At 33.8% G+C, this 72,089-nt stretch overlaps 3 protein-coding genes and 1 long non-coding RNA gene across 12 annotated transcripts; 1 reads left to right on the forward strand and 3 right to left on the reverse strand.

The window, feature by feature from the left end:
• Nucleotides 1-13,449: 13,449 nt before the first annotated feature.
• LOC113697689 (transcription initiation factor TFIID subunit 7-like) lies at nucleotides 13,450-18,500 on the reverse strand. Its single transcript, XM_072050134.1, has 6 exons — nucleotides 18,399-18,500; nucleotides 18,093-18,212; nucleotides 15,154-15,287; nucleotides 14,941-15,060; nucleotides 14,409-14,480; nucleotides 13,450-14,006 (listed from the first exon to the last, which is right to left on the reverse strand). Exons 2-6 carry the CDS (start codon nucleotides 18,208-18,210, stop codon nucleotides 13,845-13,847), a joined length of 606 nt encoding a protein of 201 aa, XP_071906235.1. The 5' UTR covers nucleotides 18,211-18,212; nucleotides 18,399-18,500; the 3' UTR covers nucleotides 13,450-13,844.
• Nucleotides 18,501-32,469: 13,969 nt separating this feature from the next.
• LOC113697705 (uncharacterized) lies at nucleotides 32,470-34,653 on the forward strand. 2 transcript variants are annotated; one of them, XM_072050140.1, is made up of 5 exons: nucleotides 32,470-32,596; nucleotides 32,819-32,982; nucleotides 33,564-33,646; nucleotides 33,878-34,030; nucleotides 34,264-34,653. In XM_072050140.1, exons 2-5 carry the CDS (start codon nucleotides 32,832-32,834, stop codon nucleotides 34,417-34,419), a joined length of 543 nt encoding a protein of 180 aa, XP_071906241.1. In that variant the 5' UTR covers nucleotides 32,470-32,596; nucleotides 32,819-32,831; the 3' UTR covers nucleotides 34,420-34,653. The 2 variants fall into 2 exon arrangements, with proteins under 2 accessions (XP_071906241.1, XP_027073110.1); XM_027217309.2 differs by lacking the exon at nucleotides 32,470-32,596 and having other exon boundaries at nucleotides 32,646-32,982.
• Nucleotides 34,654-40,216: 5,563 nt separating this feature from the next.
• LOC113697721 (disease resistance protein RGA2-like) lies at nucleotides 40,217-48,417 on the reverse strand. 8 transcript variants are annotated; one of them, XM_072050171.1, is made up of 7 exons: nucleotides 44,027-48,417; nucleotides 42,536-42,725; nucleotides 42,056-42,243; nucleotides 41,565-41,931; nucleotides 41,425-41,487; nucleotides 41,148-41,253; nucleotides 40,217-40,890 (listed from the first exon to the last, which is right to left on the reverse strand). In XM_072050171.1, exon 1 carries the CDS (start codon nucleotides 47,722-47,724, stop codon nucleotides 44,029-44,031), a length of 3,696 nt encoding a protein of 1,231 aa, XP_071906272.1. In that variant the 5' UTR covers nucleotides 47,725-48,417; the 3' UTR covers nucleotides 40,217-40,890; nucleotides 41,148-41,253; nucleotides 41,425-41,487; nucleotides 41,565-41,931; nucleotides 42,056-42,243; nucleotides 42,536-42,725; nucleotides 44,027-44,028. The 8 variants fall into 8 exon arrangements, with proteins under 8 accessions (XP_071906272.1, XP_071906266.1, XP_071906263.1 ...); XM_072050165.1 differs by having other exon boundaries at nucleotides 41,148-41,260; nucleotides 42,434-42,725; XM_072050162.1 differs by having other exon boundaries at nucleotides 41,148-41,260; nucleotides 42,434-42,725; nucleotides 44,024-48,417.
• Nucleotides 48,418-50,891: 2,474 nt separating this feature from the next.
• On the reverse strand, nucleotides 50,892-52,974 carry LOC140020974 (uncharacterized). The gene is made up of 3 exons (XR_011824937.1): nucleotides 52,495-52,974; nucleotides 52,278-52,391; nucleotides 50,892-51,198 (listed from the first exon to the last, which is right to left on the reverse strand). It is a non-coding gene; the product is annotated as an uncharacterized lncRNA (long non-coding RNA).
• Nucleotides 52,975-72,089: the final 19,115 nt, after the last annotated feature.

The following is a 72,089-nucleotide window of genomic DNA, read 5'->3' on the forward strand; positions in this document are numbered from 1 at the left end:
GTCCCTCCCAAAAACTTTCACCACCAAGTCTTTTTTCTTTTTTCAAAGTAAACCGTCCGAATCATAGAATCAAGAAAACCTAGTACGTAAGCTCCCACATCACTCGACGTGACCATCACTAGACACTCTAATTGATTTAGTAACTTTCTGTTGCAATTTCCAAGTTTTAGCGTCCCAAGTAAAAGGCAGCATAGCTTGAGGGCCAAGCTTTACATTTAACCCCAGTCATATGCAATTCAGCTGAAGAAAATTCCTAGGAAATTAAGAGAAGGTTAGACTTTAGGACCACGACATATAAAATAGTTGTGTTGTGCTGTATTAATCAGTTTTGATGATGTATTTGCTTATGTTTTGTGGTGATGGATGATAGGTATTTAGTTGGTGATATGTTTGGACCAGGGGCAGGAACGTTTGCAAGAGCAACCGTTTCTGAAGGTTATGTGCATTTTGCATACGGCGTAACTTTGTTTACACATAATGTAACTTACTTTAAACAACGTGTAATTTTAGAATAAAATTTTGTGGATTCCACGCATGTTGTTAAGAACGAGGTACAAGATGAGATTTGAATTGTACAATTTTTTTTGACCAAATCTTGGCTGTGAACTGTCAGGAACGATTGCATCCTGCCCCTCTTCCGATATGTTTGCTGTGTTTTTAGCGCACGAAATGAAAGAGACAGCTCCAAACTAACATTGAAGTTTCCATGCATTCTAATGGATGACCTCACTTGGCCACACCCTATGATGATGATCCCATCAAATTAAGAAAGAATTGTATGATTTGCCATTCACTACACAAGTTGTGTTTTAGATAAGCCTAAAAATTAAGGGAGAGATATTATATGGTGAAGGAAACTAATACAAATGTACACTATGTAAATTGTAAGGTAGACAAAAAAAAGTACGAAATAATTCGTATTACAAACACTGCAAATCAATTAGTACGTTGACTGAATAAATTGTGTGTTGTTAAATTTCGAGCACGACCGTATTTGGAGTGCCATTTTTCTCTAAAAAAATTTTACATTTTTGGTGAATACATTTTATATTCATTTTTATATCTTACATATATCAAATCGTTACGGTATATCTTTCTATAAAAAACTCTAGAAAATTACAATTCAAACGGGCTCTTGAATGTAACTATTATGTGTAAGTCACACATTCATTCTCAAGTTTCAATTTGTAAGTTTTGATGGATAAATATAACGTTTCGTGGGATTTAAATTCACTTCTTTTTTCATTTCTGCCATGTTTACAAAAAAAAAGTTATTTTAACTTTTCATCATTCTATTTCCTTCACTTGTGTCCATATAAAACTCTCAAACAAAAAGGATTTGTATCAATTTCTCTTTCTGATCTCCTCTTATCCTTGTTTTCATCCATCCAAACAGACTAGCAGTGAAATGTAAGTTCATACATATATATAGAGGTGTCAAAATGGGTGATTTGGGCGGGTTTGAGTTGGGTAAAATGGTAATGGGTATAAGTGAGTCAACTCATTTATATCCATTTAATTAGATGGGTATAAATGGGTAAGTTAAAAAATGAATTGGGTAACCCAATTATCCATTTATAACCCATTTATTTTAACTTTTTGTAAACTTATTTAAATTCATTTTTGCAGACTAAGTTATCAATTTATACCACTCTTTGCACCCATCATTAGTTTTAAATATTTACTTATAATGTTCAATAAGCCTAATTATCAATTTTTTTCCTATCCGTACTCTATGTCACAAAATTACATACTATTTAATAATTGAATAATAAGAATATAAAAATTTAAATTAAGTACTATAAAAATTAACATAAAAACTTAATCCAAAAATTTTGAACCCCTAATATTTTTTTCATGTGTAAATTTAAAATTTCATTTTGGAAAGGTAGGAAAAGAGGCTAAAACTTATCATTAATTGGTAATGCTAAAAAATGAGTAAGTTAACAAATTAAGAGAAAATAAAATAATAAAATAAAACCAACAAATAATAATAATAATGAAACAAACGTAGTTAACATCATAACAAAATGAAAAATCTGAAAAAAATGGGCAGGGAAAGAGAAGAGATTTGGAGGAAACCAATTCTAAATGGATTAATTGGGTTTGATGGGTTATCCAATAATACCCATTTATTAAATGAGTATTATTGAGTAATCCATTTATACCCGTATGTAAAACTTTAAGATACACATACTCATCTATTCATAGACAGTTATGAATAAATTTAATTAAATGGGTTGATTTGCCACCTATACTTATATATGACACCTAAATAATGCCCGACTCTGTTTATTTAATCTAATTCACCATGCACGACTGGCAGACCAATACTGTACAAATTAAAAAAAAAAAAGATTTTCTAGTTTTAGCCCAAGTGTCATTTCTTTCCGGTTTGTATGCGACCTGCCCAAGAAAGTGATAGCTCCATGTAGGGGTGTAATCAACATGAAAAGGGCACCTCCAATGTGTGGCTACCAACTCATTAAACAGATGTGCTGTGAAGTTTCAACACATTGACGAGTATTATATGATAGTTTTTTTTTTTTTTCCTTAAAATCCTATTCTATCACAAGAAGGGGTCTTGGGAAAGGGGATGGTGAGGGAGAGGGAATGCCTCCTGCTGCTATTTCTATGGTGTATCTGTCTACTACTACTGTTCTTTAGCAGAATTGAGATGATTTGAGATAATTCAATTATTTTTTTATTTCACATACATCATATCACAAAAAGTACTATAATAATTATCTCAAATAAATCATCCAAATAAACTCTTATCCAAACAAACTCGATATTGGTAAGGTTTGAATCCCAACCAACACCTTAGGTTCAGTTTGGATTACAAATTTCTGGAGTTTTTATAGAAAATATACTGTAGTGATTTGATATGTACGAGATAAAATGATAATTGAATAATGTATTTATAGAAAATACAGAATTTTTTTTTTTGTTGTGAAAAATAGCTTTCCAAACAAGGTTAAGTTTCCCTAGTGGCCACTGGACCCTAGTGGTTAAGTATTATATGGTTGCTAAGGAACAAGACAGATCTCGACCACAACCAACGCATTTGCTCACGCCAGGCAGACAAAAATTCAAAATACAACATGAAAGAATACAAGTTAAAAAAAGGCCAAAAAAGAAAAAAAAGAAGAGGAAAGTGACAATAGAATTTAGAAAAGGTCCAAATCTGATTATCTAAGCAAAAAGTTGTATGTATGTGGCGAAGTGTATCTTTTCAACCAGTTCAAAGGGAGGGTACCCAGATGTTCTTATTCTATGGCCTCCAGATAATGTAAAATGAGCAACTAATGGAGTTGAATTTAACCTAAGCAGCCATGCACAACCCAGTCTAATATTGAATTCAAACTTCTTTTCAAGTTGAACCAAAATAGCTGCTCCTTTTCAATACAAGAATGGTTCGTTCAATCAAGGGATGCTGAGGCCAGCTCTTTGTTCAGCGACTTTTGGCAGTCCACATCTTCTTCTTTCATTCTTTTTCCCTAAAAAGCAAAAAAGTATAAAAGTTCAACGTCCATTTTCCAAATTATTGGCTTTTTTTTTTATGGCAAATCAAAACCTTTCCGTTTTCAGATATTTGCTGACCATGTATAGAGATGTTTTTTTTTTCCTTTCTTTTAGGACTTCTGAATTCTGTTCAACCCCTTCCCCTCCAAAAAAAACAAAAGAAAATCAATCCCACTTTTTTCAACGTTCATGCCGGTAAAAGAGGAAAGAATGGTGATTATCCAGCCATCTATCTATAATAAAAGGACCATTATTTTTTCTGCAAACAATTCTTACCACTTTTTAGGATTTCTGAACTCGAGTTCTATGCAATGTATACATGGACAATTTTTTTTACTCATTTCGGCTAAACTAGGTATGACTCATCCAACTAGCTAGTTTCAAGAAATCGTTCCCATGCACATAAGCCACTAGTTTGCAATATTTCATTGGAATACAATTGATTTCTTTTTTTTTTTTTTTGTTCTTTAAGGATAATATTTATGTGGTCAAGTTCCAAGTGGCATATATATATATATATATATATATATATATATATATATATATATATATATATATATATACTCCCTCCCTTCTTGTTTAACTGACGTTTAAGAAATTTGCTCTAGTGTACTTTTATCTGTCGCTTTATTATCCCCATACAGTATTAATTATTTTTTCACAATTTTACCCTTTTATCTCTCTTTTCCAATACAGGGTTCTTAATTACCCTTTTAGTTTGGTGGGAGTTAGTTTGCATTGCTTTTGACCTAGTAAAACAGCACCATTTAGTACTCTAGTGAGAGAAAATATGGGTGAATTGGACAATTAATGAGAGTACAAAAGGAAAGTAGTGTACAGATTTAAGCAATGAAAAACTTTTCTTAATTGGTGTGTAAAACTTTAAACGTCAGTTATAAAAAAAGGGAGGAAGTATATATGACCATAAATCTTGAGTGTGAACATTGAGTCATTTGCTAATCATTACACTTCAAATACACCTTAAAAGCTGACATGCCCAATTTAATAAAAGTTGTAATTATTAATTAATAAAACCTAAGAAAGCATCGTTGGCTTCAAAAAAAAGTTCATTGTAACGCGTTTCTATAAACAAAACAACAAATTGTTTTTTTGTTGAAGTTTGAAACTCAACCCTAAGCATGTGTCTAAAGTAGTAGTAGTGTACCTATGCTATAGTACACATTTAATATGAATCTCACATTAGAGTAGTATCAATTGATAATTAATTGACCTTGTATTCCATGCAGATGGATATATAAACAAATTCATGATACAGCAACTTTTTGACAAATCTTAGGTTATTCAACCTTTTGTATAGCAGTAAATAGGTAAAGACCACTTGCTTTCCGCCAAAAAATAAAAAACCCTTTTGGTTGAAGGAATATTCACAGATCTTGTTTAGTTTACACTGGAAATAATTAAAATTGTAGACAAGTAAATGTAAATTCTTGCCACAAGACTCTAGCTGGCTTCAATGTGGTGCCCTTAATTAGGCAAGGTCCTTAAATTGGATTAGTCATTGAGGTTAGACACCACGACGCAGGTAAACACTTCATTAAACTTTTCATCAATACTTAAGGTCAGAAAATCATTAGGCTGGGTGGTAAAGTGAGAGGGATCATAAATAAAAGATTCTGAATTTAAAACCTTCCGCCTAAAAAAAATATTATGCCGTGCAAATTTAGAATTTTGCTAAATCATGACATGGCTAATAGTTAAAATCCTACACCAAAAAGCCCTATTTCATATTTTGCTCCCCTCATATTATATATAACCAACGTGATGTCATGTTAATTTGCCTTTTCACACAAGAGAATATTCACGAGCCCCTCCTCCTTAGTTTAAGATATTTCATTAAAGATCCGCAGTTTTGCATAATTCCTGTACTAATTTTCGGCCTCTTGGTCTCGTTTGCACTAAATATATAGTCACGGAAATGGGGCAGGAGCGGTCATCAGCTGTTAATAGCCATGATTTGACCTCAACAAATTGTGCGGTCCAGATCACAAGTTGTATATCAATTTTCATACCATGTGTGGGATCCACAAAATTTTGTACTAAAGTTACACGTACAAACAAAATTACGCTGTGTGCAATCAAAGTTACGCACTGTTGAAAATGATCAAAACCGTTGGAGAGATGCAACCGTCCGTACTCCTTGTCCGTATAGTCACCTGCCTGGCGCTGCAGCTGCAACTCTGCAAAGTCAAACCAACAAAAACCGGGCGTTTTTGAGGCCTGCAATGTCTCTTAATTTCCACAGGCCGAGAAATCAAGAATCAAGAGAATAGAATAAATGTTTGAAGCCCCCAAAAACAAAAAAAAAATTAAAGAAATCGAAGAAAATCAGACATTGTGTGATTACATCGTCATGTCCAACTGTCACATTTCAGATCTCCATGCAATAAGCTGCAAAACCAACCAACTTTTTTTTTGGTACTTTGTACTGTACGGCCCAGTGATTAGTCTCTTACAGTCCACGTGTCATCAGGGAATTCGACCACGTTGCCATGTTGGTTGTAAGAGGGACAATTTCTTCCAATATTTTGGGCATTGGACAACTCTACCTCTTCGTACATTCACGTTGTTGGTTCCTAACATTAGCTGCCTTTCACGTAATCTTCACATAGATTCAGCTCACGAAAATTATTATTAGAGATTAAATGCTTCTGCGATATGTTCCTAATTGATTTGCCTGGAAATTAAACAACAGGTATTATGAGCCTCTTAAGATATGCCAGACTAGCAAATTTTTGGATAGCAAAACTTGATTGATTTAGTTATATGTATGTATGTATAACTAATAGGATTAATTTTCTATGTACTGATAGTATGTACACTTTCACTATTAGATGTATGAAATATAATCTGAATTTGAATTTAAAACCTAAATTTTGCATATGTTTAATGCATTCAATCGTGACAGTATATACACTGTCAGTGTATATAAATTTACTCTAACTAATATCTCTTTTTCTTCTTTTTTCTTTTCCTCATCCTATAATAAGGGGTTCAAATTTAAGTGATCATAATATATATATTTTCACAACTTTCTGCTCCTGTGAAAGTTAGCCCAAAAAGGAAAAATTACTAGTGAATCAATTCAAAAATGTTTATATAGGAGTGTTAGGGGACATCTTCAGCATTTTACAAATGTTTCAACTTTTTTGTGGTTTTGAAGCGTCATTACCAATGTTTTGCCTGCCATATTGATCATAGTAATCCAAGATCCAAATAATCCCATCATAATCCACTTTTAGGCAAAACAACTATTAATTAAATAGCTTAATTATTGCCACATTAATTAGCTGATATTATATAGTATATGAGTAACTTTTTGAGAAAAGATTTCAACCACTCTAATGGCATCTTAGATTGATCCATATCTTAATCATCACACCAGTATCCAATTTGAAGAGTCATGATCTCTCCTAGTATATATGAAGTGGAAAGATGGATCTTACATTAGGTGACTAGCATAAAACCAGTAAAGAAAACCCTACAAATAAATAGATAGGTATGATTAACATATTATTTTCTTTTTCCCTTTTCAATTGTTGGGAGGTGTGGATGAGCTCAAAGGGTGGCCGCCGGAGAGTAGGGGAGCAATGCAGGCCTCCAACCTCCAATCCAAGGATATGCAGCAAACCAAAGTCGGAGAGAAGTTAAAAGTACTATATTTTTTTCTAGAAAAAGCGTCAAAAGTGGGAACTTAAAAAAGCATTATTGGCAACTAAAAATAGCTAGGTGTTTTAGGTAAATGAATCTGGAGCAGAAGCAGCAGCAGCAATTTCATCAAAACGCGGTTCGATCGTCGCATGTCTGCAGTTGTAGTTGCCCTTTCACCGACGAGAGTGTGCAGCCATGAGCCAGCTAATAAGAAAGATAGGTATCTTGCACCTTGATTCTGCTACTGGATTTTAGTATAGTATTGCTGAAGTTGGGACTTCGGGAGTTGAAGAGTAATGAGTACTAGAACGACCAACCAACCAACCAAAGTCAGAGACATCAGTCTCCACTTTCCTTTTTCCTCCCACAATTGTCTACATTGACTTTGATGGATCAAATTATTCTGCCGTGACTCGCACCTTACCACTTAATTGTGGCGGTTTCCGACGGATTTTTCGTCAGTTAGGTCCTCCTCTCCCTCTCCCTCTCTCTCCCCTTACATTAGGTTAGAATAGGTTATACTAATATTATCGTTGCACAGAAAAAAAGATCAAACTCTTCTACCGTTTTAGTACAACTACCTAGTTCCTACCATTTTTCTGTCAATTTTGTCAACCCCAAAAAGGATAGGAGGAATACTTCTTTGTATTTTTGTTCAAAGGAAGGAAAAATTAAGACAATTGAACTCAGAGAGAGAGAGACTACAACTTGGAATTAGTAAAACTTTAGTGATGTTCTTTAATTTATGCCAAATGTCAAAACTTGCACTTGATGCACTCTTCATCAAATCCTAAAACGCGGAAGGTGAATTTTATATTTTAGACTTCATACACAGAAACCGTATTGTTAAATTCTTGAGAGTAACAACTATATTTGTACTCTAGGGCTTGGTCAAGAAAATCTTGTCAGAATCTTGTTCACTTCTGAGGATCCTCTAAGCTTTTTGTAAGTAGAGTTTGATTCGGTCGGATTATCAATTGGTTTCCTTTGTGTGTTTAATTATGTTTTGGTTAGTAATTGATTTAAAAATAATTTTGCCATTACAGTCTAATTCATTCATGTAGTTTTATGTCTATATTAAGGTCTTAACCAACTTATGAACCAAACCCAACTTTCCCTCGACTGGACTCCTCTGGACTCAACTTAATTTTAATATAGTTAACGCACCCTAAACGTCAATTACTTTATTCACGTTAGAAGTACGTAATCCATCATTATCAATAAAATTTTCTGCCTAAAAAATAAAAGAGAATTAAAGCTGATTTGACTCCATCAGCTTAGCGTGCAGAGACATCTTTGAAGCTTATTTTCTGCCAACTTAGGCCGCCCTGTTTGATAACCCGGTTCAGCATTTAAAATTAATGGATTCAGATTTTAACATATTCAAACCGTTTGATAATGAAAAATTGAACATCTGAATTAGTTAGGTAACACTGAATTTTACAGGCAAAACTTGCTTTCAAAATTAAGTGATAAACTATTTTCACTTATCACTGCATGTGATATGCACTCAAATGTATTAGATTTACTACTTAACAATTCAATAATTTAATGAATTCATATTTCAGATTTCAGATTTTAAACTTCAATTTTATAAACGCACCTTAGTGCGAATCCCTAAATTCCAAAAGTTTACGTCATAGTAACAAAAGTGGGCATTTGAGTTAGCTTCATGCATGAACTAGAACAACATTTCGAGGGACCCAAGCCTCCAGCGTAGCCATGACCAATAACAATCAAGAATGAAATCTTACAACTCTTTTACCAGAGTAGAGTCAACATCATCGTCCTATTCCTCTATATATATGTGAGAGGTATATGGCCCCATGACACCAAAATTTCTATGTAAGGTGGAAAATGAGGCACCAAATAATGCTAAGTTATTACCAGTGTTAATGCTCACGCGTGACGACCATCCTATTCCCAAATTCCTGTCAAACTAGAAAAAAAAAAAAAGTGCAGCATTTATCTTTGATTGGTCGGTCTACACAAGGGGCCCGTTGACCTTTTCGATCCCATTTCTTGATTCTCTTCTCCCACACGAAGGAAGGAAAACACACGCACACAGAGGCACGCACACTGAAGGTGTAGGGTGTTGACTGGGACAGAATTAAATAAATCTTGTCAAACAAGTATGAAACATATAGTAGTAGTATTAATTAGTCCAAATACAGCAAAGCAGAAGCAAAGGGGAGCTTGTCGGTTAAGCAATTCTTGGTCAATGCAATTACCTCCAATTGACAGACTTCAGAAATTTGACAATATTTTCTTTGCAAGAAAGCAGAAACTGTCAAGGTTCTTGACGTCAAAAGCTTTTTTTTCACACTCTTTTACTTTTTCCTACTTGCTGTTTTTGCCTTTTTTTTTGGCGGTTTTGCTTCCCGACGCGACGCGTTTTCAAGGTTTGGATTGGGTAGAGGCCCAGAGAGCCAGACCTCCAAGGTAACAAGACCCAAATTCCGTAAATTTGTCGGATGTCATAGCGCCAGGCCTCCTTGAGTATTCACTTGTACTATTAAAGGAGTAATTACATCCAAGAAATTTCTTACCTGTATTTTTCGTCCAAAATTTTCTGAAATATTCAAAGTAGTTTAGTTTACACCGAATTCGCAATAGTTTAATTGAATCCATCCCCATTTCCCCTTTCCCTCCCTCCCCCACAAAAAAGCCTAAAATATTTTGTTGAATTTTCTGAAATATTTTCGAAAGCAGTTTAACTTCCACCGAGTTCTCAATATAGTTTAATTGGATCCATCCCCATCCCCATCCTCATCCCTCCCCCAAAAAAAGCTTCAAAAACTTTATCCATAGGGTTTGTTTAGATGTCTCATTTTTTCAAATAATATTTCGCTTGCATCGTAAACATATATTTCAACCTACTTTTATATTCTCAATCACCTTTTTATCTCATATACATCACATCATAAAAAATGTTACAATAATAATTCTAAATAATATCTCAAATAATCTCCCATCCAAACGCATTATGATACTATTATTTAGTGGTGAACATATTTTCTAGAATTCCATTAAAGTACCTTATTCAGCAATACAGAAAATTAGCACTCAGATACATATAAGCACAAGCACTAGTAATATATAAATATATGTAATATATACATATATATATATAAGCACAAGCACTAGTAATATATATATATATACGTATATATTACATATATATAAGCACAAGCACTAGTAATATATATATATATATATATGTGTATATAGATATTTATATCAATACCAGCCTCAGCAAATACTCTAATTTTATACTTCAAATACTCATTTCTTGACTTGTGCTACTAGTCTACACATGCCCAAAGTTACCCTCATTGCAATTTTCCCATATCCCAATGCCAACCACCGCTCCAAACTCCAAACAATTGCTCCCTATTTTAGTGCCTCCACGAGCATCATGCCAATTATCCTTCCCAGTTGCTTCTCCCCTAGTTTTAAAGTTTGGTATTCCCTTCCCCACCCTGTTCTATCATTAGGCTGTCAAGGAATACTTAATATAATTCATGTTTAACGCAGCAAATCTTATTTGCAAATACGAAGATGATACATACAACCACTCTTCTCCTTTCTTCGAACTCTTGGCATCGGATAAGGATTAAGGCTGGATTTAACAACTTGCCATGTGAGGTTCAATGTCTAATCACCAAACCTAATCAGCTTTTTCAAGTAGGTTTAAGAAACCACATGTTTTCCACTCCTGTTTCAGTAAAAGTCAATGGCATTGGAGTCTCCTCATGCGGACATTTCCATAGCTGGAAAAATTCTGCAAGTTGCTCCCCACAAGAAGCTCTCCCATGAATGGGAGGATTTTGTACCATGCTGAGGAGTTTGACTTTAAGCAAATTCTCATAGGATGCCTCATTTTTGACACCCTGTAGACTTCTAATACCACAGAGTCATAGCAGTGTGCTGAACTAGTAGTCAACCACCAAGTACAAATCAATAGATTTTAAGTACTGGACCTGTACTGACAGCTACAATTCAACATGGACTATACATGTACATATTTATATGTATACAAACATGTAAACACACTAAAAAATAGGGAGCAACCCTGTAAAAGTTATGAACTGAATACTTGTGATTTTGCTAAAGGTATATGTGCACTTCAACTTTCTTTAAGGTTTTCTATCATACAGTCAAAGCCTAGGTGATGATTTGTTTAAAAAGATGCAAAAGCCAGGATGGCTCTGGGGATATTATAAAAAGAACAATTTGCACTAGTGTCCAAGCTATTATCCAGGGATAGGTTAGTGTAAGCCAATCTGGTTAGGAAGAAAACCACCTGCGCCTGCCAAATTCATAAACCACCCATACCATAATGCTTGTTTACTTCATTATTAAACATGAATTGATCAACCAGGGGGGTTAGACTAAAAGAAATGGCAACTACAGACTTCTTGATTCCTATGGATCAGCTTTTTAGCACCTGCTACCCTGTCTGGTACATGGAAATATGTTCTTCCACATCTTGATTTCTACCGGCATTATCAGGAAATGGCTATTATGGGCTTATTCAGCACAAGAGATTAGAGAACTTGCTGGGAAGGAGCCTTGACAGCAGAGCACTGATTGGACTATTTAAGCCTACTACCACATAGCTCGTATTGGCAAATAAACTCAAAAATATTCAATGTAGCCAAATGATACAGCATCCTCTACTTGGAACAAAAAATGCAACAATGGCACAGGAAACTGGTTAGGGACTACATTTTTTTTTTGTCAACATGATAGATACCATGCTACAACTACTCCTACGCTACACTAGGAGGAAGGGAGAGGACCTAAACAGGTCCAGGGGAACCCGCTTAGGGACTACATGACTGCACAGAATGGGTGGGAAATTCACATTCGAGTAGAGACATTAATAATCCAAATCAAACCTAGTCAACAAACCAGCATCTGCACCAAATCAACACCTTGCCTAATGGATTGAATATTCAAAAGAACTTCTATTTGCCTCATAAGATGAGACTAGTTATGAGGATTGCCTGAAGAATGCTATAAAGAAAATTGATAATGCTCCCAAAAAAAAAAAAGCATCAAGGAGAAACCATTTTGGCAAATCAGTTGAACCTTTGAAGATTTGCAACTGCTTGCATTAAGACATAACATGTTCAACGAATAGGTGGTCCTTCCACCCCCCCAAACAACACAACCAAAAAAAAAAAAAAATCTCGGTCACTTTTACTTTGTCATTATTTTGTAATCTCCAGGTCCAGGGACAGTTACAAGTCATTTTATCATTCCTTTGGGTCTCTCAATTTCCACTTTTATTGGCTTCATTTCTTAAGCTTGTTATTTCCTGCAGGAGTTCCACTGCCGTTAGCACCCCTTTTAGTACTCCTTCAGCTAATCTCTCATTGTTTTTGCACACTATACAACATATATTAACAAGCACTAGTGGGTGGAAAATTTGCATCCTTTACATCTAAAGTCTAAACTAAACTCACCCAGCACAGAAAATCAAATCTTCTAACACAAAACTCCGCAGAAAGAGATAGACTTCATTCTCCCCTTTTAGACATCAAAAAAATGGGAAAAGACAAGTACGGGAGTGGCAGAGAGCATGAGCTATTAAATAGCCATATGTCAAGAGCAACTGTTCTATTTTTCGACAAGTTTGCTCACAATAGCATTTTGGTTTCGAAGGGTTGTCTTCGACCATTTTGCGTTGCTCTTTTTCCATCAACATTTAGGTAGATTCCCTAAATGCAGATGGAGAAACCAAGGTAAAGAAATAAAAATGGCATTATCAGCACAAGCCAATATAAAGAAAACACAAAGATGACATCAGCCCACAGGCTACAGCATCCTTATGCTTCCTGACTAATTGTTTGTAACAGATACTATTGATGAACAATTCATGCCAGACACTACAGATTTAATTCTTGGGAATTCGTGGAAGAAAGATGGCACAAAAAGGACCAAAAGACAGGCACATCTGGAGGAGGCACATCCATAAACTAGAACATTAAGATCCTCAGTCATCATATCATCATATTCATATGTTCTCTACAATCATATTTCACACTAAACAGCAAGTTTATTATAATAATCCTGCAGACATACCAATAACAAATCCCTAGTTAAGATCATTTCCGGATTGAAAAAAGTTTAGTACTGTGACCATTGGTGGAAGTATTTTGTTCAAACCACAACCATATATATCAACTCGCTTCTCTTCCACTAATCTCAGATTGTAGATTACCTTTCAATAAATACATTTAGAACTCTGATAAGATAGTTTGAAATGAATTTATGAATGGTGCATGCATATACACTATGGGGTCTGAAGTTTGGAGTCCCTAATCTGTATATTGTGGACTCCCAGAAACCAAACTATCAATTACTACAAAGATTGCCCGCTCATTAGATCTAATTAGTGTATTGATATATACAACCTATCCAATGTTTGAAATACCACAGAAATGTTGAATCTCAGGTAGGCTATCAATACCACAAGATCCAAACAGGGCACACACATAAAACTACTAAACTTCCTTTAACTATAAACCCTTAGACATAAAGTTTTGATGACAAACCATGACCTTACAAGTTCAATTTGCAAATAGTAGGTCTAACCACCAAGCAGAACCAGATACTCAAGTTTAAATGAAGGACCTCCATCATATTGAATAATCAGACTCATCAGAATCGCTTCTGTCTGGCTCTCCACCAGCTGTCCCAGCCTCAGGTACGTCAGGCTTCTCTGGAGGCTTAGGTTCCACCTTCTTACTTGCATTACGAGCATTTTCCTCGCCATCTTCCTCATGCTCAACGGCCTCAACATGTAAGTTAGTCAAGGAATAACAACAATAAAAGTATACACTATGAAGAAAATCTATGTGAGGAATGCACAGCTTCACAGTATCCATGAAATTCCACAATCCTCTCAAGTCACAACTGTAAATATCAAAAGAAGGCGGAATTCTGAATTCCTTCTTCAATTGATGCGCATGACCTCCCTGCTACATCTAACAGTGAAACGAACAAAACAAAGTATGAGATTGGACAAACAGCCAGAAGAATGAAAAGTTATCTTGACAAGTTAAGATTCTAATATGCAAGTACAACAACATGATCATCTGTGCCAGTATGAACTAAAGAAAATTTAATAAGTCGCTCAAGTCTCAATAAATCCATAAAAGCTGACTACTTCAAGTTCTGAAAGCCAGAATAACTGGAAGGATATCAATATTCTCCGCTGTTCCACCAGCCATAATATTCTGCAAATCTTTCTCAGCACGCCGGACCAGCTCAGGCTGCAAAATGACAGACATGTATCATAACTAACTCAAATAAATACCAATTTAATATTAGCACACGATGTTTAACTTGTATACCTACCCATGCAGACATGTCTACAGTTACAAAATATGTAATAGACACTTCATGCCTATGAACAACACTACCTAGGGGCATGGGAAAAGCCATTACGTGGCACTATCTTACAAATTGTTTTTTCCCATTGTAGGCTTTAATCAACTGTTATTGCTTACTCTTAGAGAAATTTGAAAGGTAAGGTGATGGCATCAGATGGAAAACTCATGCGATAGTCTCATCTATTTCTGTCCCTTTCTTACACCCATTGCAGCCATAATGTATCATTGTTTGTGTCTCTGTCTTAGTTGTCCGCATTTTTGTGTGGGTGTCACAGAGAGAGAGAGAGAGAGAGAGAGAGGGAGGATACTGGAAGAAGAGGCAGTTCACAAGGCCACATACATTTAGATCTGGTTCTCTGCGGAACCTTCGCCTTCGAGCATCCCTCATCGGAGGGGTAAGGCCATGTCTGTACTCCACCTCATCTGGAACACTGTCACCTTCCTCCTTCACCATAATCATCTGCAAGACATCACAAATTTTACAAAATTGAACTAGGAACTCTTCAGATGCCATGTATGTTACAAAGCAATAATTGGCAAGCTGACAGCATACTTGACCAATGTCTGCACTTTTAATCAGCACGCTATCATCATAGGTTTTGTATGACTCCACAATGCCAGGTAAATCCAAAAGAAATGCAGGGAAGTGATCGTTTCCTATTGAAAATGTGCCACTTCTCCCATCCTCTACAAAATATCAATCAAGCCCTCAAGAAGAAGAATGATGAAGAAAATAAAATTCATGTCAACCAACTACGGATTCAGGAGGACTTTTAAATGGTGGCAGTGTAACAAACAATAACATGTACAACCATATTAACTCATGAAATTTCACAGAAATTCGTTAACTTTTGTCCACCAAGTCTAAAGTGGTCCAATTCTAATTTTTCATGCTGGGACAGTTGACAGAAAATGTTCATTCAGATGCAATTTCATCTGTTACATTCAGAATCTTGAATTTGTGTGATTTCTTGGACTGACATATAAATAATGTTTCAACCTCATTGTTCATGATTAGACAAAGTTGTGGATTCACTTGAATGCATTTTAAACATGTATAACCCTCCGTGAAGTTGAAAGACAATGATTCATCTCATGATATCAATCAACTCTGAATTAACCTTAGGGGCTGATTTGTTTCCATCTGGGAGTCAAAATTGGATGGGAGTGATATACTAGAGAATCTGCATTGGTGTTATCAAAGCCAACAAAGCATTTGATTGAAAATTTAGGAATTGGTTTGAAGTCTTTTTTTCCCCCTGAAAAGTTTCCTTTATGACTCCTATTTCTTAATTCTTTTACCATTTTTCTTCCTTGTCCCCTTTCCCAGTAGCAATGACCAGTCTGCCTTCCCCTACTCCCCACAAGTAGTGCGAGACTACCACCAGCAACCACCACAGCTATCTGAAGAGGCCAATTGTACACAATTCAACTCCTTTTTGTGAAAAACAATCAAAGAGAAGTCATTGAAAATCATATAAAAGAGACTAACAATAACACCAAGGGTGAAGCATGCCTCTTCAACCTCCATACTACACAAAAAATAAACACCACTCAGCTCCCTAGACCTCCTACATCCATACAATTTCCAAAAGACTACAAAAAAACTACAAACAAATAATCCAAGTCCCAAGATTGAATCACAACCCATGCTAGATCCACCGACATCCAAATATAACAAATTTATTTGTAGATATCAAAATGCTTCTTCCATTACATAAATTGAGAATCTACTGAACTGTTGCATCTTTTCAAGAAAAATATCAATGGCCACTACAGCAATGTTACAACTAGTGAAGAGCCATGACAAGCGAAAAACGAAGAGCCATGACAAGCAGAAGAGGGGGAGGGAGAGAGAGAGATTACAGGGGCTGTGGGCATAAAGTGAGGAGTACAGATGGAAAAAGGATTTATCTCACAGCCACAAGGATGACGGAAATTGGAAAATGCTGTTTTTCTGACTACCTTTTGTATTTTATCCATTTCTTTGTAAAATTAGTCTTTCGACATCAAGTATGGGAATAATTTTGAAATTGCCCCATTTGCATATGTCCAGGAAATGAAAGCAACATACCAATTCAGATAAAATCCTTCCAAGCACCAACAATATGCATCATTTAAATAAATACTTTCTAATTGCTTGGCTCATACTCCTTTACCAAATGAACCTCATATCGGTAATCTGATTACATTACTATTCCATCCTCCCAATACTGTCCCATAAAAACTGGTTGTGGGTTAAAGATTTGCATATTTGTAACCAGATTTTCATTTTAACATCTCTAACACAGATGAGATCTTCACTGAAAAGACATGAATCCTATTTCAATTGAACTGAGACTGTTTATGGCAGTTTAAGTGGCACATCATGTGTATTTGCTTTCCTGCTTCCCACTTTCCAAAAAGGTTCAGAAAAAATGGTCAAGGGCACACTTCAAATATAAGAACAAGATCCTAGAAGAACAGCCACCGCTCCAGATCAGGTTACTAGTAAATAATTTAGTGTGGACCATATAAGTCTCTGTGTGTGTGTAGAGAGAGAGAGAGAGAGAGAGAGAGAGAGAGAGAGAAACGGAAAAGATATCATGCATCGTTCAAGACAATCAGTGAGGCTAGGGATAGAAGAAAAAGAAGCCTAGTTGCGCCTCAATTTCTGAAGAGAAAGCGATATAACAGAGAACAGAGCCAAGAGTCAGAAGCAATTGGTGGCCGGGTGAATGTGCAGAGCAAGTTCCTTAATCTCCTAACTACCAAATTTTTCCAAAGAGTTATAACTTGACACCAACAGGAACAGCAGCAATTAAAAGAAGGTCCAACAATATCCTAACATACATTGCCTTTGCCATTCTCTGATTTTCTGTAACCTTATCTACTAGGATGCTCAAGGACACTGATGAAAAAAAAGAAATCACCAAAAGCTCAAACAACTAAATTGGAAAGATTCATTATACACATTGTATAAAGGACGACTAAACCAAGTTTGAGGTAGATAAACAATCCCTTTTGAAGATACAAGTGGCAAATAAGTGACCATCTTTTAGATTAAAATGACTACTCAAATCATTGTTCAGCGAACCAATCAACCACGCTGTGAGATTCAAAAACATGAAAAAAACCAAATGAAATATACATGCAGGTGTGAGTAAATTAAACAGTGCCAACACTAACATTGATGAACATCAGGGAACAATAGATCGAAATAAATTATAAAACACTACAAAACGAAGGAACAAGCAGCTCAGCTGCACCAACAGAAGCAACATCAGCAGCGAGCAGAAACTATAAAAGCTCCAAAAGCATGATTGACATGCCTTAATCCGAACAAAGAAGAATCATAACAATGTTCAGTAGATGTTCTATACAAACTAGTCAAACCAAATAATTAAATTGCACTTATTCCTAATCAAAATCCTTTCTTGACGCTTCTTATATAAACTCTTAATTGATGAACACAAATTTAAGAATAGAGATGGTAAAACAAAAGTCGCTCACCGGAAAAGGTTAAATCCAATGACTTGTCATCAGAAGACGAAGATGCGTTTTCGGTTAAAAGCCGGTCTATCCGTTCAGCTACCGAAGGTGGAAGCCGAAGTATAAATTGCTCTTCCATGCCTGCATACCCAACCAAAAAAAAGAAGAAGCAGCAGGAAAAATCAACTGTCGCAATTATTCGAATAGTTTATTTTTGTGGCTCATTGTTCTTGATTTCTGCCACAGCAAAGAAAAGGGGAAAAAAAAGCAAGAAGAATTAGTGTAAAAGAACTGGTATCTGGATTCAGGCACCCGTTGGTCAGTTACCTGCAGAGAAGGATGGAGAAGAAATTTGGAGGAGAGGTATGAGAATTTAGAGGAGCAAGTGAAATTAGTAGTTCGTATTTCTAATTTGGAATAATATCATAAATCTCCCCTGAGGTTTACCTTAATATCACTTAGCACCTCTATATGTTTAAAAGTATCACTTACCTTTCTTACTTTTAAAGCTGTAAATGAGTTGAGTCGAATTGAATATCTTAAGTTTGAGCTTTATTCGTTAATCTAAGCGAACAAGGCTCATATTCATTCGATAGCGTCCGAGCTCTAAATGTATATTCGTATTCGACTCGTTAAGCAAAATTCTAACTCAAATTCGAGTTCGACCTTAACTCATTTATTATAAACGTGCCATTCGCGAACAATTAGGCCCATGTCCGCGGATGATTAAGCCTGGAATTAGGAATTAGGAATACAATATGAACCATAAATTTTGTGAAATGACAATTAGACCCAGACTCGTTAGTGATCATTTAAATTAGCGAAAGAATTCCTGTTGTTTGATTACTTATCGAGCCAAAATATTTGTTTGAACTCAACTCATATAAAATTTTCGAATGAGTCATTATCGAACGAACAAGTCTAAACGAACCAAGAACGAGTCGAGCATCTTAAGGAAAAAGCTATCTCAATTATTTGATTTGCCCTTTTTTTTTTTCTCTTTTTGGCTTATCGCTCTTGATTTCTATCACAGAAAAAGAAAAAGAAAAAAAGAGCAAGAAGAATTAGATGTAAAAGAACTGGTATCAAAATTCAGGTACCCGTTGGTCAGTTACCTGCAGAGGAGGACGGAGAAGAAATATGGAGGCGGTGAATCAGAATTTAGAGGCTGCCAAATTAGTAGTTTGCCTTTTTAATTCTTTAATTACATGAAATAACCAAACCAATACTTGGCTAGGGAGAGGGGCATTGTGGTCCGTGCACCTGTTCTTGAATGATGGGTCATTTTACAATGTGGTTTACCATGCCGTAGAAATAACAGTGTGACGAAAAAGAAAAAAAAATCCATGAGATTTGTGAATTGTGATGTAGCACATTGTAGGTTATCTCCTTCAATACATTATAATTCACAGCAAACAAAATCTACACTTTTAGAGATGTTATATTCAGGTTTTGTTTTTCATTTTTTTTAAGCGAGAGGACTTACAACCTGCATGTGCTGGTACGGCTGTTCAGTGTAGTCTTCTTTTGCCTCTCTCACTTCTTCCCTATGCAAATGACCGAAAGGATAATTCCTCAAGACTTCTTGAATTCCTCAAGACTTCTAACTTGCAACATTTTTCATCTTACCGTTCAGCAGAAATGCAGATAGCCAAATTGCGGAATAGAGATGATTGAGAGCCATTGTTTGGATACACATTCGAAGCTCAGCAGATCTTTTATGGGTACCTTTACTAATATTTCCTGCAAAACATCTTCATTGTTGGTGAGTTCTTCGACTTGTGAACTGGAATTAGGCAATTCATTAAAACCCTTATCAGAATAGCAGTCTTTGAGTTCAGGAACAAAAGCTGGATGTGCTGGGTAGGAGTTGGAATCATCAGTAAATGTGGATTTTTCACCAGAATCTGTTTTTTAAATCAATTTACAGATGCACTATTTGCATTTTATTCCTTTTTTTTTTTTTTGTTTCTGGGATGAGGAATTGAATTCCACTGGCCACATATCAAATGACATGTTATGCAATCTTGTAGGAGCAGTCACAGTAAAATATGTATCCTGAATAATATGAAGAAGTACAATTCTGTTCATCTGAAGGAAGTCAATACCAACATTTGGATACCAGATATTAATACCATGTAAATGCATATAAAACTACCAACTCAAATAATCTGAAGAAGTTAATACAAACATCTCTTCATTCTGTATGAAATTTAAAAATTGTTGTTTCAACCCAAAAATTAGCAGGATGAATTACTAAGGGTGTGATTTGTTCATCTTCATTAGCTCTAGTAAGAGAATGATATTTTCAATGGGTTTTAAGTATTTGTCAAAAAAGACCAAAGATTTAAGATCGTTTTGAGGATCAAAATATTAAGGACAATTTCAGTAAAAACTGATTTAGTAGACTTCAAGGAAATTAAAAAAAAAAAAAAACTGAAGAGCAACAGAGGACCTCATCTTACAATTTGGATCTTTAACAGTTGCCATTGCAAAGAAGTACAAAATAACTAGCCAGCGGAGAACAATTGGCGGTCAAGTTTTTTTGCCAAGTCTGTCTACTACGAGTTTTTTAAAAACTTTAGTTACAGTAACCTCAAAAAAAATTTTAAAGTTTTTAAACTATACGCTTTAAAATATTCAAAAATTTATACACTTCAAAAATTTTTTAAAAATTTCTACAGTAAAGTTTTAGACAAACACCAAAAAAAACTTACTTGTCATAAAGTGGAAGTATTCCATTTTGTATCCAAACCAACATCTATCTCATCATCTATGATTAAACAATCTAAGCATCCAATAATGAACAATCTAAGTATTCATTAAAGATCACGAAAATTGATCATTTAACAGGTCATGCCAGAGAATGCACTAAGCCAGAAAAATGAAGTAAGAAGGAAAAACTTGTCATTTGCTGTAAGAAGGGAAAAACCAAATATTACAATTAGCATATGCAAGAAATGGCTAATCTGCCAATTAATCCAAGGCTGTAATTTAGGCTTTAAGTACCTCTTGATGATCGACCTCCTGCTTATTAAGAAGTATCTGATTTTGTTCCCAGTTATTTCAATTATCGTAAATACAACCTTGAATACCTCTGATTTCCTCGACCAAATGGGAAATACTCCAAATGGGAATGATAAACACATGCAAACAATAAACAGCCTTAAACCCATAAAACTAATTGAGCTACTTTGGAGAAGGCAGGAAGTACCCTGGGAGCTTGGCAATCAGGAAGAAAGAAACGAAAAGAGAAGAAATTCTTGAACACTGTGGAGGGTTGAAAAGGGACCTCTCTCTTGCTTGAAGAGCGCAAGAAGACTACGAGTTCGGCTCACTTTGTGGTTTGTTGAAGATTTCAACGGACTCTTCATTAATGTTTAGTTGTTTACTGCATTTCCTCCCCACAGCACTTTGTTAAAGCTACAAATTGAATATTTATGTTTGGATTGATACGGTTTTGTTTCGAAGTACAAAAATGGTGGCATGGGGCCTCACAAAAAATTAATTTGGAGCTGAGCGTTGTCCACGCTCAATTGAGATTCAAACATTCATTTAAGACAAGAAATGATTGTCGGCCCGGTGTCATTCATGTCTTCTCACACAAAGGAGGACATAAAACTCTGTTTGTTTAAGAGAAAATGGTGTAAGAAAGTATGTCACGGGAAAAGTGAAATGAGGTGAGTAAAGGAAAAGGAAACTACAATTTTCTCAGATGTGTTTGGCTAACAGGAAAATAATGCAAGAAAATATAAATTCTTATGTTTATTTAGCTGAAAAGTGAAGAAGAAATTGACTAATGCGTTTGTTAATAGAAATATTCAATATTGAACTTCTTCATTTCTAGTATTTAATATATATATATATATATTAAAGTTGTTTATCTCAAAATTAATCACATTCTTTACTCACAGTGAGTAAAGGAAAAGGAAATTAAAATTTTCTCAGATGTGTTTGGCTAACGGGAAAATAATGTAAGAAAATACAAATTCTTATGTTTATTTAACTCAAAAGTCAAGAACAAATTGACTAATGCATTTGTCAATAGAAATATTCAATATTGAACTTCTTCATTTCTAGTATTTAATATATATATATATATATATATATATATATATATATATAGACATGCAACAAATAAACTTTTTGCATTGGAGAAGTTGTTTATCTCAAAATTAATCACATTCTTTACTCATAAGTTTACACAGACACGCACATACATTATATATGTGTATAAGTTATTTCACAAATATATAGACATAAAAAGGAACATAAAATAAAAAAAAAAAATACAAATGTCATAAAAATTCAACAAATTGTTAATTCATTAATTGTTAAAATAACAATAAATGTTTAACTACAAGCTAATTTTTTGAATTGTAAATTTTAAGATATTCTGATTTATGTAGAAGTTTAGAATGGAGGAAATAGTTAAGAAAGAAAGGAGTTGCAAAAGAAATCTATTTAATTGAAACTTTCCCCTCACTCACTTTTTTTTTTTTTATCAATTTGAGCAGGAAAAAATTTACAGAAAAATGAATGGTTACAAAAAAAATTTATGTAGTGGTGCCATAAGTTTCCTGACAAATAAACACACTCAAAACTTGTAGGAAAGTCATTTTCCTTCCCTTTATTCCTTGGCAAACAGACACTATCTAATCTATTTCATTGAATGGGTCTAGGCAAGGGTAAAGTGGGAAAGAAACAACAAATGACCCAACTTTTGCTACTATACATAAAAAGTACAAATTCACAATTTTGACAAATATTATGGAACAAAGGGAGTAACTTTCATGATTTATTGAGTGCCATAACAATTCTCTTTTTCCACAATAGCAGTTCTAAAATACACATCCTATTATTTTGAAATTTTTACACAATAAATAGCTAAGATTTAATGAGGTATATCAACAATCATTTTTACTTACAATGTGGTTGACTGAGAAACGCATATGAGAATAAATGACTTGTATTTGACACAATTAGATATTAGTCAAATATAGGATAATCAAATATCATCATAGTGATGATGTTGGTAAGATTTATCTTAAGCTTATTTTTAATCTTAATTCATTCATTTTGTTTTGGGTAAAAAACAAAAAAGCCCCCTGTGATAAACCTAATACACAGAAAAGCTCCCCATGGTTTCAAAATATACAACACGACCCCTCGTGCTTTGAACTAAGTTGTAAAGGTGACGGAATCCGTTAAACTTAACGGAAATGAACTAAATGACCAAAATGCCCTGATATAATAAAGCAAAAGACAACTCAAAAAAATCATTTGTTTAATTCTCTAATAAGAGAGAATTGAGGGTTAAGGGGTAGAATAGGTATATTGGATAAAAATTAGGTATAAAAATTTTTTTTTAGGTTCCAATAAGTCATTTCCGTTAAATTTAACGGATTCCGTCACCTTTATAATTTAGTTCAAAGTATGAGGTTCCGTGTTGTATATTTTGAAACCATAAGGGGCTTTTCTGTGTATTAGCCTTATCACAGGGGGTTTTTTTGTTTTTTACCCTTTTGTTTTCTTTCTTATTCTTCCCATCTCATGTTTGAGATATGGTTTGTGGTATCTCTAATTAACTAACACAAGAAGTTAACCTTAAATATGCTAGAAAGGAAATAAAATTGTTTTTGAATTAAAACCATAATTTCTCAAATGAGAATAGTTCAAATTACAAAGGAACAAATGCATCAATACAAACATCTTTAGTATACATTTATACTGAAATTAGTCTAACACTCAAACTGAAGTTATTCCTTTCTACTTTTTTTTCTACCCTTTTTTGCTCATTTTAAGAAAAAAAAATTAAGGGGTGTAATATGTTAAATTTTATAGTCCTTAATTTATTCTTTTTAATAAGAAATTTTTGAAATCATAATTTGGTGTTTGATCTAATGATTTATTTTTTTAAACACCACAAATATGTTACTAGAATTGTTTTAAAATTTCACTAATTTTCTAAAGTTCCATAAATGTTTATCTATTTTCAACACTAGCTCTCATAACATGACATGTGGCTTATCCTTTTATTCTTTCATATTTCAAAACACATTACATGTATAATCCAGTCTTCCATTTTAGTACATTTAGCATTATATTTTAGAGCATTTATTTATCTCAATATGTTAATGCAAAGCTTTTAAATTGACCCATGTTGAACCTCACATTACCCCAATCCTAATGAATTCATTCATCATGAAATAGCTGTATTATTTAACTCTTAACAATCTCACAAAATCGACTCGTGGAGTTGTTTGTGGGTTGGTCCAAAGAGCTCTTATGTACAACAATAAGGGGAGCTTTTAACTATTCGCTGCAAGCAATCAACTAAGAAGTCGTTGGAAGAAGACGAAGGAATAGAGTTGATGGTTATCAAAATTAATGCATTTGTCTAATTTTGCTTTCGGATTAGTCGACTTTGGAGCTCATCTAGTTTGTACTATTTAATAATAATGGTATTGTTGCTTTTAATGATCGATCTACTTTGTTCTCATAAATAGCATAGTATTATTGATTTTTTGTTGTTGGTCAAATAAATATCATCAATCTTATGGTAGTTGATTCTTCTATTCTATTCTTCAGGTATGTCGTTGTATGTTGGTCAAGGCGCCAACATCTCTAGGCATTGCACCTTCTGGTGCTCAAGATGGTAGTCCGACTTGATGGTGGCACATTGAATGCATTGCTCTCCAAGAAGTTCCTGTGGAGGAAACTCTAAAGCTGTATTTTTGATATGTTGCAGGGGATGAGATTGGATGCAGGAGGACTAATCCTGTCAAAATTGGCAGGTAAGAATTGAGGTCAGCCCTTCAGTCCATAAGACTGTAGCTGTTGAAGACAAGAAGAAATACATGTTAGTTCAAAAAATTGGAAAGTTGAATTTAGAGGACCCAAATTCAATGAATAGAGCACTAGTTTACTTGTCCAAACTCGTTGTGATCTCCACAATATCCCCACAAAATTGTGTCATTGCTGGAGGTATTGCTGGTGGTTTAGTCCAAATAGAAGTTATGTGTCAGGCTCGGAGATTTAGCTGCCTGAGTTTTGGCTAGAATCCAAAGGAAATGAGCAGGAATTGAGATAGAGAAGAAGGAAGGGACGGAAGAGAGCGGGTAATGAAAGAGAGAGATAGAGAGAATGAATAACAGAAAGGAGAGAGAAGAATATTCAACTGGAAATTTACTCAACAACCTTCAATTACAAAAAGGGACTATTTATGCAATTATTTCTAACTAACTGCAGCTAATGGAACAACTGTCATTTAAGTCTAACGACATAGTTTTCACCCTTTACTAACCATACTCAAAACGCACACTCCACTGAATAAAACGTCAACCTTCTTATTGTGAAGTTCCTGACAATACCTTCCCCTTAAACGAAGCTTGTCCTCAAGTTTGAAATTCTGGAAACTGCTTGTCAATTAAGCTCCTGTCCTCCTAAGATGACTCTGATTCTGGTAGATCACTCCATTTCACCAAATATTGAATGATTGGCTGAGTATTGCACATGATAACTCGCCTCCTAAGAACCTTCTCAGGTTTCAGCAGGCATTGATCCGCTGCATTTATTTCTGGTAGAGTTGGTTCTACAGACTGCATTGCATGACTCCAATCTTCTTTTTCAGCAAGGAAACGTGGAATATTGGATGGATTCTAGCCCCTTTTGGCAGTTTTAGTTTGTAAGCCACTGCCCCTACTTTCGCAATGATTTGGAAATGTCCAAAATACTTAGCAGCCAGCTTCAAATTCTTGCGGATAGCAACTGTTTGCTGCCTGTAAGGCTGTAGTTTAAGGAACACCCACTCCCCTTCCTGAAAAACCCTTTCAGTCCTATGCTTGTCAGCAATTTACTTCATACGATTCTGAGCTTTGGCCAGGTTCTCCTTGATAAGGAATATAATTTGCAGCCTTGACTGTACCATGTCAGATGCAACAGGTATGATACTGTCATGAAAGGGTCCTAGAGGGATATGACTTGGTTTATACCCATATAAGGCCTCAAATGGTGTTATTTGCAAGCTTGTATGGAAGTTTGTGTTATACCAAAGTTTAGCTGTAGGCAACCAACTGCTCCAATGCGAAGGATGTTCACTGCACATGCACCTGAGATAAGTCTCCAAGCATTGGTTAACTCGTTCACTTTGACCATCTGACTGTGTATGGTATAAGGAACTGTAGTGTAGACTTACTCCCAGCAAACTGAACAATTCCTGCCAAAACTTACTGATAAAGATCCTATCTCTATCAGTTATTATTGATTCTAGTAGACCATGTAGCTTGTATACATTGTCGAGGAAAACCTGAGCTATTTGCTGTGCTAAGTAGGGATGAGTAAGCTTAATGAAATGGCTGAATTTGGTTAACCGATTCACCACCATTAAGATGGTGTCAAATCCATGGGACAAGGGAAGTTGTTCAATAAAATCCATGGTTAGGTGTGACCAAGCTTGCTGAGGTACTGGAATAGGCTACAACAACCCAGGATAAGGGACATTTTCATGCTTGCTCCTTTGACACACATCATAGGACCTCACATACTGGATGACATCCCTCCTGATCCCAGGCCAGTAGAATAAAGCCTGTACCTTTTGTAAGCATTCTCTCTGGCCAGAATGCCCTCCAATTTCTAAGTCATGCAAAGCTCGAATTAAGTTGATTCTAATACCGTTAGCAGACCCCACGTATAATTTTTCCCTGAATTTGAGCACTCCATTTAAGAGCAACTCAGACAATCTCTGTTGAGCTTCTTCATCCCCATTATAGCTCTCAAGTAGTTCTTGCATCCAAGCTAGTTGGACTGTAGAGATGGCACATGTCTAGTGCACCACTACATTGCCATTACTGACTTCTTCCATTCTTCTTCTAGAGAAGGCATCGGCTACTCCATTGTCTGATCCCTTCTTGTACTGTATCTCATAATCTAGGCCAAGCAATTTTGTAAGCCATTTGTGCTGCAATGGATTTGTAAGCCTTTGCTCCAACAGGTGTTTGAGGGTCTGGTGATCAGTTCTAATGATAAAATGATGGCCAACCAAGTAGTGCTTCCATTTGGTTATAGCCAACACTAGAGCAAACAGCTCTTTCTCATACACTGACAGCCCAAGTTTCTGAGTTAACAAGGCTTTATTGAGGAAAGCTATGGGGTGCCGCTGCTGCATCAGTACTGCTCTAATGCCTACTCCATAGGCATCAGTTTCAATTACAAAAGGAAGCTCAAAGTTTGGCATGCTCAGTACTGGGGCTGTAATCATAGCTCTTTTCAAATCCTCAAAAGTCATATGAGCATTATGGTTCCACATAAACCCCTCCTTTTTCAGCAGTTGGGTCAAGGGCTTACAGATTAGTCCATACCCCTTAATGAACCTTCTGTAGTACCCAGTTAAACCCAAAAATCCCCTCAATTCCTTGATTGTACTGGGGAAAGGCCATGATTTTATACTCTCTACTTAGCTGAATCCATGATTACTCCAGTCTCAGAAATCACATGCCCCAGGTATTCTATTGAAGTTTGGGCAAAAAAGCATTTTGATTTCTTACAGCACAGCTAGTTTTCAGCCAAAACTTTTAGCACTGTTTGCAGGTGTTGTGCATGTGACTCTAAATTTAGGCTATAAATCAATATATCATCAAAACAAAAAAAACTAAAACAAACTTCCTTAGATATGGCTGGAATATCTTGTTCATCAGGGCTTGAAAGGTGGCGGTGCATTGGTCAGCCCAAAGGGCTTTACTAGAAATTCAAAATGACCATGATGTGTCTGGAAAGCAGTTTTTGGTGTGTCCACTGCCTTAACTCTCAGTTGATGATAGCCAGCTCTAAGGTTTAGTTTGGACATGTACTTGGCACCATGCAACTCATCTAGTAACTCATCTATATTTGGTATGGAAAAACTGTTTTTCACAGTTAAATCATTCAATTTCCTATAGTCAATGCATAATCTCCAGGAGTTGTCCTTCTTCCTAACTAATATCACAGGAGAGGCAAAGGGACTAGTGCTATGTATAATGATCCCATTTGAAAGCATTTTAGCAACCTGTTTTTCAATTTCTGTTTTATGGGAATGGGGGTACCTGTATGGTTTGAGTTTGAAGGGTTTAGCTCCTGGTTTAAGAACAATCTGGTAATCCAGCTCCCTCTTTGGGGTAATCCTTGTGGGGTGGCAAACACTTGGGAATGTTGTTGCAGAACTTTCTCTATAGTCTCAAGAAGGCTTTCCTCTGAATCCCCTTTTAGTTCTGCCTGCATGGTTGCCCAGCTCCTTTGCTTTTCCTGTATGAAGGATCTGAGGTCCTTTCTTCTCACCAGTCCCATTGTAAGTCGTTGTACAAAGCCTTGAAGGTGTAGTAAATCTCCTCTGCTACTAAGAGCAATGCTGAGAGTATGGAAGTCGAAGGTAATAGGGCTGAATTGACATATCCTGTCCACTCCCAGGATAATATCCCATCCTCCCAACTCCATTATCTTTAGGTCAAACTGAAATTGGTACTCTTGGATTAGCCAGGTTACCTTGGGACAGATTGCCCTATTTGTTATGTCTGTCCCATCTGCTAAGGTCACAATGAAGGGATTGACTAAGTGATGTGGCAGATGCAGCAGGTTGACAACCTTATGATGAACAAAGCTATCAGAACTTCCAGCATCTACCAGAATCTTGACTGGTAGTCCTCCCAGGTTACCTATCAACACAATGGATTTCCTCTTTATAGCTCCAGACAAAGCATTTAGGGATACCTCAGCAAGTATCACCAACTCTACTTGTATGCTCATCTTGCTCCCCTTCTATATCCTCAAAGTCAGTTTCTTCTTCCTTATCAACACCTATACAGTTTAGGTTCCCTGTTTTGCACTGATGGCCTACCCCAAACCTTTCTTCATATTTGTAACACAAGTTTTGTTTACGCCTATACTGCATTTCCTCAGCTAAAATCTTACTGAATTATCTATGTGTGGTATCAGCCTTCTTGGAGACTGGAGCAACTGCAGGCAGCTTGTATGAGTTGTGGTGATTCTGTCCACTCACAGAGTTCCTATACATCCCAAACTTTGGTTCTACTACAATCCTGTGAGAAGGCTTAGATTGCTTTGACTGGGTGTCCAAGTAGCTTTCTTGCAGTTCAGCCACTTCAAAGGGTTTGGCTACTGTCTGTGGTTTAAACATTTCTATCATAGGTTTGATCTCCTCTTTCAAGCCACTAACAAAACTGGAAACAAAGTAGGATTCATCTAATTTTGGATTCCTGGTTAGCATTGGGGTCTTAAACTCCTCGAACTTCTCCTCATATTCTTCTACTGTACCTTTTTGTTGCAATTTATTGAATTCCTCTACTATGTCAAGGGAACCTTTTCCAGAAAATCTTTCGCACAACAACTCACTGAATTTCTCCCAGGACATCCCAGGTCTTGCTAATTTCACCCCTTGGAACCAGTTATCAGCTTTTCCCTCCAAGAACATTTGAACCAACGCTACTTTCTAATTCGCAGGTACTTGATAATTCAGAAAATACTTGTGACATTTTCTCAACCATTCCCTAGGGTTACTAGAAGAAAACATAGGTAGCTCCAATCTGGCAAATTAGGTACTAACATTTTACCTCTGACCTGTTGGTGACCTACCAGCTCAATTGGAGTCATTAGTCTCAGATGTGGGGGCGGGGTTGGTAGAAGTGGTTTTGATGATACTCCGTCACAGTCCTGTGGTCCTTTCTCCTTCATCATTACCTTCAACAGTGCATTGAACTTTTGCTCCATCTTGCTAATTTTTTTAATTCAGATTCCCTACCAATGCCTCCAACTTGGAGTTATTGTGCTCCATTTCATCATGAATTTTTTGCTGCAACTTGTTCTATCCAGATGTCTGAATGTGGCCATGGTTTCTGCTATCTCTTGTAGTCTATTCTCTTGTTTTTTAAGCTGATCTTCCAGTGATCGATACCTAATGTTTTCCGCCATGGTAGTATCTCAATAGCCAAGGATCAGCTGTTCTGATACCAAATGTCAGGCTTGGAGATTTAGCTACCTGAGTTCTGGCCGGAATCCAAAGGAAATAAGCAGGAATTGAGACAAAGAAGAAGGGAGAGAGGGAAGAGAGCAGGAAATGAGAGAGAGAGAGGGAATAACAGAAAGGAGAGAGAAGAATATTCAACTGAAAATTTACTCAACAACCTTCAGTTACAAAAAGGGATTATTTATGCAATTATTTCTAACTAACTGCAGCTAATGGAACAACTATCTTTTAAGTCTAACAACGTAGTTTTCACCCTCTACTAACCATACTCAAAACGCACACTCCACTGAATAAAACGTCAACCTTCTTATTGTGAAGTTCCTGACATTATGTACAATAAAGGCAAACTTGACATCTTGGTAATTCAATAACTACAAACCTATTGGAAGAAGTTGGAGGAAAAAACATTATCGCTAAAGCAGTGAACGCATCTGTGGCCTCTTGTGGACTTTCTCTTGGCAAATTCTTGTGTCAAAGATACATGGATATACAAAGGCTGAAACATGGCATGGTGAGCCAAATCCAAGATAAAAATGGAAAAAATAGAGAAGAAAGTGTAAAATACTACTAGTCCCACTAAATCAAAAATAGCAAGATTATAGGTTATGTGTTTACTTTTTTGAATTGTAAAAATTAGTATTACCATTCAAAGAAATAGAGAGGAGAAATGGATGTTGGCATGTTTGCTTGAATAGTTATATGTTTTAACTATGACAAAATGTTTGTTTTGACCTATATAAGCAAAGTCTCACTTAATACCTTTCTCATTAATTTGTTTCAAGGACTGCTGTCTCGCACCACTCTAAGTATATTGTTCAAAGAATTTTTAATTCATTAATATATATCCAAAAATTATTAGGCCATCAATTGTTAAAAGTTCAAATTTGTTATTTAGGATCCATGATGTATTCATTCTATTTACAAGGAAAATAAAATGCGACATGGAGAGAAATTTACATTTTATTTTACTTGAGAATTTTCCTTCCGTTGTTTAAAGTTTCTCTAGACTATGTCCAAGCTATTCATTATCGTTTATCACTATAACACTATTGGTGATTATTATTTGATTTTGTAGTTATTAATATTATGTTTTCTATAAAAAAAATTTCCATTTGTGGAGGATCAATTGGAGTTTTCATTTGCATCAATTGAGAATAATTGTATAATTTAGGGATGCTTTTAGAAATCTTTCCTGAGATTTCTAATAGTTTTATTGCCCTCTTTTGAAGTTTTGAAATATTACTTACATCCTCTGTTAGTTATTTGGGACTCAATGCTTACCTTATCGATGGTCAAATGACTTTATTACCTTTACAACTTAAGAGATTTTACTTAATTATATAGAGAGAAATAATTGAACCAATTGTAACGAAATTTATCATAATTTGGAATGTAAAAATTTTGGAAAATTTGAATCCTATCTTTTTTCTATATTTTAGTAGTTGTTATAAATTCTTCCCCTAAAGAATATATTAAAATTTATGTTGATATATTATTTTTTCTTAGAATTTCATAAGAATAACAAGATCAATACCAAAAATACACAATTAAAGAGGGTAAAGTGTTGAAATACATTTACAAATTAGTCTTATTAAGTTACGGGTAAAATGTAACTACACATAATTTTTTTCCTTTCCTTTCTTTTTCAAAAAAAATGGCATTTATTTTCTTTTCAGTGTCTATATAATCCAAAAAAGATGGCTTGAAATCGATTTTCTCCACTATTATTTCCTCTTTTTTTTTCCAATAAAATCATTTGCTTTTTATTGATCTGAACATTAAACTAAGTGTTGTTATCTTTTGATTACAAACAATGGGAATTTCTTATTAATCATGTGAAATAATGGACTATAAATGAAAGAAATAATTTAAAAAAAAGGACATCATTTAGCATATTTTATATTTTTCATGATAAGCAATAGATTATGGTGTTTCTTTTTGAAGAGGCCATACTTTTTGTTGTCCAATTCCTGTTCAAATCTTACAAATTCCAGTGCTAAAAGTTCACGAATTGAACCTGCAACTCTTGATTCCAAATTAAAAAAGTCTCCATTCCAATTCTTTGGTTTTACTAATTTATGTTGTTCCATAGAAAAGTAGCTAGCTGTTACTGTTGAATTCTACTATGCTCATGTTAGCGTTGCAATTTCCTCCAGTTATACGACACTCTCTGACTGTGGTGTTTATTTTGCATATTTAACTATTTTTCCCTTTTGATTCTAAGTCCACTAACAAGTAAATAGTTGAGAGGCATTTGTGAATTCAAATGTTCTTCTCACCTTTGAAATTATTTGGGTTGATTTGTCCCAAGAAAATTAGTTTCAAAGGAGGTCACTGATATTTTTAAAACCTTTAAAAAGGCAGTAAAATTATCAGCAACCTCAACCTCGAGGGAAGTTTCTGAAATTATGTCCTTATAATTTATGTTAATGTTAATTCCACTAGTGGTACATTATTCTCCCACCTTGTGTTGGTTGTTGTACTTGCAAAAGCTATCGGGTTTTGTTTAGAGGTAAATATGATATTACAAAACTCGTCAGGTCCAAATTGTAAATTTGAGGGGTTGTCTTAGATTTCTTCAAATTTCTTTGGGCAGTCTAGAAAGCACCCTATTAAAAGCGTTTCCTTAGCCGCGCCTTATACGGCACAGCTGTTACTTTATTGCACGTATGATGTTTGCAAAAATTACTGAAAGAGCCTGTTATCCACTGTTGCTTGTCTTTTTGGTCTTCAGATCGTGGCACCATATGGGTTCTTGTAACGAAATCCTCTGGACCCGAATGGCGGCAATGGGTGCATTAACTTCCGGGTTGCAGCAGCTGCAGTTGAAGACTTGTCAGCTCTTTGGAACTTCTGATCTGCATCACTTTGATAACATCCTTCCCAAGAAACGAGCTTGTGAGTTTGTTAATTAGTACCATATTCCCTTTTCCTTCTTATGGGTTTTACGATTCATGTGGAACTTTTTCAATTGTATGTAAGTTAAAGAATCTGTTAGGCAGCACATTTTGAAGAGAGGGGGGCTTTGCTGTTCAACAGGAGTGAGCATCGGGTCACTTCTGCATGAAGTCAGCTGTATAATCTTCCGATAATAAATTTCAATCATTTTTTAGCCTGACTAAATCCCGAAACCAAGAAAATTGAAGTTCATTATTGCTCATTTCAAGCTCACAACGGAAGGAGGAGAGAACTTCAATCGTGATTAATTTAGCAAATGGGAAAATGACGTGCCTCTGACCTGATAGTCCAACAGTGAAAACGAATCAAAATATTGTTCCTCTGTTTCTCATTCTTTGTCGCAGCTACTTATGTGTGTACATCCACATACAAAATGAAGTCAAACTGCTTGTAATTAAAGGATGGTGTTTGTGGCGCTGTCTTTTTTAAATTTCTTTTTGACGCATAGAATTGCACATTGAATTCTCTGCGTTGAAATAGTCCCATTATCTCAGTTGTCTTATCACTTTGTAAATATCTAGCTCTGAAGCCATTGGTGATTGAAGCAAAGGCCAATGCGAAGACTGAGAGTGCAAAAACCCGAAACATTAGATTGAGAAAAAAGGTATGCTTCTGTCTTTGGAATTACAAAATATGCGTACTTGGAAAGATATGTTCAGCCCATTGACAAGTAGGACTTTAGATATTTGTTTGTGGAGTTTGAGGAACTCATTTTCAATGAGCTTATAGTGCAAGTTTCATTTTTGATGCTATCTTAATTTGTGGAATAACTTGCTTAGTGTTCTTGCTTTTCCACTTATCTTTGCAAATAATGGTTCTTGCGTCTCTTGACCAGTTTAATGGCACAGCAACAAAACCAAGGCTATCAGTTTTCTGTTCAGATAAGCAGCTATATGCTATGGTAGTAGATGATCAGAACAAAAGGTGTTTGTTCTACGGCAGCACTCTACAGAAATCAATTCGCCAGGATCTATCTTGCACCACCATTGTCAGTGCTCCCTCTCAAATTAACACCACAATTCTCTACTCCCTTCCAAATTATGCACCAAAATTTCAGTAAACTGGACGCAATTGGAAACATATAAATAGTTGAAAAAATAGTATTCCTTTTTCATTCTTTCTTTTCAATGCTTTTAATTGGGATAAGCTGAGTTTGTCCTTGACCAAATGAGGTTTACTGTATCGAATATAGATCTGATTTTACGCAATTATTAATATCAGGAAGCAGCTCAACGTGTTGGTGAAGAGCTCGTCAAGGTGTGCATCGATCTTGACATAAATGAAATTTCATCATATGATCGCAATGGTCTTGCAAGAGGAGATAGAATGCAGGCATTTGAGATTGCCATTTCTCGTCATGGGTTCTTGCCACGATAACATTGCAATATTCAGATTAATTGTTCTTATTCACACTGGTTGTAGCAAGAAAAGGGGAGCCTGCATGTTTGTGAGTTCTCAGATTGTAAAAAGCCTCCAAAGGATCCTACATACGGTTTGATATAATGTTTATATTACCTACTGCTGTTAGCCTGTTACTGGGTATAGGTGCTTCTTTAAGTGCTTTTATGTACTCTTTTTCCAGGCAGAATGTTCTGCGATACACTTGCTGTATTCTTCTTCTTCTTCATTTTTTTTTTGGTACAAGAAGTCAAAACATGGTTATAGGCTAGGAGGTTAGATCACTTTCCATAACGCACAATAAGGAAATAACTACTAATTTCGTCCCAATACATCGACTACCAAGTTGATCTAAAACAGAAAGTTATTTGTCAGTGACAAACTGAGATGATGCAAACAAATGTATGCGTCCGGGATGTCGTTGTTGCAGTACGGAGGTGCATGATAAAAACTACTAAAGAAGCGTGATATTAGTCTATAGAAGATAATCAAACTCCTAAACTAGTTAAGAATTTTGTGTGACTTCTATCATAATGTGTGACTTCTATTCATTTGGTAAGCTAGTCTCCATCTATTTGTTTCAGATTTTGACTATGAATTAAGGTTGGATGGGGAGCAAGACCAGTTTAGTTGGTTTTTCTTTTAAAGAATCTGATCCCCCTTCCAAGGTAGATGGAGCAAAGCAGAGGCCCAAGACCAAGAGAAAGATGACAAGAGAGAAAAGATTGATAGGAACTTAACTCATCTTCTATTAAGTGGATTAAGCTTTTCTTATAGATTAGTTGTACTAATCAATTACTATATCACATTTGTAGGTTTTTTGGGGTATAAACTAAGAAGCAACACCTTAGTGTTGCAAAAAAAAAAAAAAACTTATAAGAAACTTGTATTGAAATTGAAAATAAGCTTATGCTATTTATTCATCAACTCACTATTTATAGTAATAAATGAAGCAAAGTAACAAAATATCTAACTAACAATTATCCCAAAAACTCTAAAAAAAAAAAACACTTAATGACATAATCTCCTACTCAACAAATCTTATCTAAAATATTTTTTAACAAACCACATGTTTTTTAGTAAACAAATATCCTAACAAGAAGATTTATTTAACTACTAACTAAATTATTCTAATATCAATCGTAATCTAATAAAATCTATCGAAAAAATTGATATATCTCAACACTCTTCCTTGCCACTTTTGCTGTAGATTTTGAATTGCATTCTCAAATTTTTGGATCTTGTTTCGGAGAAAACTTTTATAAGAAGCTCTACACATGATTAGCCTTGCAATGAATTTATTCTTTTGGATTTTTATGCAAGCTAAAGATTAGTCTTGCAACAAACCACTTCTTTTGTCTTCTCATGCCAAACTTCAAATAAAAGATTTTTTTTTTTTATGTTTCCAAATAACTTTCTTATAGGTTCAAAGTGGAACACTATTCGATAATATTTGAACTTGTACAGAAAATATGAAATTCTACATGATTCTTCATCACCATCAAAACTTGTAGATTCAAAACAACAATATTATAATCTTGATATCTATCAGGAATCAATTTGGTACCTCCTAACTTATTAATGATCTCTTGTTGAATTTTTTAGGATTTGAATTCTTGATTTCATCATGCTTTACTTCAGAATTGTCAAAATCCAACCAATTCATAATGAAACTTTCTCTTTTCATTTTAATTGGAAAAATTTATTCTCAATCAAATAATAAGCCATTATCCTTGTGAAAATGGCATCAAATGATATGTGAATGTTGGTCTTGGATCTCTGTCTAACTACAACTCTACGGTTTTTAATCTATGTATCCATCGATTTTTCAAATACCGGCAATACAAAATTTGTGTCGCACCACATCCCATAGATTATTGACTACCAAATAAGTCCAAAATTTAATGGCCTAAATTTGGTGAGTTTCACCACTAAAAGTTGACACATTTGACAAAAAATACTTTCCTATCATGGTTTTGAAGTTGTAAAAAATCCTCATCGAATGCACTCACTCTCAAAAAACAACACAGGTATTAAGACATAATCTCTGATATTACTGTGTCAGTTTTTTTGGGGCATAAATTAAGAAACAATATCTTAGTATTGCAAAAAAAAAAAAAAGGCTTATAAGAGACTTGTATTGAAACTGAAAATAAGCTTATATTATTTATTTATCAACTCATTATTTATAGTGATTATATGAAACAAACTAACAAAATGTCTAACTAACAATTATCCTAAAAAATCTCAACAGAACACTTAATAACATAGTCTCCTACTCAACAAATCTTAGCTAAAATATTTATTAACAAACCATATGATTCTTAGTTAACAAATATCCTAACAACAAGATTTATTTAACTACTAATTAAATTATTCTAATATTAAACATAATCTAATAAAATCTGTCGAAAAGGTTGGCATATGTCAACCACATTGATTTGATTTTGCTTGAGATTACAAACATCATTAGTATAGGGTTGCAAACGAACCGAGCCGCTAGCTCGAGTTGAGTTCGATCAATATCGACCTCGAGTCGAGCTTGATCAATTTCGAGCTCAAGTCGACCAAGTCGAATTCGATCTCGAACTCAAATTTAAAATATTAAGCTTGTTAACCCGGCTTGCGAGTTCGAGTGTATATATATGTATATATATATATATATATATTATTTTAATAGTAAAATTATATATATATCCCCAATATTTTATTATTTATTAAGAAAAAATAATTATTTATTTTTTTAATTAGAATAATTTTCAGAAACTCGAGCTAACGGACTGCTCACGAGTCAAAAATTTGAGCTACATCACGAGCTAACAATTCAAGCTGCTCGTAAGCCAAAAATCGAGCTACAGCTCGCGAGCCTTATGGAGTCGAGCTTGAGTTCGAACTCGAGCCTACCTATTATTAAGTTGAGTTCGGCTTGATAAGTCCAAAATTTGACTCGACTCGACTCGTTTGCAGCCCTACATTAGTACCATACTACCATGTGACACTTGTTTGTACATTTTTGTTTGTGTCGAAATGGGACTTCTGCTAACTGCTTCTATTAAAAATTGAAGCAGGTTTAAAGACGAGAATTGGTGTGAAATAATGTGGGAATGCAAATAAACTAATTCACGGGTTATGATAGAGAACATAAAAGCTAATTGGCAGTATATATGCTAAACTGAATTCGAACTGCCAAAAAAAAAAAAAAAGACATCTGCTGCGTTTGGTCAAAATTTGCTTAACGATCAAGGAAGTATGGGACGGTAAAGAAAAAAACAAAATAGCTTTGGATTGAAAATTCTAGCGTTTAATACTAACCATGGCACTGGCTTGTATCTACTTTTATGCTTACCCTAAAGACTTCTACTCTTATACAAGAGCGGCAAAAGACCTCTACTCTTATATTAAAAAAACAGGACCCTCAAAGGCAGCTTTTCGATGACAAGCACATGAGAAGTAGATTTCCTTGAGCAGCCTCTGGATTGTGCTTGTGGTGGTGCTGGTGCTTTTGACATTCTGGGCTACAATGGTGATGGACTAGGCGATGTTGAAGAATATATTATACTGGAAAGAAATTCACAAAATATGGGTGCAGAACTCCTCAAGGGTGTAAATATTATATTTATATCACCCCTGCTCTTACAATATAATTTCTTCTTCCCTATGCTTTCATACATTGACTACTTAACAAATGTAGATATATTTGCTTATAAAACTTCGATCAGTAGTTTACTTCTTCCCGCACATTCATCAATGTTTTATGATCACCAGCCTCAAATGGTTATATGAGTTAAACTTTCTAAAATATTTAACACCAGCACAACTATGCATTGAAATGATAATATATTCGAGAGTCTTGGAAGGTGCAACCTAGCCCAATTATTACTACTGATCAGCAAGCTCAACAGTCAAGACTTCTTCCATTCTTTTGTTCCTAGATAATTTTTACCTACTTTCCTTCAATGAATTCTCACACCAATCATTCCTCCCTTCATCATCTCACCATTAATCTCTCAAATTCTTCCAATAAAGTTCAGTTTTGTGCCTAAACCATATGCGCAGGTTTGATTTCTTAATCTAAAATAGTTTTTGTTTTTATTATTTCTGCAATTTACTAATGTTCTAGGTTGAGATTTTAAATCCAATATTGTATTTGCTTTGATTTTGCAGTTCTTATACTTTCAAAGGCAAGTACTTACTTTCTTCATCTTTTTCTTTTATTTTCTTTCTTTTGATTTCTTTTTCTTTTTCTCCAACCTTATGCTTCGCATTTTTAGCCGCAGCTTGAGTCATGCCATCTTTTCTTTATCTCTCTCTCTCTCTCTCTCTCTCTCTCTCTCTCTCTCTCTCTCTCTCTCTCTCTATTTTTTCCTTTTTCAGTCTTATCAGCATTGTTTACCATAGCATTTGGTTGAACAATTAGTAGCAATTTTTTTTTTCTTGAAGAAGTTTGTTTTCCAATTTCGTGGACAATATTCAATGAGATTGTTACATAGTCATATTGCGTCTTTGACTTGGGGTGGCTCCCACGAATATTAACTGATGTGTGTGATTGTCCCTAAGCTTTTGGCTTAGTATGTCAGCACTATTGTACAAGTTATCTCTGTACCAGTTTTGGCTTTCTTTCTGCCTTATGTCTACTGGTGGATGCTGCATTTTTTCTTATCTAAAAGGATTTTTTTCCTTATATTTCGTTTTGTGATTTTATGTATTATATTTGCATTAGGGCAGTGGGGAAGAAATATACTTTGTCTCAGGCTTGTCACATTCATATACTTTGTTCAAGAAATCAAAATTTGTTAATTGGCTAAAAGGCTAGATCACTTCTCTGAACACTGAATGAAGAAATATCGATTGAATTTTGTTGCTGATGCAAACGATTAATATGTACAGTTTTTGTAGAAACACCCCATCAACAACTAACCAAACAGCGCATATATGTGTGCCTCTCGGGGTGTCATTGCTGCAAAACGGAGGTAACATGAACAAAACTAGTAAGGAATTTTAGATTAACCCAAAGGAAATCATCGAACTCCTAAGTTGGTCAAGAATGTGGTGTCTTCTATCATAATAAAGAGACAGAAGTAAGCCAATCTAGTGGTATTTTCAATTCCTTTCTGGTAAAATAGTGACTGCTGATTAATTTGACTTTCTGAATAGGTTTGTTCCAATTGTTCTCATCTTACGAGATTTTCATTTGGTGAAGTTATCTTGATATATTAGTTTTTAGAGTTTACCATCAATTAAGGTTGGATAGAAGGAGCAAAAACAGTTAAGTTGGAGCATCATGCTCCCACACATTTTGATCGGTTGACGAAACTAGCATGCTTAGGAAGAACATGAGCAGCATATATACTTAGTCATATGTTGAATGATAATGATGCTTGGCAAATGCTTATTTCAGAGAGTAAAGCAGGTTAAAAGAGAAGATGTTTGACATCCCACAAGTATTTCTAGTGACTTTCATATGTAGTTCAGCTCAAAATCATTTCACTGGTCAAGCATAGTACTAATGTAGCTTAATATCTTATTTACACATTGAGTTTGATTGTAGTTTAAGCCTTTCAATATTCCCTTAACTACTGATGAATATTGTTTCTGATCAATTCTCATTTTATTTCCTGCCAACTTCAAAGTACCCTTGTCCTTGACATGTATAGCAATAGCTAGATTGTTACTACTGCTACCCTTACCCTCCTCACCTTTAACATAACTCCAAATTGCAGAATAGCAGCAAGGTACTGGAAATGGAACAAATTCTTCACACGAAAGGAGGGGAAGATGAGGAAAGCTATGCCAAAAATTCAGCATTTCAAGTAAGTGATACATATCAGAGGAAAGCTATGCTATATATAATTCTGTGACTGATCTCTAAATGAGTTTCTACCCTTCAGAGATTAGTGTTTATGAATGTCAACCATGCACTCAATCGGAGCATTCAGGAGTTTTGTCAAGTTTACCTAGCAGAGGCAGAGTGCATAAGAGTAGCAGATCTGGGATGTGCATCGGGACCTTTGAATGAGGACTTAGAAACCCTTGCATGTGAATACATATTCTTGCAGCACATAATCTTTGAATTTCTGCCATCCCACTACATGCTTTGCTTTTGCTTTCCCAATGACTGTTACTGCTATCTTCAACATCTAGCTTCCATCATCAAATCTTCTCTTCTTCTGAACCAAATTACATTTCCAGAAGATAGATAAAGAAAAAAAATCGAAACAGGCTAACAAAAAGTTTAGCCAAATCATTAGCTTCATTTCTGCATTCCGAGCACTACAGAACATAATACTTTCAATGCTAGTGCAAATTAATGAGCAAAATAACTGTAATTGGTAACCATCTTCATCTGCAAAACCTTCCTGCTCAGTGACATTAATTTCTTCCTTTTGACATTCTCACAAAAAACGACAGGGAACCATGTTGTTCTTTTTCCAACAAGATGATATCTGCTTCCTAAATAGATTCAGGAAAAAAACATCACCATGTTACCTTACGGTAATATTAAGTGTAAAATTAGCCACGTTGAACCATCAAAACTTAAGAAGAATGTATTACAAAAATTTCTAAAGAGCAAATATTAAGCAGAATTACATCATAAAAAAAGCATACTAAATTCAGAGCATAGCTTTTGTATGTGATTGATTTGAAGTTAAGGCAACAGCAACAGAAACATTGTAGGCCTTCAAATTTAATTCATTGAGAGTACGTACCTCTTCATCTACTCTGTCACATATTGCTTCCTAGAAGATTGATCTTCACTCCTTAAGAGAACAATTCTCTACCACATCACCATCCATACACTTTTGCTTGAAACCACTGCTTCCTACATGTTCCAACATAGCCCGTGAGACATTTGTCTAAAATGCTAAAATAGATATTTCTATAAATATTTTATCATGAGCAAGTCCTTATGCAAGTAGGATGGAAAAATCACCAATCTACTAGATAACCAAAAATGAAAGGCTAAAAAACAGAGCATTAACAAACCCAGAAGGAAGTAATGGTAGCAAAAGTCAATCGAATTTGCATAAATTGTCCTTGTGATTCTTCCTGAAAATAAAGTAATGACTAACTGTTAGCACAGTTGTATCATGAGTCTCTCTTGTTCTTGAGTGGAAAGGTATAACCTGTAGTCCAATTTACAAAGGCCTTGCAAGATCTGGCGGGAACCTTTGAACGAGAATGTAGAAATTTTTGCCGCCGCAATTGCAGCACCAAAACTTTGAACTGATTCCATCCAAATGAATGACTGACACTGCAATCGCATGCTTCGTTTATGTCATCCAAACGATCACCAATGCTGTCTACAATGTCTAACTTCTTTCCATCAAATCTTGTCACCTCTGAAACTAAAGTATTAGCCCGTCCAGTTTTCTTCAAGCAAGTCTTGTACCTTGATAGCTCTCCAGTACCAGCTACCATGCTCTTCTCCAACTCTTCTCAATCCATACTACTTTCTACAAGCGTGGCACAAGCCACTCTGTTTTCAGCATGCTACAAGGAGAAAAGGTTCAATATTTGATTTATTTTGTTAAATACTTCCAGAAAATAGATTAAAAAAAACAAAAAAGAAAAGCCATTGAAACAGGCCAATAGACATGCAGTCAACATTTTTTACCTTCATTTCCACATTCTGAGCAATATATGGCATTCTGGTGGGAAAAATCACAGATAACTACCTTCCATCTTCAAAATCTGACTGATAAGCGAAAATAACTCCTCCCTCTTGACATTCTCATAAGAACAACATGGGAACGTTGGTGTTCTTTGTCCAAAAAAACATGTACTCTGCTTCCTAAACAAATTCTGGAAAAAAAATAACAATATTACATCACAGTTCTGCTTCAGTTATGACATTAAGTAGAAATATGAGCCATAGAAAGGTTTGGTCAGGTAACTCGTGCAACAATTTATCACTCAAAATCCTAAAGAGCAAAAATCAAGTTATATTCCATTGATTAAGCCATAAAGAACACTTACTAGCGCAGATACCAACCTGCATTTAGGCACAATTCCATGTCTCAAACATACTTGCAAACTTGGACCAATTCCCTTGTACTACAAGTAAGTTGGGTGGAGAAATTTCCAAACCACATACCTCCTCATCTTTCTTCAAAAATGATTGGAAACCACAGCCTTAGATGCTTTAGATGTTGCAGTTGGAGAATGTGAAAAGTGCAATAAGATGCTTTAGAGGTTCCAGGCTGACTTTGCCTTAAGCACACTTTCGAGCCTTTCGCAATGTTTTCGGCACTATCACTGCTTGCTGCTTCACTGACACTTGTGGCCTACAACGCCATAATATTATCAATCCAATTCACAAAATAGAAAAGTAGCTAGTATCTGAATTTTAAAAATTTTAAAGGATGATAAGAATTTATAGTTTGAGCAGCAGCCTAGTTCCTCTGCAAACAATTTCAACTTGATCGACATTGAGCTAATTTTATGGCAATCATAATGCAGAGGCTTACAGAGAGATAACAGTGAATATTAAGAACATATCCATCTATTAAATGCCAGCGGTAAAAACAAAAATTGTAATGTTCTTCCCAAATTGCTGTTTCATTGGTTTTAATGTTGTTTGGAAATATCAGTAACAAAAAAAAAAAAAAAAAAAAAGAACATACCATGTTTACGCTTGCAATGTTAGTGAATTTTGTGGGCAAACAGTCAGCAAGTTCATATATAGTAGTATATTTTACCATGTTTATTCATCCTTTTGATGGTTCAAAAAGGCAGATGAAATCCACAATTTTTGTCGTCTTTCAAATTGCTCATAACTCTACTTTGTTAATGACAAGAATTAGTTTATAAATTGAAAGAGAGAGTAATCTTCTCCAAAAGAAGTAGAGGAATAGATATTTACAGAGAAAAAGAGTGTGGGACAAATACGGATAGAATAAGATGGTGAAGAACAGCAATATCCAATAATGAGAAGCAATTAATCAAAAGTTTGCAGTGAAATTTATTGCACACACCTCACTAGTCGATCACACTAGTGTACTATGAAACTTAACATGCACCAAATTAAATAATATAATAAAAGAAAAATCATGATTCAATCATTAAAACAACCAAGAATTTAAGGCAAGTAAATTTAAATAAGTGCTATAAAAACAAGTAAAATTTCGAGGACTCACAACATCAACAAAGATTCAGCACCTGCACTTGTTTTTATAGGAAATGGCAATGGAATAGTAACCAACTACAAACTAAAAACTAAGACAAAAGATGGAACAAAATAGATTAAACACAAACACAGCTAAAGAAACACAGGACAAAATAGAAGGAAAAAAAGAGAGAAGAACACACGCACCATCAAGAACAGCAAGCAGCAGCAAAAAGGAGGAAACTTAAGATGAAATGAGAAAATGCAGAAGAAAAGAGAACATGCACAAGGTAAATGCAGACAATAACTACATTTTCAAAAAAGAGCAACAAAGAATCAACACCTGCACCTATTTTTATAGGAGATGGCAATGCAATAGTAACTAACTTAAAACTAAAAATCAAGACAAAAGGTGGAACAAAATCAGTTAAAGAAACACAGGACAAAATAGAAGGAAAAAAGGAGAGAAGAACACACGACTTTTAATCAATTTTAAGCTCTGGAATATTAGAGATCTTGGGCCACTCGGAGCCGCTTTGAGGAGTGCATCTTTCGGTTAATAGAGGACAATCACGAATTTCCAGACGTCTTAATTTGAGGCGTTCCATGGCAGCTGTGGAGGGTAAATATTCAAGCTTTGGGCACCATGATAGGATTAGGTCTTCAAGAGACACGAGGTTCCCAAGCCAATCTGGTAAGGCTTCGATTGCTCCGAAGTGTTTTAGAGATAGTGATGTGATGGTAGTCAAGTCTTGAAGCTGATGTGGCAGAGATTTCGTGTCAAACATCCCACCTAAAGACACGTGTCGGAGTGATGATGAAGATGCTAATCCAGCCCAATCAAATTCGATTACAGAGTCATCTGAGAAGGGACCAATGTACACTTCCCTTAAGCTGGTAAGATAGCCAAATCCACTAGGCATCTCAGTAATCAAGTTGGAACACCCGTATAATGAGAAGCACTCGAGAGAAGGGAATCGTCGCAAATCAAGGGGAAAGGAGACCAGACTGCGGCAATCGAACAATTTCAGCTTTCGGAGAGACGTACAGGACTCGAACATCTCCACTGGTAATCTTGTTAATGCATCGCAATCATCGACAGTAAATTGCTTAAGAGACTTAAGGAGGCTTTTCTGTCCAAATGAATTTTTAGGATTTGGATATCCAAATGAATCAATTCTCGGGCAACCCCGTATCTTCAAGTGCTCTAAAGCTTGAAATTGATAGAGATCATCTGGCAACTCCCGTAAATTCTCACATAAAGTGACTTCCAATCTCTTAAGACATGCGGCGCAACTCATTCCTCTAAATGTTGTTATATTTTTGGCAATCATCAATTTTACATGCTGAAGAGTTGGAAAAAGACAGAGTCGCTCAAGCATGTCAGTGGGTAGACTGTCACAGCCATTAATTCTCAAGCTGCTCTCTGGTCGTTTCACTATTTTTAGAGACTTGATGCTTTGACGACCCCTTAATTCAAGGGACGAGAGATTGGCTATATTGCTCAAAACCTTTTCTGCCAGCAAAACATGGCAATTTTTTTTAATGTTCAATACATCAAGACTTGGGAAACGACTTGGAGTTGGAATGGTGGTCAGCTGGGGGCAGTCACTAATAGATAACTTTTCAAGCACGGGAAACACGTCAGCGGTTGACCTCATTTCGTGTGTGTCCTTCCACTCTTCCAAATTTTTCATGCTTTCAAGAGAGAGAATTTTAAGGGCTGGAAAGAATGTTTGTCTGCTAATAGTGCTACTGTAGAATGAAAGCCCAATGCATGTTGTGTTTTCCAATCTAGTCAAATAGAGGCGCTTGAGGAATGGCAGCTGTCCTAGTGCAGGGAGTTCTCTGCATCTTGTGCAATCCTCCACACGCAACTCCGCCAGTGATGTCAATGTCAAATTCATGAACCATTGTGGAAACTGATCACCCATGAACTTCAAAATTTGTAACTCTTTTAAATTTGGGTGAGGTTGGAGGCCTTCCAAAACATCTTCATCACAATTATTACTTTCCCGATCCCTATTGCCCCACTCAAATACCAGCCGATACATATTTGGCTTTTTAGATAGGTTCGCCAGTTCAGCATCATCTTTGCCATTTACTAATTCAAGATTTCTGATCTCCAAGGAGCCTTTAAGATCTTCCAAGGTTCCAAGCTCTTGGATACCACGACCTTTCTTTTGACGACCTATGCTAAAGAACTCTAGCGTTTGAAGACAAGTCAATCGTCCAATCCTGGATGGCATTTGGATTTCGCGTCCAGTATCATAATAGTGAAGATGTCTCAAGCTAATCAAATTGCTCATCTTCTTTGGAAAACCTTTTTCAAGCGCGTCAATTCTTAGTGTTTGCAAACTATAAAGTTTGCAAAGAGATTCTGGCAAAGTTGTAATCCAAGAACCTGAAATGTCGAGTAAGTGTAAATGTATTAGTTTGCCAATGGAGGTCGGCAACTCTTTGACATCTGCTCCAAACAATTTTAGGACATGCAAGTATTTGAGCTTTGATAACATATCATCAGCTATGCCACCCTCCAGAAATAATGTGCGAAGTGATGCTGATGATTTTTCATTGATTCTTTCGGGTGAGTATACCGCAAGGTAACGGTCCTGATTGCTGCTGTTACGATTCAAAATTGATTTTGCAAAATCGTGCACAAGATCATGCATTTTATACCATGTTCTCCACTCCTCTTTAACTTCTTCCAATAAGGAAGTTTGCAGCAAAGTTCTCAGATACTCATATCCTATTTTCTCCATCGTTCTTTCATTTTGGGAATCCGGTTGAAGAAAGCCTTCAGCCATCCAATGCTCAACTAGTAGATCTTGTTCCAATTTAGTATCTTGATCAAAAATTGAGCAATATGCAAAACATTTCTTAACCGGTGCAGGTGACAGATGATCGAAACTCACCTTAATTATTTGCTCAATCCCACCTTGATCTCCATTCAAGAGACTCTCCTCCAAAATAGATAGCCACTCCTCTTTTCTCTTTTTAGATAACAAACCTCCGATTAACTTTGCTGCCAGAGGTAGACCATCACATCTTCTTAAAACTTGCTCCCTTATGTCTTCCAATTCTTTTGGTACTTCTTCCGCCACATTTGCCCATTTTTTCATGATAGACCAGCAGTCATCATTGCATAGCCTTCCTATCTCATGGCGAGTAAAATTGATCGGCGGATGTCTAGACAGAATAGTTGCCACTTCTTGCAGACGAGTGGTAACAAGACACCAGCTCCCTTTCTTAGCATTGAGTCCCGCCAAAGTGCTGAAAAAGTCATCCAACAATACTTCTTGATCATTCCACAAATCATCAAGAACAAGGAAATATCTTTTTTCCTTGAGTTCATGCTGAATTTTTTGAACTATTACCTCCCTACGATCCCCTTCAACCTTTCCTCCTATTAACGATTCTAGAATCATTTTGAAGACCACCTCAATTCTATCTACTTTTTCAGCCACACAAACCCACATTGTTTGGTCAAAATGCCCAACAATTTGCTCATTTTTGTAAATGGCTTTAGCTAGAGTTGTTTTGCCTAAACCACCCATGCCAGTTATGGGAATAACTGAAATAACACTTTCAGTTTCGGTCAACAACTTCTTAACTATTTCTGATTCATCCTCGTCTCTTCCTAGGACATCTCTTCGAACAATAGTAGAGTCGGTCTGTCGGCTTGTTGTGGCTCCAGCTGCTATAGTAGCGAATGCTACTTCAACTTGGTGCTTGTAGGCCAGTCCCAAACCTTCGGCATCCCGATGGATCCTTTGAAGGTTCGTGTTGATCTCCCTGATCATTGAACCCAACCTCCAACGAAAACCAATTTTATTAAAGAATGAAAAGCAGAAGAATACCTTCTTTTTCGTGAGTTGATTTTGATACTTCACCTTCCGACGAAGATTTTCATAGTTGAGCTCGTCCAGCACATTGTCAGCTTTGAAAACCTCTTCTTCCAGCTGCTTGAGCCACTTTTGTACCCCAACAAGCTTCGGATCATGGCTATGCATTTCCTCATCAGCACCGGCCAAGAAGCCTCGGATCATTTCAGCAGAATCGTTGAGTCTCTCCAGCTCCGTTGGGAATTCACGAACCAGATTAACATGATCAGCGGCAAGGGAAACAACCGTCTGCAACCCAACCTGAATAGTAGCACTAACAGCAGCATCAGCCATTTTTTCTCGCTTGGGATTGGAATTAGGATGAAAGTGTTCTGCAATGGTGATGGGGGGATGCTTTCTGCGATGAGACAAGGAAGGATATGGTTCAACTTTGGCAACTAAGGGCAGCAAAATGTGTGGAGGCTAACACTTGCGGGAATGAAAATTTTCCACACAACTTTTTACACTTCCAAGTATTTCCACTTTTTGCAATTTGCCCCCCGGCTTCACGTTAAATTCTGTAGTGTAATCGGATAATTCAAGACAAGTGTGGAAAGTAAAGCATATGACAGAGAAGGCAGCACGTTGCAACCTGATATATACGGACCAAGAAGGGAATATTTCTACAAAAGCAAGTGGTGACCTATAACCGGGGTTTGGAAATGTTGCGTACTGCAGAAGTTGGAAATGTGTTGGAGTGTCACGAAATTAATATAAATATAAAGGGCCTAAGAATAAAACACCGAAAAGGAAGCGTAAGCAGTACTAAACACAGCCATGCTTGGCTTTGAAACAACATATGGTCATTAATGAATAAGGAGTTGAGAGCCTTTAAGAAGTGAAACTTAAGAAAATAAATGTTTGAAATATTAAGTTTTTTAATTATCTAATTTATTTTGATTATAGACGTTCTAATATATAGTCATTTGGAGGACTTCTATAGCTGAAGTACTGAATCCTTTTTGGACTTTTAATAAATTTGAGTTATTTTTCTTTTGATTTCTCACTTTTCTAACAACTTTTATCTAATCTACTAAATTTGAATTATTAAAATTGATTTTAATTGTTATAGTAGTAAAATATTAACATTTGTGAAAACTGAGTTTGTGGGAAGATAGACTATTGCTCGTTTCACATTTAATTGAATACAAATATCTCTACTTTACATAAAGTGTCCAAGGCTGAGGAACAGTGAATTCCAATTGATTCTCCCGATTATGGGCATTACATCAACAAAATACTATCTATTTATGGACATTTTACTCTGAATCATTACATTTATGTAAAATACATAAATATTTGTAACTAAAATTGAAAAACTGTTACACTAATATTTTTACGAAAGGAAAATTGATTGTCCTGTATTTAACATAAACTGATTTTTGTGAAAGTAAAAAACATATTGCCCATAACATACCTGCTCTTTATGATTTTTTGCATTACATCAACAAAATACTAGCTATTTATGGGCATTTTATTCTGAATCATTATATTCATATAAAATATATAAATGCTTGTAACTAAAATTGAACAAGTGTTACACTAATATTTTTACGAAAGGAAAACTAGTAAATTTTGTATTTAACAAATTTTAAATATGTGAAAGTAAAAAAGTTTTGCCCATAACATACCAGCTCTTTATGAGTTTTTTGCATTACATCAACAAAATACTAACTATTTATGGATATTTTACTCTGAATCATTACATTTATGTAAAATACATAAATATTTGTAACTAAAATTGAAAAAGTATACTTTTACGAAAGGAAAACTAGTAGATTTTGCATTTAACAAATTTTAAATATGTGAAAGTAAAAAAGATTGCGCCCAAAACATACCAGCTCTTTATGGATTTTTTTGCATTACATCAGCAAAATACTAGCTATTTATGGGCATTTTACTCTGAATCACTACATTTATGTAAAATACATAAATGTTTGTAACTAAAATTGAAAAAGTGATACACTTATATTTTTACAAAAGAGAAACTGGTAAAATTTGTATTTAACATAAATTAAATATGTTAAAGCAATATTAAAGGTGATTTTATTAGTTACTTAATTTGTTGGTAAGAAACAAGGTTTCTTTTGCAAAATTTGTTCATTAGATTTTTCCAAATAATTAGGATGTAAAGGTAAATTTTCACAATCTTTTGTTAGCAATAGACCCTAATTTCCTCCTAGGCAGTGACGAAGCCAAGATTTTTTTCTTGGAGGGAGGGCCAAAATGATTGATAAATAAAATTATTTTAATATGTTATGTTCAAAATAATTTTCATCTATTTAAATATATGGCATCCTAAAATATCAAATATTAAGTTTAATTATAAAAGTATGTCTATTTAATAAATATGTAGTATAGTCATAACTAAAATTAAAATAAGAAATAACATTTGATTAAATATCTTATAGGAAAAAATGAACTTTTCATCTTCAAAGTTTGGGTGGTTGGCCAATTTCATCCTCAAAGTTTCACCCCAAACATATTGCATCCTCAAAGTTTCGTAATTTTGGCCAATTAAGGACAATTGACGGGAAATGAAGAATTGATCGTTAGAACCAACGATTTTACCCAACAAAAAATGGGTAAAACCGAATAGAGCCATTTTTAATGGAACAATTGCAACGAACAAAGGCTCAATTCTTCTCCTTCTTCGCTCTGTCTTTCTGCAACCCCAAAATTTTTTTGCCAATCTCTGGAGTTTTAACGACCGTTATACAACTTTCAAAATAAATAAATTCATTCTAAATTTTTATTTGGGATTATTTCATTAACCAAATCGCGGTCACTTTGTGTAAAGTATCACTTTCCCATAAAAGACCTGCTCTTTATGGCTTTCCTCTATTATAAGAACAGGGTACCCATTTTTTTATAACTAAATTTATTTATTGAATAAAATAAAAATAAATTCATTTTCTAATAAAAGACCAGCTCTTTATGGCTTTCCTCCATTATAAGAACAGAGTACCCATTTTCTCATAAATAAATTTATTTATTGGATAAAATAAAAATAAACCCGTTTTTCAATAAAAGATCAGCTCTTTATGACTTTCCTCCATTTTAAGAACAGAGTACCCATTTTTCCATAAACAAATTTATTTATCAGATAAAATAAAAATAAACCCATTTTTTCAATAAAACATCAGCTCTTTATGATTTTCCTCCATTATAAAAACAGAGTACCTATTTTGAAAGCAAAAAGAAATTTGTTTATCGGATAAAATAAAAATAAACTCATTTTTCAATAAAACACCAATTCTTTATGACTTTTTTCCATTATAAGAAAAGAGTGCCCATTTTGTCATAAACAAGTAACTTCTTTAATTAGAAACCATCGACCCCTTACCAAAGACGATCAAATGCAACTAAATGATTTTCTTGCAAGAAAGTTGCCAAAAGCAGCTTTGTGACTGTAGTTGCTACTTTTTTTTTTTCAACCATTTTTCTAGCAAGAGGTATCATTAATGTCAATATTGAGATATAGCAAAAATTTTATACGAAATAACAAACCAATTTGTCATTACAAATACAAAACGAGCAACAATATATTACAACCAATACTATCAACAGTACAAAGCACAAAGATACTCAAATCAAATCCTAATTAGGCTTTAATATGTACAACCAAAATTGCCAGGGATAACAAATGCTAAGATAGACGATGTACCGATATACAATGAGTATCATGTTTGCATTAATTGGCGAAGTCCATAATCGAAGTAGCTTGTAAGAGCTTCATAGCCAGGTTTACTACAATCCACCATCAACCTACAGAGTCCAATGGAAAAAAAATTATTAAACAGAAATTTACATTGGTAGTTAGATAAATTAAACCTGCATTAGCCTACATATATCAACTAAGACATTGATCCTCATATTGTTGCATGAAAAGAAATGAAAATGAGGGACTTTAAAAGAAATGCTAAGGATCACTTTTATTAACCACAAGTACAAAATGTGAACTGAATTTCAAACTACAAGTTGGTAGCATGTACTTAAGATGAAGAAATCATTATGACCCCAATTGACATGAAACCAATCGTAAAGTAACGCCAAGGCTGTTTCCTTCAACACAAAAATAGTAAATGCATTCACTCATTCAAAATTGAGAAGTAGCTAAACAAGCGTAACTTTCGGACTTGGAAAGCATGAAATGAACTTGGAAAAAGGAATTAGATTTTACTACCAACAAGGCTTCCAAGGTGCAAATAGCCAATGAGATCCTTTTTTTTTAATCCTTATTATTTTTGTCCAGTATGTTCACTTAAAAGAAAACTATATTCTATTTACTAGATCTTTAGTTAAGAAATAAACAAAAAATTAAATCATCAAAAAGCAAAAAGACCAAAGGCATTAAAACTTGCACAAACATTCAGGAGGAGGAGAAGTTATCACCTAAGAGAATCACATGCAACGCAATGAAAGCATTAGAATTAACCCAAAGGAAGGGAAAAAATATGCTTCATGAATGGTCCTACAACACCGAAACACAAAACAATAGATAATGATGAACCACCACAAACCAGTCCAAAGACAAGCAAAATCACCTACACCATCAATCCTAATCACCAACCGGAGTAGAAAGTCATCCAAAATTTCAGATAAGTCACCGAATAAATAAGGCTTAAATCTTAGAACACGTCATAATCAGTGTTTAGCATTCAAAAATTGTGTAAGATACAGGGGGTTTGGGACAACAAAAGGGGACAATTAGGGCTGGGCAACGAGAGGTACGGAGGAATGGAAACGAGAGTGGTAAAGAGAGGAGATTGAACAATACGACAAAGGAGGGGAAAAATCAAATCGTGGAAGGAAGAATTCTAGTATGAAAATATGTTGGAGACTACCTGAAATCTTAGATCTGAAATTTTGACGGGCCGTTTTCATTTTGCCTTCCAGTAAGACCCCTTTCTCTACTCCAACTGAGATGCCCATTCACTCTAATCCACTGAAGTAGAAGCCTACAATTTCAAAAAGTTTATCTTGCGATTGTTAAATTGACCAAACATGCAAGAAAAAGGCAATTGACAAAACAGAGATGAAAATAACATATTAAAAACCTACACTGTCCCTTTTCCTTGAAGTCTGCCATTGCATCGGAAGGGTCTTTAAAGTGTGTCCATGATTGTATAAATTCAGATCTGGATGCTAGAGAGGAAGAGGGGAACCATATGTCTACGGGAAACTGAAAATTGATAGAGAGGGAAAGAGAGATAGAAGGAGAAAGGTGCAGGGGAGGTTGCGATTGAACTTTCGAGGGCTCTGATCTGAGAACAATATTTGGGAAAGTAGCCTGGCAAGTATGGAAGGCTTGGAATTCATGTGGTGCTAGGCTTGACAAGTGCTGTGCCGGGAATGGTTAAAAAATTTTCAATGCGCGGCTCTGCTAAAAATTGGAAGGGAGCAAAATTTTGAAATTTTCACAAAAAAGCACCCATGATTTCTCACCAATAACATAGAAACTTTGGCCCACTAGAATCAGTATTTGGAGGGAAGCTTTCCGCGCTCCTTTTGGCGAGAATTTTAAGCGAGAAAAGTCCTTGCCCTCGCAGAGTATATGATGGCTCCAATTTTTGGTGAGGTATTGTCCTTTTCTTTGCTATAAGCCTCTTAAGAGCGTCAAGCTTTCTACTTCTTGCTAAAGTTGTTGTCGCTAATACCCTTTTTTGTTGTAGTGAACGGAGGAAAACCATAAAGAACTGGTGTTTTATTGAAAAATATATTTATTTTTTCATCTGATAAATAAATTTATTTATGAAAAAATGGGTACTCTATTCTTATAATAGAGGAAAACTATAAAGAGCTTGTGTTTTATTTAAAAACGGGTTCATTTTTATTTTATTCGATAAATAATAATTTTTTTAGAAAAATGGGTACTATATTCTTATAATGAAGGAAAGTCATAAAGAACTGGTTTTTTATTGAAAAAAGAGTTTATTTTTATTTTATTCGATAAACAAATTTGTTTATGGCAAAATGGATACTCTTTTCTTATAAGGGAGGAAAGCCATAAAGAGCTGATGTTTTATTGAGAAACGGGTTCATTTTTATTTTTTTGATAAATAAATTTTTTTAATCCAATAAATAAATTTGTTTATGGCAAAATGGGTACACGGTTCTTATAATAGAGGAAAGGCATAAAGAGTTAGGATTTTATTGAAAAATGGGTTTATTTTTATTTTATCTGATAAATAATTTTTTTTTAGGAAAATGGGTACTCTGTTCTTATAATGGAGAAAAGTCATACAAAGTTCATTTTTTTTTATTGAAAAATGGGTTTATTACAATTTTATTCCAGCCAACTGTGACCCATTTTCCCACTAACCTAAGTCAGACGGACTAAATCATTGAGTTTGTTAACCACAGTCAAAATTAATACAGAAGCAGCTGACTCAAATCACTCAATCCTTTATGGCTTATACCAAATGAATACTAGGAAGCTTATTTGAAATAACAATAAAATTTTTATAAATAATTAAAATTTAGTACATTAGTTAGTAAGTACTCGTAACATACTTGTATAATGCATGATTATATGTATAATTTAATATTCTTCTGTACTTATATATTTTAAAATATTTTGTGAAAAATATTTTGGCCTTTCACATAACCTTAGAAAATAATAAAATTTTATCGTATTATAAAACAATAATTTTATGTTATTATATTCATAGGTGTTAAGTTATAAAAATTGTGATATTGAAACAAGTGATATTCTACATGTAACTAGGAAAATTTGTTGTTATCGTTATCCAAATTTTCAAATTTTTCAAAAATTGAAAATGATTACAAACTTACTTTTCTACAATTAGTATAATTTGTTAATTAGCCAAAATTCTAGCAAAAGGCAAGCAAATGCAACTTGTAATCAATCCATTCTGATGCATGTAAAAATAAGGTAGCATTGTGCAAATAAATAAAAAAATCCACTTTATATAGTTCGTTGTGACAATCAGGCTTATCCCCACTTTTGTTTGAGTTTTGATTACAATGGATATAACCTATTCCCTCCAAACCCAAATTTTGAATTATAACATTCAACCAAAACATGCTTAAACTCTCAGGCTCGGTCATACAAGGACAACTAGTGTGAATATCCATGCTACGCACGATACTTACATTATTAAAATAAATTAAAAAATTATACCATTTTAATTTGAAAAAAGTTAAAAAAATTATACCAACATAATTAAAATTTAAGATTTGTCTAACAATAGTTCAAAGTATGACAAAAACTGTAAATCATTCAAGAATTGTGTTTTTGCAGAAGATGGATCTTAAAATAATAATAATAATTTATATTAGAAAATGAATAATATATGGATAGAAATAAATGTAATTGCATGTTTTATTTGATTTTAAAATGAAATACTTACCAACATTATGCATTTGATTTGATAATCTTGTACAAAGGTGCGAATATTTTTTACACCAATCAACTTTTAGTATGAAAATTAATATTGGTGGTTTAATTAATTCTATTGAATTTTGAAGAATTCGTACTACAAAAAAAGTTCAGCAAGACTTGTATTTTTTTTAAAGTGAACTTGCTGAATCTTTTTAAAATATTTCATTGGGATCACTATGGTGTGAGATTCGCTTTGTGATTAGTTATTTTTTTTCTTTGTAATCTTGTAGGTTTGAAATTAAGATGCCATTGAAATCAATAATGGAACCAATGGGGGCTAATGGAGGTCATAGCCCTCCTCCCCAAGTTTTAAAAATTTTAATTCATATTATATAAATATTTGTGTAAAATAAAACAGGTCCTCCAAATTTATTATAATTTTAGTTTATATTATGAGAATATATATAAGTATATATGTGTGCGTGTGTACGTGAAATAACTACATTTGGGTGGGATCACCATAGTGTAAAATTCATTTTGTGATCAGTTATTTTCTCTTTTGTAATCTTGCAGGTTTGGAACTAAGACGCTATTGAAATTTGTTTGGATAGAGTGTTATTTAAAATATTATTTGAAATAATTATGATAGTACTTTTTGTGATATGATGTATGTGAGATAAAAAGGTGGGTTGAAAAATGTGTTTATGATGTAAGCAAAATATTATTTGGAAAAATCTTCTATCCAAACACTCCCAAACTAATAGGGGCTAATCGGTGCCATAGGTCCCTTCTTCCCAAAGTTTTAAAAATTTTAATTCATATTGTGTAAATATTTGTGTAAAAAAAAGTTAGCCCTTCTAATTTTTTTATAATTTTAGTTTATATTATGAGAATATATATATATGTATATATGTATGCGTGTGTGTGTGAATTAACTACCCTTGAATTAATTTTTTATTAAAAAATTATTTATTTTTTAATCCCTTTATAATTTGTGAATGATTGTGAGAGTGAAATATATTATGACAATAAGATACGTTGAATTGTGAAAATTGAAATTTAAACAGGCTACTAAATTTTGGATATTTGACTTTTGTAGTTACGAATTTCTTAAATTAACGATTAGTTATTACTATCAGTGATATGATAAGTGTCAGTAATAAATGTGAGATGTGAATTGAAATTTGCAGATATCATTTTACAGGAGTGGTTATTATCTGTTTGTTAAAGTTTAGGAGTTTGAATTTTATGGGGTAGTGGAATAAACGTGAGGGAAATGTGGGAAAAATATGAGCATGATTATAGGATTTATAGGAGCGGTTACATGATTAGTTAAGAGATAAACATTTTTTAATTATAAAAATGTAAAATTCTATTAAAATAGCATTCAAACTTTTGACAATTTTGGAAGCTCCTTATCCAAAACCCCCTCAGCAATACATATAGATATACTCAACGATAGTTATGGTAGCGAAATAGTTTTTACCTAATATAACATGTTGTTGCACTTTTAACGATCATTTGATTTATTGTTGGACCTATTCACCTAAATAGAATAACACCTAAAATTATGGAAGTAAGTTTCCTATCTAAAATAGTAAGTTAAGCCTAATAAATTAGTAACTTTTATACCTCAAAAGGTAAATTGGAATAAATATTAAACTTAATTTTTAAATAAATAGATTACTACTTTATATCCCAAACTTACTTTTAAAAGAGTAAGTTTAGTTCAAATAACAGTAAGTTTTTATACATAAATAGTAATTCTTACTAATAACATGGTAATAAAAATGATTAAGGATCAAAATTTACCATTTTTTGGAATACATGTACAATTTTTACATTAAAACCTTATCTCAAAGTAGTATTAGGAAGTTTATTTGAAATAATAATAAGATGTTTTATTAATGATTAAAACTTAGTACCTTAGTTAGTAAGTACTCATAATATACCTGTATAATAAATAACTATGGGTATAATTTAACAAACCAGATTTACGGGTCTTATTTAAAATAAAGTAATAGTTTATTCATTATAAATTTAATGCTTAAATTTATTAAATTCTTCATTTTATATGCTTACAGTGTTTAAGTTCTCCGCCAAGCTTCGCGTCTTTTTTGCTGCCCTTACTTTCACTTACGACCCTCTCACTTTGACAGTTGTTTATTTTAGGCACTTCACATTTCATCTTTACACTTTGGAATTCCCTCAACTTTTCCTATCCCTTTTCCACTTAACTTCAATGCCCAACAAATCTTTAGGTTCCAGGTCACAAAAGACCTTTACACGTGTCTATCCAACAGACTTTACCTACCATTTGTGGCCACAATCATACCGCAGCAACTTTCCACACCTTTTCTCTGACTCCTAAACATACCGCAGCAACATCCCTGGCTTCACTCTGCCAAGCTACACTCCAAAGACGGGTAAATTCTGTAGTGTATTCAGCTAATCCAAAACAGGTGTGGAAAGGTAAAGAATATGGCAAAGAAGCAAGCACGTGGAAAGGTAAAGTATAGCAAAAAAGCTGACATGTACGGAGGATGAAGGGAATATTTCTATAAAAGCAAGTGGTGACCTATAAACCCGTTGGGGGGGTGGGGAAATGTTGCGTACTGCAGAAGCTGGAAATGTATTGGGGCGTGACGGAATTAACATAAATATAATGGGCCTACGAATAAAACACCGAAGAGGAAGCGTAAGTAGTACTAAACACAGCCATGCTTGACTTTGAAGCAACATATGGTCATTATTGAATAACAAGTTGAGAGCCTTTAAGAAGTGAAACTTAAGAAAATAAATGTTTGAAATATTAAGTTTTTTAATTATCAATATTAATTTTTTTAATTATCTAATCTATTTTGATTATAGACGTTCTAATATATAGTCATTTGGAGGACTTCTAAAGCTGAAGTACTGAATCCTTTTTAGACTTTTAATAAATTTGAGTTATTTTTTTTTGGTTTCTCACTTTTCTAACAACTTTTATCTAACCTACTAAATTTGAATTATTAAAATTGATTTTAATTGTTATATTAGTAAAATATTAACATTTGTGAAAGCTGGGTTCGTAGGAAGATAGATTGTTACCTGTTTCACATTTAATTGAATACAAATATCTCTACTTTACATAAAGCGTCCAAGGCTGAAGAACAGTGAATTCCAATTGATTCTCCCGATTATGGGCATTACATCAACAAAATACTATCTATTTATGGGCATTTTACTCTGAATCATTACATTTATGTAAAATACATAAATATTTGAAACTAAAATTGAAAAACTGTTACACTAATATTTTTACGAAAGGGAAATTGGTTGTCCTGTGTTTAACATAAACTGATTTTTGTGAAAGTAAAAAGCATATTGCCCATAGCATACCTGTTCTTTATGATTTTTTTGCATTACATCAACAAAATACTAGCTATTTATGGGTATTTTACTCTGAATCATTACATTTATGTAAAATACATATATGTTTGTAACTAAAATTGAAAAAGTGTTACACTAATATTTTTACGAAAGGAAAACTAGTAAATTTTGTATTTAACAAATTTTAAATATGTGAAAGTAAAAACGTTTTTGCCCATAACATACCAACTCTTTATGAGTTTTTTGCATTACATCAACAAAACACTAACTATTTATGGGTATTTTACTCTGAATCATTATATTTATGTAAAATACATAAATGTTTGTAACTAAAATTGAAAAAGTATTATACTTATATTTTTACGAAAGGGAAACTAGTAGATTTTGCATTTAACAAATTTTAAATATATGCAAGTAAAAAAGATTGCGCCCATAACATACAAGCTCTTTATGGATTTTTTGTATTACATCAACAAAATACTTGCTATTTATGGGCATTTTACTCTGAATCTGTAACAAAAATTGAAAAAGTGTTACACTTATATTTTTACGAAAGTGAAACTGGTAAAATTTGTATTTAATATAAATTAAATATGTTAAAGCAACATTACAGGTGATTTTATTAGTTACTTAATTTGTTGGTAAGAAACAAGGTTTTTTTTGTAAATTTTGTTCATTAGATTTTTCCAAATAATTAGGATATAAAGGTAAATTTTCACAATCTTTTGTTAGCAATAGACCCCAATTTCCTCCTAAGCAGTGACGAAGCCAAGATTTTTTCCTTGGAGGGGGGGGGCCAAAATGATTGACAAATAAAATTATTTTAATATGTTATGTTCAAAATAATTTTCATCTATTTAAATATATGGCATCTTAAAATATCAAATATTAACTTTAATTATAAAGATATGTCTATTTAATAAATATGTAGTATAGTCATAACTAAAATTAAGACAAGAAAATAATATTTGATTAAATATCTTATAGGAAAAAATGCACTTTCCTCCTCAAAGTTTGGATGGTTGGCCAATTTCGTCCTCAAAGTTTCATCCCAAACACATTACATCCTCAAAGTTTCGTAATTTTGGCCAATTAAGGACAATTGACGGGAAATGAAGAATTGATCGTTAGAACCAACGATTTTACCTATAAATGGTACTCTGCTCTTATAATGGAGGAAAGCCATAAAGAACTGGTATTTTATTAGAGAATGGGTTTATTTTTATTTTATCCGATAAATAAATTTGTTTTATAGAAAAATGGGTACTCTGTTCTTATAATGAAGGAAAGTCATAAAGAACTGGTGTTTTATCCAAAAAACGGGTTTATTTTTATTTTATCCGATAAATAAATTTGTTTATGGTAAAATGGGTACTCTATTCTTAAAATGGAGGAAAGTTATAAAGAATTGGTGTTTTATTGAAAAACGGGTTTATTTTTATTTTATCCGATAAATAAATTTGTTTATGGAAAAATGGATACTCTGTTCTTATAATGGAGAAAAGCCATAAAGAGCTGGTCTTTTATTAGAAAATGAATTTATTTTTATTTTATCCGACAAATAAATTTATTTATGAAAAAATGGGTACTCTATTCTTATAATGGAGGGAAAGCCATAAACAGTTGGTCTTTTATGGGAAAGTGATACTTTACAGAAAGTGGCCGCGATTTGGTTTATGAAATAATCCCAAATAAAAATTTAAAATGAATTTATTTGTTTTGAAAGTTGTATAACGGTCGTTAAAACTCCAGAGATTGGCAAAAAAATTTTGGGGTTGCAGAAAGGCAAAGGGAAGAAGGAGAAGAATTGAGCTTTTTGTCTGTTGCAATTGTTCCGTTAAAAATGGCTCCATTCAGTTTTATCCATTTTTTGTTGGGTAAAACCGTTGGTTCTAACGATTAATTCTTCATTTCCCGTGAATTGTCCCAAATTGGTAAAAATTACGAAACTTTGAGGATGCCTTTCTACAACCCCAAAATTTTTTTGCCAATAATTCAAGGGAGGAAAAGTGTATTACTATAGTTTAAAGGGTAAACTACAATTAAGTATATAGTTAGTCATGATTTTATTGCATTTAACCCCAACAATTAATGTTAGACATAGTGTATTCTAGTGCAAAAACTTCAATTATTATGAGCACTGGTTATGACACACCGAATGGGTATGGTAATAATAAAAAATTATGATAAAAAATTAGTTTAAATGTCAAGCAGACAATGGTACTTGAAAATACTTTCACATGAGTGCTTAATAAATAGTTGGTAGTTTGTTTTACTGTAACCAATTTTGTTTTGAAAACCAATTTTGTTTCCAAAACTTTTAATAAATGAAAATTAAAGAATAGGAAACACTGGATAGATATGGTTTTGCAAAAACTTTGATATACCTATTGTGTATACAAATTCAAATTCATTTGCTTACTAATGAATTTGAATTTACGTCTAATTGAATTAATTATAAATAGGTAGTCGAAATCTGTCCATTTAATAGCCACTAATTAATTGATTTTATTCAACTACCCATTTGAAACTAATAAAATCACATATTCATTTGGATTAACATGATGAATAAGAGAGCAATGAAAAGTAGAGAAATGTCGAGGGGAAATGCTGCATGAACAGAGAATATAGAAGGAAAGGGAAATAATGTTGTGTTTTGCAATTACTATTATTATTATATTAAAGGTAAATCCGCCAACTGCACATATAATTTAGGTATTCAGGCAAAATCTTAGAAATAGCTTTATTCAGGCAAAATATGCTCCAACTACACATAAAAATGGCCCATTACACCAAAATTATTTATATTATTAAACAAATTCAACTCACATACATGTATAAGGGATATTTATGGAATAAACAATTAAGGGATATTATTATACTCCTATTTTTTTCACTTCACTCCCTCATGTAAAGTAATTTTTTTAATGTTAGCAAACTTCGTTGGAATTAAATTTGTATTATAAACCTTAGAGTCTTTGGAGTTTTGTATAGTTTTGCAAATGTTAGGAAATGCGGTATGAATATGTCAAAAACCTATAGGAGGTTTCTACAATTATGTCTAATTTTATAATTAGCCAAAGCAAAAGGCTAGCAAATGCATGTACTATTTTACTTCAAGTAATAGCAAGTTTAATTCAAGTAATAGTAAGTTTTTATACATAAATAGTAATTATTACTGATAACATGGCAAATTTGATTAATAATCAAGATTTACTGATTTATGGGATGCATGTACTATTTTACTTTAAAACTTATCTCAAACTAGTATTAGAAAGTTTATTTGAAATAACGATAAGATGTTTTATCAATGATTAAAACTTAGTACCTTAGTTAGTAAGTACTCATAATATACTCGTATAATACATGATTATAGGTATAATTTAATTTTTTTTTGTACTTACATATTTTAAAATACTATGAAAAATAGTATGAACTAAACCTACTATCCAAAAAGTAAATTTCGGATATATAGTAGTAATTCATTTTTTAAAAAATTAAGTTGCATATTTATTCCAATTTACGCTTGAAGATACATCGATCGGTGCTCTCTGGATGCTTTCAAACTCCGGTGAATGTTTTTAAACTAAATTCTAATGAAAGTAGTATCCAAAATAAAAAAATACTACTCGTATAAAAACACATCAATATAATTTCGCTAATAGCAATTAAATTTGAAGTTTTAAAATATGCGTAAATAATAATTTAGTTTAAAAATATAATTAGTATGAAGAGTATAATTGGCATAAATAAGTGTATTCAGTAAGTCAATATTGTAAACCTCCCTTGAGGTTTCTCTTCATTTCGCTTGACACCCCTGGAGTTTTAAAAATATCACTAACCTACCTTACTTTTGTTGTTTGTGTAGCAAGATTTTTAAATATCCGAACTGCCCTTTTGCTCACTAGATAGGAATATTCGTAAACTACTTTGTTTATTTGAAAAAAACTATCACCATTTACATGGTATTTCTTTTGTATTACTACTATATCATAATGCTATACAATCACGGACAAAACTATAAATTTGAAAAGTAAAAATGATATTTGACAACAAATACACTTGCATAGTCATACCTCATTTGATCACAATCACAAAAACTACAAGAAAAACAAATTTCTATTTATTATAATTTAGAAATACATTATTGCATAGTTATCCATTATTCTAGGTTCAAGTGCACAGCAGTTTGCATTGACATTTGAAAATCTAATCGGGGCCATAGGTCCCTTCTTCCCAAAGTTTTAAAAATTTTTAATTCATATTGTGTAAATATTTGTGTAAAACAAAGTTAGCCCTCCTAATTTTTTATAATTTTAGTTTATATTATGAGAATATATATATACATATGTATATATGTGTGCATGTGTGTGTGAATTAACTACCTTTGAATTAATTTTTTATTAAAAAATTATTTATTTTTTACATCCCTTTATAATTTGTGAATGATTGTGAGAGTAAAATATATTATGACAATAAGATACATTGAATTGTGAAAATTATAATTTAAACATGCTCCTAAATTTTGGATATTTGACTTTCGTAGTTGCGAATTTCTTAAATTAACGGTTAGCTATTACTATCAGTGATATGATAAGTGTCAGTAATAAATGTGAGATGTGAATTGGAATTTGCAGATATCATTTTACAGGGGTGGTTATTATCTGTTAGTTAAAGTTTAGGAGTTTGAATTTTATGGGTTAGTGGGAAAAGCGTGGGGGAAATGTGGGGAAAACATGAGCATGATTATAGGATTTGTAGGAGCGGTTACAGGATTAGTTAAGAGATAAACATTTCTTAATTATAAAAATATAAAATTCTATTAAAATAGCATTCAAACTTTTGACAATTTTGGAAGCTCCTTATCCAAAACCCCCTCTGTAATACATATACCTATAGATGCTTTAGTAACGATAGTTATGGTAGCGAAATAATTTTTACTTAATATAACAGGTTGTTGTACTTTTAGCGACCATTTGATTTATTGTTGGACCTATTCACCTAAATAGAATAACACCTAAAATTATGGAAGTAAGTTTCCCATTTAAAATAATAAGTTAAGCCTAATAGATTAGTAACTTTTATACCTCAAAAGGTAAATTGGAATAAATATTAAACTTAATTTTTAAATAAATAGATTACTACTTTGTATCCCAAACTTACTTTTAAAAGAGTAAGTTTAGTTCAAATAACAGTAAGTTTTTATACATAAATAGTAATTCTTACTAATAACATGGTAATAAAAATGATTAAGGACAAAATTTACTATTTTTTGGAATACATGTACAATTTTTACATTAAAACCTTATCTCAAAGTAGTAGTAGGAAGTTTATTTGAAATAATGATAAGATGTTTTATTACTGATTAAAACTTAGTATCTTAGTTAGTAACTACTCATAATATACCTGTATAATAAATGATTATATGTATTATTTAACAAACTAGGTTTAAAGGTTTTATTTAAAATAAAGTAATGATTTATTCATTATAAATTTAACACTTGAGGTTGGAATCCATAATTTATTCATTATAAATTTAATGCTTAAATTTATTAAATTTTTCATTTTATATGCTTACAGTGTTTAGTTTCTCCGCCAAGTTTCGCGCCTTTTTCGCTGCCCTCACTTTCGCTTACGACCCTCTCACTTTGACAATTACTTATTTTAAGCACTCTACATTTCATATTTACGCTTTGGAATCCCCTCAACTTTTGCTATCCCCTTTCCGCTTAACTTCAATGCCCAACAGGTCTTCAAGTTTCAGGTCACAAAAGACCTTTACACGTGCCCATCCAACACACTTTTCCTACCATTTGTGGCCACAATCATATCGCAGCAACTTTCCACACCTCTTCTCTGACTACTAGACATACCGCAGCAACATCCCTAAAGATGTCACGAATGAACTTTTCTTTTACCACTTTACCGTGACTTCCTGGAAGTGGCCGACAATTCGTAGCCACACTTTCTTGCCAACAAGTTGTCACATCTGCAGCATATAGCCAACCTTCAACTTGCAGCTAAAACAGCAGGCGCTCTGATTCCTTCTTGTCATCTTGCAAGTCTAAATTTTTTTTTTCAACAGTAAATAATAAACACATACACCCAGAATTTAAGAAAACTCCACAAATTTACTCAAAAGGCAATTGTTGACTTATGAGTAAACCTGAGGACCTTAAATCCTACACACACGTACTTATCACCATCGATGTGGGAACAAGGATTTTTGGGGGAAAGGAAATTGGGAAGGCAGCTTAAGAGCTGTGACTACGAACTCACTAACCTACACACCACTCTCCTGTTTTTCCTTGTCTTTCAAGAGTAAATAATAAACACACACACCTAGAATCTTTTGGGCTCTGAGAGAGCCAAACTCGGGGAGAGTTTAACCATGAGTTAGAATGGGAACCACAACCATGGGTTTGACACCACATCCAACCCAAAACCTTAAGGCCTTGGGTCTATGGATCATTCCCACTTATATGTTCCTTATTCTACTCATCTCTTTCCGATGTGGGATATTGATTCACACTTGATATCCCAACAATCTCCCCCTCAATTGTGAATCTCTTCCACATCGGACCTCTCTCCCTAGCCCATCCACTCCATCAAGCCCACTTCAATCTGAAGTGTACGATTCTTACTCAAGAGCCCACATGCCCTTGCCTCACTGCAGGCCTGCATGATTTTTTTTCCCCGCTCTTATCCAAGCCACGTCTTACCACTCCCACTGCCTTTTTATCCTGGAGTCAATGCCCAGCCGAACCATCGGCTCTGATACCACTTGTTGGGCTCTGAGAGAGCCAAACTCGGGGAGAGTTTAACCATGAGTTAGAATGGGAACCACAACCATGGGTTTGACACCACATCCAACCCAAAACCTTAAGGCCTTGGGTCTATGGATCATTCCCACTTATATGTTCCTTATTCTACTCATCTCTTTTCGATGTGGGATATTGATTCACACTTGATATCCCAACAGAATCTAAGATAACTCCACAAATTTATGCAAAAGACAATTGCTGACTTATGAGTAAATCTGAGGACCTTAAATCCTACACACACATACTTATCACCATCGATGTGGGAACAAGGATTTTTGGGGGAAAAGGAATTGGGAAGGCAGCTTAAGATCCGTGACTACGAACTCACTAACCTACACACCACTCTTCTGTTTTTCCTTGTCTTTCAAGAGTAAATAATAAACACATACACCCATAATCTAAGGTAATTCCACAAGTTTACTCAAAAGGCAATTGCTGACTTATGAGTAAACCTGAGGACCTTAAATCCTACACACACATACTTATCACCACCGATGTGGGAACAAGGATTTTTGGGGGAAAGGGAATTGGGAAGGCAGCTTAAGAGCCGTGACTACGAACTCACTAACCTACACTCCACTCTCCTGTTTTTCCTTGTCTTTCAAGAGTAAATAATAAACACACACACCCATAATCTAAGGTAACTCCACAAATTTATTCAAAAGGCAATTGCTGACTTATGAGTAAACCTGAGGACCTTAAATCTTACACACACATACTTATCACCACCGATGTGGGAACAAGGATTTTTGGGGGAAAGGGAATTGGGAAGTAGTTTCTCTTTTATTCGTTTTATTTTTTTTTACTCCTTCCCGATTTATTTTTTTATTTTAAAATGTCTCAAAATATTTATTATTTTATTAAACTCAAATTTACTTTTAATCTCTTTCTTTAAATGTTATTTTCACATTAATCAATATTTGGCACTAAATCCAAGTTTAAAATTTTGAATTTTTGAGAATAATTTTAGAAACAAATCCCCTAACATCACCGTCAAGTTACTTACTATTTTTTAAAAAAATTTAAATCCTAAAATGAGACAAATAATTTGAAGTGGAGGGAGTATTATTTTAATTTCCATCTGTTTTGCATGTATACTCAAATATAATGATGATTTCTCAATGGAATTTTGGTACTTTGTATTGCATTTTGTTACCCCCCCCCCAAAAAAAAACCCCACAAACTCAATAGTGCAAAATCGTCCTATTGAATTTATATATATATATATATATATATAAAGATAATGAACAAAAAGGATTAATCACTAGAGGGAAGATTTTGTACAAAAGAACAATTGCTAACTGCTAATGATATAAATACACACCAATTAAACATAGCAAGTAATATGGACTTGACTCAATTAAAATACTCCCTTCGTCTTCCAGGTGGTCATGCGTTTTTGAATGATAATCACAAGATTGTGACAAAATATGTGGAACCCAAAAGGATGAAATTTCTCCTCCTAACCACTTTTGAGGGCTGTGGCTTGTCGGCATTCTCACTTGAATTGCCTTTGTTGCGGGGGCCTTCATGTTCTCTGATTGAATGTTTGCGTGGGCACCAATATATCTCACACACGTTACAAATAATTTATTGATTATATTATCAACATATATTTTTAATTTTTTTATATTATATATATTATATTTATAAGAATACTATCGTGTTGTTTTTCAAAAAATTATTCCAAATAATCTACTATCTAAACATGCTCATAATATCCACCCAAGAGCGATAAGAAATTGCTTTTGGCTCCTCGCAATTAAATTGAAATAAAGTAAAGGGTCAGTTAGCACTAATCTCCAATGTAATTAGGGATAAGTTGCGCTTTGCCCACTTGAGTTTATTTTATCATCACTAAACAGAAACACACCTCTTCTTTTAAGATTAGCTATTTCGCTTCTTGGTTCAAAATAGAGACGCACAATGATAGTCTCCTTAGCGTCTCAATAATCAAACTCGTGATCTCAAATTAATCGAACTTTTGTTTTTTGAAATAGATAATAGTCATTGAATTATTGAAACTTTTACTCCCTCTTTCCATTGTTAATGTCATGTTTTTACACTTTTGCTCTCCCAAATAAGAGTCATTACAAAAGTCAAACAACTTTTAATACTACTTTTCATTTAGACCCTTCACCAATATTTATAAGATTTCATCAATTAACTATAAGGGATAATTTCAGAAACCTCCTTTGAGGTTTTTGATAATTTCACTCAGCTCCCCTCAGGTTTAAAAAATTACACTTACCTCCCTTGATATAGTAAAATGCCTATAATGCCCTCCACTTGGTTGAAAATTTTAAATTTAAGGCGATAAATTTACAAAACCCAAAAAAAAATTTATTTTTCTATCTCTTGTCTATTTTCACTCGTTTCTTTTTCAGTTAATATAACCTCTTTTTATTATCTTCAATTTTGTGGATACTAGCAAATTGAAATTATAAAATCAACAGAAGGAGTAGATTATGTGTCAAATTAGAAAGAAATAAAGAGAGTCGTAGTGATAGAGAAATAAATAATGAAATTGATGATTGAAATAGGAAAAAGAGCTAAAGATGTTGAATTTATCATATTTTGTTTATTGTTAAAATTTTTTTAATAAAATGTCAATAATTACATAAGGATTTCTTTCATTTGATTAGAAACTTTTTATTATGATTTTATTATGGAGGTGGAATTTATTTTCTATATTTGAGATATTAATATTTTTAAGACCATTGAAGGGTTGTAATAGCAGTTCTAAGTGAGATTAATTTGTATTGAAAAGGTATTTGAGCATTGATATTTAATTTTGGGATATAAAATTGGTTGTCAATGGGGTTTGTGTGTGCTATGCATGTAAATTGGGATCCTTTGGACTGCTATTTAGTTTTAAAACTTATACTTGAATGATTGCTAAAAATTAGGTTTATTGATTTGTGCAAAGTGTTGAAAAAAATAATTGAGTATACTATATTTTTCTTAGTTTAAAGGGCAATTTAGGAATTCTGTGAGAAAATCTATATTGTTGGACCTATATTGTTACTAAAAAGTAAAAATAGGGGAGGTATATGTAATTTTGAAAACCTAGAGGGATCTCTCTGTAATTTTTAAAAATCTTAGGAGAGGTTTGTGAAATTATCCCTTTTTTTAAATGTCAAGAGTGTATAATATATTTGAAAGTTTATCAAAGTTTTTTGTAAGTTACAAAGATAATTGGGTCTGCCTGGGTTGGTTTTATCTGAATAATTATGTAAAAAAAAAAAAAAAACTTACCCCACACGTTTTGATCCCAATCAAATTGATTGATTTATTTTGAGAACGTTCAAAAACTCCCTGTTTGGAATGGAATACTACGAGTACAATATAAAACATACAACATGTGGGACCCGTAAAGATCAGCATAATCTTACATTCACACTTCACGCAAATAACGTTGTCTCTACTTCAAATATATATGTGTGTTTTGAGCTAATTTATAAATCATTTACACTTTTTTTATTTTTTTTAATTTTTTTAATTTTGACATCCAAATCGATGGTTTGACAACTAAAAAGATGCAACATGCTAAAATTTATATATATAATTGTTTGTATTATTTTTAAGTTAGTGCAAAAGGTATTCTCGTGGTTATGAATTATTGCAAGTTATTTTTAAGAGTAGTGTAAATGATACATAATTTTAAGTAATTTAACATTTTTTGTCTGAACAAATGACACAAAAATTATTAAAGAGTTTTTTTGATCTTGTTACCAACTCTTAGATTTTCATTAAAGAACTACATCAATCAATTTACAAAAGATAAGCAACAAATTTGGTGTGTTATGACAATTAAAAAATCGCAAGAAAGGACAAATTTGGAATGAAATTGTACTCTCTCTCTCTCTCTCAAAATGAGTTTTTTAATATTATATTTTGAAATGGATTTCAAATGTTACAAAACGCTTAAAACAAGAGAGCCAAATGAGATTTTATAAAGTTTGAGGGCACTGAGTGAAATTGTCAGGTTTCTGAAATTATCCTTTTTAATTTGCTGATTGCCTGGTTATTGAGAAACTTTTTTTTTGGTAAGTATTGCGAAACTAGTTGGAATGTTAAAAATGATTTCTACTTTCATTTGGAACGATGTCGTCTGGGCATTTTTGTCTCAACGGATCATTCCATAAAGTTGTTGAATAGCCATGGATTGACATTTCAATGAGCCCACAAGGGACCAATTCAGTAACTTCTAGTAGTTGGAGGTATAATTATGCAATTTATTGCTGCTACTCAACTCTAAATTCGTATAACTCTTTTATTTTGTGAAAACAAAAGGTCACATTACTTGAAACCTGTAAAAGACACACTGACCTATCTATCAAGAAGCTTTTGAGTGTTTGGAGCATTATAGCATCTATAATAAGCAAAGAATCCAAGTATCTCCTTGTTACATAGCTAATAGTTGATATGCGTTGCATTAGGTGCATATCTTCCAGTCTGTATTGCTTAGTGGTCACTATGAAATTGCAGGGTTTGGAGTAGCTATGGTTAGCAATAGGTGCGGTTAGTGCGGTTGTTTTACTTTTGTTAATGATTTGTTGTACATTCACACAACTTTGATGTATTTTATAACATCAAGCACTTTTTTATCTTAGTTTTATTGTGCCCATATTATCTCTATCCTTCAATTAGAATTATTGCATTCTAATTGTAGTAGTAATTAAAAATATGAAACATTCCAAATAACTAAATCTCAATAATAATGGTAATTAAAATGAAAAACTCCCTATTAAAACTATTTAGTGACCCTTACACTTCATCTCCAATTCTTATGTGTGTCAAAGTTTCTTAGCCAAAATAATTTCTTATTCGAAATAGTGTGAATGAATGCATTAGCCACAATTTTAAGATTGTAAAAAATATTTGTATCAAAAAAAATATGCTCTTGGAGCAAAAGAGAAATATATAAGAAGAAAAGAGTCTATATTCATTTGGAGAATCTTGATATGAATATCACAAGACAGATGTATAATTATGGGCTTTTTATCAGTATGAAGAAATACTGAAAGAAAAGAACAAATAAAAGAATCCAATTATTTCTATCAATTGAATGTCCATTGGCAATTAAATAGATAGTCTAAGATAATTAAGCAGTATAAATCATTTACATTCTTTACTAACCTCAATAATACTTAGAAAAAAATGTAAACAATCCAAATTGAGTAATGCACCTCACATTATTCAATTCAAATTCACAAAAGAAAAAATTGAAAAGTTCAGCTAAAAGATATAAAGTAGAATAATTAAATGTTCATGCGAAGTTGGGCATAAGCACAGCTCATATATTTTATTCTTAATAATTAATTCATTCTAATTGTACAATTCCATTTTGTTTGTCTTACCAAGGAAAAAATAACATTCAAAATGTTATGGCAAATAGCATTCAAAATGTTGATACAAATTTTTTTCATTTTTTAAATTTGTTGATTTCATTAGAAACTTAACTATGGGTTTTATTTTTAAATGAAAAAAGGCGCATCTAGATTCTGGCTAGTAAATGAACTTTCCAAGAGGTAAAAGAAGGGATGAGTTTGGTGAAAATAATTAGAATGACAAAATCTAACAAGCCAATTTATTTACTCTGATACACTTCCGGAAATTGATTTTACGGTTTTAGTCTTTACTTTGCTAGCAATTATGAATTTTATTTACTGGGCTCACACTTGACATATATACATGCATTTCTTGTTTAACAACATCTATATCTTTTGTACAATATTAAAAAATAGTATTATGATTTAATGGTAAAAATATTATGAGTACACATCATAACCATATTAAGAACTGTTTATCAAAATTGAATCCATAAATTACCAAAAAGCTCAAAATAAATTCAATAAAAGGAAAGCTCAAAATAAATTCAAAAATCAATGGATCGAAGAGTTCGTATTTAGATAGTCTTTGTAACAATAATTGATTAAAGAAATAGAAAATAGAAAATATTCTATTATCATGTTGAGGATGCTCACCTCGGCCATCCCGCATGTCCGAGGTGAACTCACCTCGTCCCTCATCAGAGCTCATCCGCGTCTCGGGGTTATCCCCTAAGCTCGGCCTAATCCCTAGTCTACCGGGTAGGTGACCTCGGCACCTCCACCTCAGCTGCACGCTGATGATGTCAGGACACCTGACATCACCCGGGATCAGTGTGCTTTATCTGAAAAGCACTGTTGCACTTAATGGGTACTGCAAAGGACTCCTCGTCACCCTGTCCGGGCGGCTACAGTGTCAGAGTCAGGCCATCTGACAGGGAGCAGAGCCGTAATGGCAGGACATGGGTCCCACCGGCATAAGACCTCCGTCCTGCCTTCCACTCTCACTCTATAAATACCCCACACACTCCCAACAAGTAAGACACACTGTTCATTCTCATATACTATTATCTTTCTCGTTCTCCTACTAACTTAATCGTTGGAGTGATACCAGGGGAGAAGCCCCGCCATCCACTTCGGACACGAGGATACCCCTCACTTCATCTCAGAGAGGTCTGATTTAGGTCGGTCCATCTATCCACCAAAAATCACCTCTTCACATGTAAACAATCAAATTTCACAAAAAAAAAGATTATATATAATAGATGTTATATTTAGTTTAATATAATTACATGCAAAGTGCATGAACTATTACTAGCACAATAAAAAGTTACATAAATGTATATCAAAATTATTTAAGTGTACACTAAATCATTAAAAAGGTAAAACAACCGCACCTATTGCTAAATGTAGCTGCCCCATTCCCGAAATTGCTAACCTTATGGAATTGTGCATTTGTGACCAATTTTGGTTTCTCGGTGACCATTTACGCCAGAGTTTGTGGAAACGTACGCTACAAATAGGTCTAATCTTGATATCTGGAATTTCAGGTGCCTTGTCAAGTTTGAAAGTATCTTGGAAGCATCTCGGGTGCTAATATCTGTGTGCTTTAACCATTGGAATATTTTGGCTAAGTCTTTTTAATCCTGCTCTAGCTATGTCTTGCTGTTCAGTTATGGTACAATGATGAGGTTCCTTTCTTGACAAGTATACCAGAAATTCCGGATACCTTTATGATAGGAACCCGTTGACCGTGTCTATGGTAGGAAGGCCTCCAGAGGC

This window comes from Coffea arabica, chromosome 1e (genome assembly GCF_036785885.1).
Source record: "Coffea arabica cultivar ET-39 chromosome 1e, Coffea Arabica ET-39 HiFi, whole genome shotgun sequence".
NCBI lineage: Eukaryota > Viridiplantae > Streptophyta > Magnoliopsida > Gentianales > Rubiaceae > Coffea > Coffea arabica.

What these genes read in the sequence shown, in the direction of transcription:
- LOC113697689 (XM_072050134.1), bottom strand. Translation starts at nt 18,210, where the DNA reads ATGGAAGAGCAATTTATACTTCGGCTTCCACCTTCGGTAGCTGAACGG. An exon ending in ATTGGATTTAACCTTTTCCG is followed by an intron (nt 15,288 to 18,092) that starts GTGAGCGACTTT and finishes GATATTTTGTAG; the next exon opens with AGGATGGGAGAAGTGGCACA. An exon ending in GCAGAGAACCAGATCTAAAT is followed by an intron (nt 14,481 to 14,940) that starts GTATGTGGCCTT and finishes GTCATTTTGCAG; the next exon opens with CCTGAGCTGGTCCGGCGTGC.
- LOC113697705 (XM_027217309.2), top strand. Translation starts at nt 32,754, where the DNA reads ATGATGTTTGCAAAAATTACTGAAAGAGCCTGTTATCCACTGTTGCTT. An exon ending in ACATTAGATTGAGAAAAAAG is followed by an intron (nt 33,647 to 33,877) that starts GTATGCTTCTGT and finishes TCTCTTGACCAG; the next exon opens with TTTAATGGCACAGCAACAAA. An exon ending in ATCTATCTTGCACCACCATT is followed by an intron (nt 34,031 to 34,263) that starts GTCAGTGCTCCC and finishes TATTAATATCAG; the next exon opens with GAAGCAGCTCAACGTGTTGG.
- LOC113697721 (XM_072050171.1), bottom strand. Translation starts at nt 47,724, where the DNA reads ATGGCTGATGCTGCTGTTAGTGCTACTATTCAGGTTGGGTTGCAGACG.